We start from the raw sequence: 72,089 nt of genomic DNA, 5'->3' as shown, positions 1-72,089 counted from the left end.
TCAAGATAGGTGTAATGCTCAAATTATATCACAAGTTAACACTTCAGTTAAGGCAAGCCCCTGAGGTGTGAATTGTGTCATGACCCAAAGGTCTGATTTTTTGTGTGTGCTTCGGCACTAAGAATTATCCCCGTGGGTTTACAGCTTCATTGCACGGAGGAGTTCTGCTGCGCAGAGAACCCGCATGCAAAGGAGAGTTCCCGCCACTTTGCAGCTGTCTTTGCAGGGTGCATTTTCTTTGCAACACAGAAATGCACGGTGCAAAGGAGTTCCCGCTCATCGTATGCAAATTTGTGCCCCGCAATTGGCTAGTGCTAAATTAGTCACACGTGGCGGCTAGCGATTGGCCTGCTAGCCGTATAAGAGGCTTGAGCAGTTTCCGCCCAAGCCGAAGAAGACTCCGCATCCATCTCGTGGGGACTCTGGGTGTGCGCGGCAGGGTAATAGAAACCCTGTGTGTTGCTCAGAGGAGTTTGGCGGCCTGATCCACCACCCACCTCTTCCCGTCTTCGAACGGAGCCTACTATAAGACGTATCGACGAGTTTTATGCGCGCTTGTCCTGGACATCCGGAGTTCTGTCTGCGTGGACCCTAGCAAACTCCACGTGTGTTTGTGTTTTCTGTTGCAACCACAACTCAAGCAAGTTCTCAGCCTGCACCACGACCATCTCGGTGTAAGTAAACAATCTTAAAATCAACCGTTAAGTGTCTGTGCCTAATTCTAGCTTGGCGACCTCCCTCTCCGACCCGGCCTGCCTGGGCTGCCGGCCACAGCCCACGTGCAGAGCGACAAAAAGGGCCCGGGGCCTGACCCGGCTCGCACATGGCGACGAGGATGGGATCAGGAGAGGGCTCGCTAGAGTTAGAATTAGTTGAGAACTGCCCTTGGAGAAGTGGAAGACGCAGCGTAGCAAGTGTTGCAGAACTGGAGGCGCACGTCGCGTACCACCAGGCGGGCGGAACGGGCAGGAGATGTGTCCATGGACACCTTTCACTAAGGGGAGAAGAAGGAGCTTCCGAAGTCGGAGCCCTAGAAGAGAAAGAAATGTGTCTGCACCCCGCGACATTCGGGTGTATCATGGGTGATGAGCGGGTCCTGTACAGGCCCCTCGATGCTGTGACCCTCGCCGAAGTCGACCTGGCAAGCGCAGTAAGCCCGACCCCCACCCGGGAGTGTGTCCATTGCTCACTGTGTGCCCAAGAGATGGGAGAGACGATGCCAATCGGCTGGTTCTCCCCTTGCATGGTGGTGCCTAGACTAAGGGGTCATGAGCGTCCGTCCAAGCTCCGCGAAGACCCGGAGACGGAGGACCGCGCCGTAAATGAGAGAGTGGTCCTACGGTGCGACAAGGGGGGAAAACTAAATGCAACCTTTCAAACTATGACTGATTTGATGAGTGAAACTTTAAGCTTGAAGACCCAGCTGCGTATGGCTGTTCGGGCGGTCGGAGAAGCGGCTGAGAAAGGGGATCTTAAACTGCCCCGACAAGATGGCGGTGAGCAGAGGGAACACCGCGTGGAGAAGCCGGAAGAGAGGGATGGAGCTTCGGGAGAGCCCTCAAGGGTTCGGCCGGTGACTCCGCCCAGCGACGCAGCATCGATTCTGCCGACCACACCCCTCTGCCAAAGGGAGGGGGAGTCAAGCGGAGGAGTGCATCCACCCCTCCCGCCTGAAACAACAACAACCCCCACTGTAACAATGACTATAGCTCCGACAGAAACAGCAACAGCAACGACAACTCACGAAGAAATTGATCAGCCTGCAGCATCAAGCAGCCCAGTCATCGGTCCTCAGAGTGCAGTTCAAGCTACCACCTATTACGCTCGTTCCAGAGCCGAACTGCAGAATTTGTGTAAAGAATCCAGGATCCGACCCGAAGAAACTCTGGCTGTGTGGTTGGGATGTCTAGTCGTGGAACTTGGGTCCGACCTCCTGGACCAGGAAGAAGCAAGCTTCTTGGTGAGACAAGCTTCATGGAATAGGGGACATGTCACCGACATCGACATGGTGGCGTTTAGCATCCACTGGCCTATTCTGATTCCAGCGCTTGTGGCAGCATGACGGACGACCAGAGCACACCGGTGCAGAACAGCTTGTAGTGGCGATCATCGGAGTTTCGTATTGCGCCTGGAACCCAAGAGAATGTACGTTGGGACTAACACCGCTCCAACGAATGCGACCATGGCCTCACCGTCACCTGCAAGACCCTGGAACCGTTCCAGTGACTCTCGACAGCATAGATAGTTGTCTTAAGGTTTACGGGCAAAGAAACATCGTGGTTTTGCGGATTGTGCTGAACCCACTGGTCGATCATCCTGTGAGTAGTCTTCTTCATCAGTTGTCAAGACTGCACGTCCTCATGGAGCCAAGACTATCCAGTGATTGGGAGTGTCAACACCCAACTGAGGCTCAGAACACGAAACACCGCGAATCCGAGCGTCCAGTATTACTCCAGAGAACACAAGAGGAGCGATACATGTTTGGATTCCTCCTGCAGCGCTCTGGACTTAATAAGAGACAGCTTCAGATTTTAGGAGACGCGGGACAATGGCAGCTAGCCTACGAGTTAGGTTTTCACTATCTAGAAGAAGGCGATGATGACTCTTCGACGATTTCGTCGAGTTGCTGAGTGTGAAGAAAGAGAGAGAGCTGTCCAGTATAAAATCGTGTTTACATATTTGTATTTAATAGTGATGATAAGTTTAATCGACTGCATTATCGTGCGGTCCTGTGTGATTTTATAAATAGTAGTGAATAACCATTTTAAGAGAGTTCTTTTACAGATCAGGGATTCAGAGTGCATGGTGGAGAGAGGCCCCGAGAGGGACAACATCACCGAAAGGAACGAAGGCCTGACGCGCGATTCCACCATGACGCCCACCGAAGTCATGATCATTCAGTTTTTTGTTACAAATGTGATTTTATGTATATGTGTGTGTGTCGGTTATTATTTGATTCGATCCCTTGAGGACGAACTTTTATTGTTGACTGATTTTGTTTTTGCTTGTTTAGTTTCGCGAACCATTGACAGAGCTATAAATAACCCGGATGATAGATTTGAAGTATAATTCTATTGTGCCTTCAGCAAGGGGGGATGTCATGACCCAAAGGTCTGATTTTTTGTGTGTGCTTCGGCACTAAGAATTATCCCTGTGGGTTTACAGCTTCATTGCACGGAGGAGTTCTGCTGCGCAGAGAACCCGCGTGCAAAGGAGAGTTCCCGCCACTTTGCAGCTCTCTTTGCAGGGTGCATTTCCTTTGCAGCACAGAAATGCACGGTGCAAAGGAGTTCCCACTCGTCGTATGCAAATTTGTGCCCCGCAATTGGCTAGTGCTAAATTACTCACACGTGGCGGCTAGCGATTGGCCTGCTAGCCGTATAAGAGGCTTGAGCAGTTTCCGCCCAAGCCGGAGGACTCTGCATCCATCTCGTGGGGACTCTGGGTGTACGCGGCAGGGTAATAGAAACCCTGTGTGTTGCTCAGAGGAGTTTGGCAGCCTGATCCACCGCCCACCTCTTCCCGTCTTCGAACGGAGCCTACTATAAGACGTATCGACGAGTTTTATGTGCGCTTGTCCTGGACATCCGGAGTTCTGTCTGCGTGAAGCCTCACAAACTCCACTTGATTGTTCGTGTTCTGTCTGCGTGGAGCCTAGCAAACTCCACGTGTGTTCGTGTTTTCTGTTGTAACCGCAACTCAAGCAAGTTCTCAGCCTGCACCATGACCATCTCGGTGTAAGTAAACAATCTTAAAATCAACCGTTAAGTGTCTGTGTCTAATTCTAGCTCGGCGACCTCCCTCTCCGACCCGGCCTGCCCGGGCTGCCGGCCACAGCCCACGTGCAGAGCGACGAATAGGGCCCGGGGCCTGACCCGGCCCGCACAAATTGGTCCAAAGTGAAACTCTCAAAAAGGCAAATGATACCTGACTCAAGAAGTCTATGGGCCAACGAGAGGCAAAGCACTGCTCGACCTGGTACTGGCTACTGGGGATGACCTAGTCAGCGACCTAGTGATCAATGGGAAGCTGGGTGACAGACACCACGAGCTGATCACCTTCACTATCCGCCGAAAAGCTGGCAAGTCAGTCAGCAACACGGAAGTCCTTGACTTCTGGAAAGCCGACTTTGACAAGCTCAGGAGGCTTGTCAGTGAGGCCCTAAGGGACCATGACCACGGAGAAGGGGGAGTTCAAGGTGAGTGGTTGCTCCTCAAGGGAGCGATCCTCAATGCACAAACTAAGTCTATTCCATCTCGGAGGAAAGGCAGCAAGAGGGCACAGCAGCCCCCCTGGCTCTCCAGGGACCTAGCAGACCTCCTGAGGCTAAAAAGAAAGGCCTACAAAGGATGCAGGATGGGAGTCACCTCCAAGGAGGATTATTCTGCACTGGTCCGGTGCTGTAGGGAGCAGACCAGGAAAGCCAAGGCTGCAACTGAACTCCAACTAGCTTTTAGCATCAAGGACAATAAAAAGTCCTTTTTCAGATATGTGGGGAGCCGGAGGAAAATCAGGGGCAACATTGGACCCCTGCTGAACCAGATGGGGCAACTGACAACTGACGCCCAGGAAAAAGCCAACCTATTAAATAGGTACTTTGTGTCGGTCTTTCATCGGTCCCATGGGACGCCTATGCCCGCTATGGGACAGGGAAGTCCGGGTGAGGGTGATCCCCTGCCCTCCATTGATGCTGACTTTGTGAAGGAACATCTTGAGAAGCTGGATACCCTCAAGTCAGCTGGCCCTGACAAACTTCACCCCAGGGTACTCAAGGAGCTGGTGAGCATCATAGCCCAGCCTCTAGCATGGATCTTTGAAAACTCTTGGTGCTCTGGTGTAGTGCCCGAAGACTGGAAGAAGGCCAATGTGGTGCCTATCTTCAAGAAAGGGAGGAAAGTGGATCTGGCTAACTATAGGCCCATTAGCCTGACTTCTATCCTGGGGAAGATCTTAGAAAAGTTTATTAGAGAGGCCATCCTTAATGGACGGTCCAACGCCAACATCTTAAGGGATAGCCAGCATGGGTTTGTTGCGGGTAGGTCTTGCTTGACCAATCTCATTTCCTTCTACGACCAGGTGACCTATCACCTGGACAAGGGAGAAGAGATTGATGTCATATATCTAGACTTCAAAAAAGCCTTTGACCTGGTTTCCCATAATCACCTCTTAGAGAAACTGGCCAATTGTCGCCTTGGGTCCTCCACGATCCACTGGCTGGAAAACTGGCTCTGGGGTCAGACCCAGAGGGTAGTAATTGATGGAAGTCACTCATTGTGGTGTCCTGTGACCAGTGGGGTTCCCCAAGGCTCTGTCCTTGGACCCATACTGTTCAACATCTTCATTAATGATGTGGACACTGGAGTCAGAAGCGGACTGGCCAAGTTCGCTGATGACACCAAACTTTGGGGAAAAGCACCCACACCAGAAGACAGGCAGGTGATCCAGGCTGACCTGGACAGGCTCAGCAAGTGGGCGGACAAGAATCTGATGGTGTTCAACGCCGATAAATGCAAGGTTCTCCACCTTGGGAAGAAAAACCCGCAGCATCCTTATAGGCTTGGCAGTGCTATGTTGGCTAGCACTATGCAAGAAAGAGACTTGGGGGTCATCATTGACCACAAGATGAACATGAGCCTGCAGTGCGATGCTGCGGCTAGTAAAGTGACCAAAACGCTGGCTTGCATCCATAGATGTTTCTCAAGCAAATCCCGGGACGTCATTCTCCCCTTGTACTCGGCCTTGGTGAGGCTGCAACTGGAGTACTGTGTCCAGTTTTGGGCTCCACAATTCAAAAAGGATGTGGAGAAGCTTGAGAGAGTCCAGAGAAGAGCTACGCACATGATCAGAGGTCAGGGAAGCAGACCCTACGATGACAGGCTGAGAGCCCTGGGGCTCTTTAGCCTGGAAAAGCGCAGGCTCAGGGGTGATCTGATGGCCACCAAAAGTTTATCAGGGGTGACCACCAGTATCTGGGGGAACATCTGTTCACCAGAGCGCCCCAAGGGATGACGACTGGGTCGAATGGTCACAAACTACTACAAGACCGTTTCAGGCTGGACATAAAGAAGAATTTCTTTACTGTCCGAGCCCCCAAGGTCTGGAACAGCCTGCCACCGGAGGTGGTTCAAGCGCCTACATTGAACACCTTCAAGAGCAAACTGGATGCTCATCTTGCTGGGATCCTATGAACCCAGCTGACTTCCTGCCCTTTGGGCAGGGGGCTGGACTCGATGATCTTCCGAGGTCCCTTCCAGCCCTAATGTCTATGAAATCTATGAAATCTATTAAATCACCAGTTACAATAATTCAGAAATCCTTAGATTGATGTAAAAACCATGAGATTGCTTTAAAAGACTTGAGATTTAAAAAAAAAAATATTTTGTGATTTCTTTATTTTCCTTAGCAGGGTCCATGTTTTCAAGCTTTACTCACATGGATTAGAAACTGGTTTTAAAAAAAAGTGGCAGTTCTCACAAAATCATGTAATTCCAGGAGGTGGAGCTTTCAAAAGGACCCCAAATATTGATAAACTTGTATTAAATGAATCATAAGAGCAGGTCATACTATGGGAGACCCATACTAACTTTAGTAGGTTCTAACAAGAATTCCCTTCACAAAAAATTCTGTTAAATTGATTCTGCATTAAATCAATGGACAAAACTCCCGGCAACTGAAACTCATTCAGTTTATCCATGGACCACTACCACTGAAGAAGAACCTTGTCTTTCAGAATTAGACATTAAAAATATGATAAAAGTAATCTGAAAGTTAAATCCTCAAGCAGATTCACTGGCTGGGGAATGAACATATGAATGTGATTCATTATATCTAGAAATCCTTCTCAGGCAGATGCCATGCTGGAGCTGAAACATACAATTGCGGGCCATGAGATAACTTGTTTAAAATTGGCAGGAAAACCTGGAAAGAAGTCAAGAGTCAACTGTATATACAATTATATTAAAAGAACTTGAAGGTTGTGAAGTCAGCACTGAAAAACTAGGAAACTTCAGACTTAATTTTCCCTGTGCAATATTAATTCAACTGCCTCTGGCATAAGCTCCCATCCAATCTTTTGTTACTTGATTACATTCCATCTTATCTACAGTATGCCTTCCTCAAGCAAAGTGTGGCTACCACTAAGATCAAATCACCACCATAACTCCTTCTGGGAGCTTGGGGGTAACTGCACTTCAAGCTACTGACAGGAGAAACTTGTGACATAGATGACCCTGTGTGTGTTAAGGCGCAGCGGGTTGAAAACTGCAGGGGCGGTGGCCCCTGCTGAGGCCAAAAAGCCTGCCAGCTGTCAGGGAGATAGGTACAGGGGGAGTCTGGCTTTTGGGGCCCTGCACCTCTGGCTGCTGACAGGCAAAACTCGTGACATGGGTGACACTGTGTGTGTTAAGGCACAGCAGGATGAAAGCTGCAGGCCTGCTAGCCCCTGCTGAAGCCACGAAGCCTGCCAGCTGTCAAGGAGCTCAGTGCAGGGGTGTTCTGGGGCCCTGCATCCTTAGCTGCTGACAGACAAAACTCGTGACATGGGTGCTTGTGCAACTGACTGTCTCTGTCTTGGGGCAGTAGATTGTCTGTATTGATTATTTCCTCTCCTTAGTCTGTGGTTTTGTAGGTGTTAATTCATGCTTGTTAGCTCATTATGTAGTAGCTAGGTACTGTGTATTGAGCTGGTCCCTGAGCGAATCATGATTAATTGGTAACTGGTAACACAGTAGCTTAGCAGCCAGGCCTGTAGTAGTTAACCCCCAGTGGCCCAAGACGGACAGTTGCACAAGCACCCATGTCACTAGTTTTGCCTGTCAGCAGCTAGGGGTGCAGGAACCCAGAACTCAGAAGCCCTGCACCATTCTCCTCGACAGCTGGCAGGCTTCATGGCCTCAGCAGGGGCTACCATACCTGCAGCTTTCACCCTGCTGTGCCTTAACACACATAGTGTCACCCATGTCACGAGTTTTGCCTGTCAGCAGCTTAAGGTGCAGTTCCCCCCAAACCTCTGCACTTATCTTCTTGAAACTTGGCAGGATTTGTGGCCTCACCAGGGGCTACTACCCCTGCAGTTTTCACCCCCCTGTGGTGTAACACACATGACATGAGTTTTGTTTTCATGAATTTGGGGTGCAGTTTCTCCCAAAACCCTGCACCTATCACCTTGAAACTTGGCAGGCTTTGTGGCTTCAGCAGGGGCTACCACTCCTCCAGTTTGGACCCCCCTGTGTTGTAACACATACAAGTGACATGAGTTTTGCTTTCAAGAATTTGGGGTGCAGTTTCCCCCGAACCCCTGCACTGATCTTCTTGAAACTTGGCAGATGTCATGCTCTCAGAAGAGGCTACCAGTTCTGTAAGTTTCATCCAAATCAGACAAAAACAACAAAGTTATAGATATTTAATTGATTCCCCATTATACCCTATAGCCGTATCTCCGAGGCAGCTCCAAAGCTCTGGAGTCGCTTCGGCCGGATTGAAGTGGGAACCCGGTCTGGAGCTCTGAATCGCATTGCTGGCATCTGAAGCGGCTGGATCTGAAGCCAGATCAAATAGCTGCCTACTCGCACAGGCCTACTGCCTAGGGGCCACCAGAACTGGTTGTCCAGGAAAATAGAAACTCAACTACCACTCAGTTTGGATTTGGCAATTTTCTATTTTAATCAAAGGGAAAACTGGAACCCTGTATATCTAGCAATGGACAGTGCTATTATGACCATATCTAGCAATAGACAGTGCTATTATGACCATATAACAGCAGCACCTCTAAGATTTCTACAATGGCTGAAAACAGAATGTCCAACCAATACAGCGAACTCGTGGTTTCAAAGAAAATTCATATTATGCCAAAACTGCTCCTGATATAAGAATGTCTAGTTAATTCTCTTTTGTAGTACAGGCAAAAACTACTATGACAAGGTACATTCTATGGTTGGTTTCTCTTTTGTTGCCCTTCTCTGTGGGGTTTTACAATAGTGTTCAAAGAGAACTTTTCTGTATTAGTCATTTAATAACTGTAAATACATATCTCATTCCCACCCTCAGTTCTGGACCGAATACAATGCTGATGTGGAAATAGCATTTAAACTCCAATCTTGAAAGATTTATGCCTTCCAAGAATAAGTGGGAGAGCTTCTGGCATATTCTTTGGTAATGAAAGAGTTGCCAGTTTTGGTCAGCAGAAAGAACAATTGCTTTCATTCTACAGTGGCAATACCTGGCCTCTAGAAAGGACATTAAAGGATTACTGAGTTTCTTTGTGTAGGCAGCAAAGTAGCTGCCTTACAGTGGAGCTGGACAAGCTGTCAGGCTTTGAGGTTAGTCCTGACAAGTCCTCCTGTCAAAGGAAAGCCATTCAAAGGAAGTGTTGGAGAACAGAGGATCCAGAATAAAAAAATGACTGTTCTGACTAAGAGGTCTTCTGCAGAGGTCTTGTGATGAGAGAAACTGTGCCAAGTCACGTTCAGACTCACAGGACTGGTGGACTGAGGTCTGTCTGCAATTCTAGGCCATTCTTTCCAGTAAACTTCCCTGGAAGCTGGAAAGTAAAACCCTGCTTTTGCTGGACTCTGAGAATCCTGGTGGGTGCAAACCTTTATTCAAAACTTGGCTTGTAATGAAAACCTTGTTTTACCCCTAGCATGAATGCATGGACCAATAATAAACCATTAAAAGTATACTGTCAGGAATAGCCATAGAAGATGGAGTAAATAGGGCCTTACATGCAGTATGGAGATGAAAAGATCTAATGCCCCATGACATTATGTTGATTCCATGATTAAACTTGTAACCCTATTTCATGTGCAGGAGAAAGGGTGTAGTTTGCCTCTCCTCTTGCTGCATGTTTTTTGCTGACAAGAATAGAAAGTGCTCTTAGGAAACTTCTCTGCTGTACGTCACCTGTGTGCCATAGAAAAAAGCAGAACTAGATAATTGCAAAATACTCTTTATTGCAAGATAATCTACCCTTACTCATCCTTTCAGCTACACAAGGGTGGCTCCACTATTCCCAAAAACAATTCACACAAACTCCTTCCCAGATGCTCTGTCAAACCCCTTCAGGGCCTTAAGGGACACCTTGTTATAGAAACAAATTTATGGTCACATCCAGATGAGCACAGACGTGTGGTATGTGGTGCTGCAGACCCATCTGTGGTGCCACACTTTGCACATTCAGTCATTCCCTGTGCTGCTACCTTGTAGTTCGGGGGAATTTTGTGAACCCAGGAGATCCCAGGGTCAAAAAAAACCCCACACAGAAAAAAAGGGGTGGTACACATGGCGGCAGCATGCGCCACCCAAACCAGGGCCTGACCGGCTTGAGCCACACTCCAGCTGCTGGCCTGGCTTTAGTTCCTGCAGCGGTTACCCAGCTGCTGGCCCCAGGCTCCCCTACCCTGCCCAGGGTACCCTGCTATGCCACTGCTGCTTGTCCCTGGGGAAACAACTGTCCATGCTCATGTGGACATGGCCTACAGTTCACAAATTTTTATTAGGAAATACCTATTCATACTAAAAGAGCTGCACTACTAAATGGATGAATAATTGACCAGTTTAAACTGATAGAAACCCCTGACCTAGCCTCCCACCTTAAACCAGTTTCAAACTAGTTTCAAGCTAATTTAAGCATGTCTGCATAAATGGCTTGCACCAGTTTATTTAGATCAATTAAAAAAATCAATGTAGTTAAACCAGTGTAACTTTTTTCCAAGTGAAGCCAAGCCACTGTAGTGGTATACTCTACAAAGTGAGTATACCACTTTATTTAATAGAATTCACATCCGCTTCATACACATGTATAAGATATGAAGTGGATGGAGAATCGTTATGATGATGAATGTGAAGTCCACTTGCTTCCATATATAGTACACTTTCAATTCACAGTTTAGAATTTGTCTCTACTGAGAAAACACCTCTTTTTGTGGTATAAACTCCTCTAGAGGAGACAAGGCACAAATCATTTTTAACTTGCTAAATCCACCTGAGTTGGGCCCTACTTAATACTGACCTTGGTTAAATATATTCAGGTAAAAACAACCACTTCTTTCTCTCCACTAGGACTTTACATTGAGATAACTTGGTCAAGATAGCTATTTCACCTTTCTTCTAGTGAAGACATAGACTGATACCTAGAATTTTGATCCTGAAATGACCTGCTAGGTCACTTTAATCCCTGATTAAATTACACAATAGTATATGTGCACATTCCATAGTTTGTAATGAAGACAGGCTAGAGATGCACCTTATAGACTAACTGAATCAGAGATGCATACATGTTTGTGAACAAGTGTTCACTTCATGTTAAGCTATTCCTAACACACTACAAAATCATACAATATTTGATTGCTGTATTTAAATAGACATATGCTATTATAAATTAGTTGCTCTAATTTCTTCCTTATAAGTAGACACTTCAAAGAGTTTTGCTTTCATCAAAACACAGAATATACTTCTATAACATACTGGAAAGAGTCACTAACACCTGGGTCCCTGAAATGAAGGAAAACACGTATTGATGTTATTTTTGGCCATTATTACCTGCTCCATCTCATTTAATTGGTAGATTCCTCTGCTCCCTCTTTTAGGAAAATCCCAAATTCAGTTGTTTTGATGATATGAAGTCCCAGCACATTTATCCTGCAAAAATCAGCCACAGACATGCACAAAATCCACTATGTCCAGTGAAGTGAACCCTTGCTATTTCCAAAAAGGAAAGCAAAGGATCATGTCCCACATTGATTCTGATTCTCTTCCTCTGAGGGCTGAGTCACCGGTTTTGCTTTGCACTAGAATCTAAAGTATGACCTCAGCAGAGCTGGATTGGAAAGTTGCTGGGAAATTTTGTGTTACTTTTTCAATCTGGTTTGTTTACAATCAGACTGAACAAAAACACTTTTTAAAATTTCCCACAAAGAGGAAATTCTGAGAAAAGCTCATATTGGAATTACTGAAACAAGGTGTTCCTTAAAATAAAGAGCTCCTCAGTCTCTGCTGCAGTTGGGTGACGTGGTTATACTGTCATTTTCACTTCTACTAGAGCCTTTAAATTAACAGGATTGTCAGATTCATGAGCAGGGATCCTGGTTTTCTCTGAGTTAAAAAAATCCGCAATTTTTGGTTAAAAACAAAGTAACCCTTTGCCATGATCAAAATGAAATGCCACTATATACATATCTATATATTAGTGGTGTTCCATTTAAATCATGGGAAAATGTGGATTTGGGGTTACTTTTTTGACCAAAAATTGGGGATTTTTGAAAAACAGATAAAACCAGGATCCCTGTACACGAGACTTCTGAGGCTCTCAGGATCTGTGGCTCCTGCCCTGTGGACTTCCCCAAAATGACAAGCTCAAGCTCTGAGTCCAGGTCCTACAGGAGGAAACCTGAAGTTCCTACCTCCAGCTGCCTGGCTCCACTGCTATCTTCAGGGCTTCCACATTCCCTGATGGAGCTAGGTGGTGTAAGCCCTGGGCAGAGCTGGGACTCCCAAGGCTTCCAGACTTTTGGCTGCACAGCAAGGATCTTGGGAACCTTGGCCAAGCTTTCTACTTCAGAGAAGTGGTTGCCTTCAAGGGTCTTTGGCTCCATGGCCATCCCACTACCTCGAGGCTCCAACACAGACCAAACACCAGGTGGACCACCTCAGGAGTCCAGCATCTATCACCCTACAGCAGCCCCACCAGTTGCACTAACTAAGAGGTATAAGTGTTTCTGGCCCTGGGGCAGTCTGAAAGAATCCCTGTAGGGTTTTATTAGAACTTGGATTCACTGAAAATCTATCAAACTGAAGATGGTTCCAGAAAAATACTTTGAGTTGAATAAATCATCATTTCCCAAGGAAACCGTGGGCAAAAAACTTCCAGACAGTTGCCTGGTTTGATTGCCTGATTGATTCTTCCTCTTTGAGGCATTGACAGCAGAACTGGGAATTCCCTGGCTCAGTCCCTTGCCACTTAAGCTATTCACATTTCCAGTGTATAGTTTGAAACAATTTTCAGAATAAAAATCAAACAAGTGCCTGCTGGGCATAAACTGGAAGAAGCAAAATACAAGCACACCATATATGTATGTGTGATAATACACACTCCAGGTTTTAACCCCCCCCCCCCCCCAACTGAATGGAAAAAAAAGGGAGGACACCTTTTTATAGAAACAAATCTATGATCCACAGATTTGTATTAGGAAATACCTACTCATGCTAAAAAGTAAAAATACCAGATTGAGACACTGAAATGCTCAGAAAATAAGAGAATACCCTCAAATTGAATATCAGAACCTTCTTCAGTCCTATGCCAAAGTAAAGATTCTAGAGAAAGCTTCTGACTTTTTTGTATAATTTGTCAGTCGCCTTCTCAAAAGAATAATAGAAACTCAAGGAAAACACAATAAAAGTTCTGTGGCCTAATGTGGATTAATTTAAACTAACAAGTAATCCTCTTGAGGGGGCAAATAGATGCAGGAGGCCAGAGGCCAAACAGATTTATGCAGCATCTGGTCAAATGAAAAAATTCATTTACAACAACCTTTGATTGGGAGGAACACTTTGAACACATTTTATTTTCCTGGATTCTAAATAGCTGAAAGTGATTCTCCAAGCTTCTGCAACTTTTTAAAAGGGAACTCCTTTCAAAGTTATTCAGTATCACGTAAAATAAAATTTGTATTAACACATGACACAGGACTAAAAAGACTTAATTTGCTAAAGGAGAACTAAGAACTCACTAGAAAATCTGAAATGACCTGTCTGATTCTCCTCTCATTACATTCAGGGAGGGTTTGCTACTAAGTTCAGCTGGAACAGGACAAGACCCTACTGTTATATGCTCTCAAGTCTAGTGAGCTTGGTTTTACTGGATAGAGTGAAGACAATAAGCTGAAGGATCACAGAGAAAACTCTCAGGATTCTGGAAACCCAAAAGAAACTTCTGCAATGTCTGAGATTAACAGCAGCATTATTTTTTGTGATCTTTGTTGATCACTTAACAGTTTTGAACATTCTAACACTTGTCTTAATTATATTAATATATAGCAATGAATATGCATCAGCACACTTGATTATGATATACTAATCATATAAAAGTAATATTTAATAATTGTATTTTATTATTTTATGGTACCCCAAAATGGCATAAGTACTACATACACACACAAAGTATTCATATAATTTTAAACACTGTAAAATTATTAAAAAACATTAAACTGCATTTTAATCCTTTAATGCCTGTTCAGTCAGTGAAATGAATAACAGCTATGATGTGGCAGTGCTACATTACCTGGGATATATAACAGTTACTTAGTAATGAACTGGATCAGTGCAAGCAAACAAAAATAGTTTGTTCTTTTTGATGTTTAAAAGAACCACAAATTTTGAACACTATGCTTTATTTAAACTAGTGGTTCCCAACTTTGGCAGGCCCATTGGCAACAATATGAATCACAGTAAGGAACTTCAGGCAACATCATACTTTGTTCTCCTTGGCAACCTGAATATAAGATGTAAAACAAGATGTCCTGTGGCCCTAAAGAATAGTAGAGGGTCTCTTGAGCAAGATGCTGACCACAGACCATTCAGCTGAGGAGCACGGATTTAGAGTACCTGCACATAACTCAGTACATATGGAAGTTTCTGGTGGACATGCACAGTAAAAAAAAAAATCCCATGATACGTACAGATCACTAGAAATCCTGTACATCCCACAGGACCTCAACAAATGCTTGAATTACAGTTTATGTGTACACGTATGTCATAGTACTCGCAAGAACAAGTACATACCTATAGAATTTATGTTGCACGAGTAAAAGCAAATATTTTGCATTCTGTGGACCAAATCCAAAGATGCTATATCCTCAAGCAGTGGTTTTTAGCAAAAACCATTTGATTTCAAGGGGAGTCTGCCTGATCAAGAACAGTATAAAAAATTCTGAGTAAGGACCTTAGGATATGGCTTTTTGTACTGAAATACAAAAAATAGTAATCACTTGAACATTTACAATATAGCACTGTGAATCAAATATTCCCAGCATTTGTTGCTTGACTATAGGAGGAGGAATAAGTATTACTTCTATAAGGTACTTATTGCCAAAAGATTAATATCTTACCTGAATATCAACAACATCCGATTACCTGAAACATTGCTGTCTGAGTGAATGAATCTTTTGTTGCAGTGGTATGATAAGAGCTCATATACTGTATTGCAACACCTACTTCCTTTTTTTCACTAGTGATTTTTTTCTCTTTTTTTTTAGCTGGGGGGAGAAGAAGGGGGAGGGTCACATGAAATTATTTATTTTTTTTAGCTGGGGGGTGAAAGAAATCACATGAAAATTTTTCTAAAGGAGTAAACATTGTCCCAGCCATGAAAAATAATTATTTTAAAAGAAATACTATCACTGGCACTGTGATATTCACTCACTGTATATGACAAATGCTTGATTTATTATCAAAGACACTTTTCCAGTGTTACATGCTGCTTTGTAATAATGCCACAGTTCTAACATTTCTTCAGTATCTTGTGTGAAGCTTGTAAACCTGTGAAGTTTCTTAGACTATTCAATTCAACATAAAGCCACCCTACTGTTAATGAATTGCTCATAGCTCTAATTGAAGTAAAAATCCTTGAGACCCCAAAGAAAGATTCACAAAATAAACATTTTCCCAACCCAGTTCACGGTCAGAACCTAAATCCTTAAGCATGTCCAGAACACATCTAGGCTGTGTACAGATATTCATTTCTAGGAGAAGAAATGTTTCGTCATAGAAAAATAGCCTGGAAGCTGGATTGTACAGACATCTTCTAGCTCCTGGGAGGAAAGCTCTGGACTGGCCTACATGGCAGTGTACCTTGCAACTGGGAACTGCAATATCCAAATAGTTTTGAGGGTCTGGAGATAATTACGTAATGCCTATTGGTAACTAATGAGTTAAACACCAATCTAATACTGAATCTGCTCTAGTGACAGAGGTTACATAAATGCAAATAGTTTAGACCTAATTTCCCACCAATGTATTTCTTTTTACAAAACAGTCTATGTCTAAGCCAACATGCTGCCACTGACAGCTTTGCAAAGAACATGGTGACAGGTAGCCCGTTGGAGCTGGGTGTGCCATTTGGGTACAAATTCAAGTCTTCTAGCCCAGACAAATTCAAGTTTGCTATACATTGTCAACAATGGCAATGTGGCAAAAAAGCATCCCCATGTTGAACAGTTAGCCCAGAAGAATGTGGCATCCACCACCCCCACCTGAAACATGCAGGTCCTTCAAATTGTGGGTAACACCTTAGTTTCCACCCTTTAACTTCTTCCTGTCAACACAAATAGCTCATCATTTTTAGGTGCCTTTCCTGTAAAAGACAGCAGTATCAGTTGTCAACAATGTAGCAATAGTCCACTCTCCAATAAGAAAGTTACTGGTAACATTTTCACTAACTTCAACACAGGCATAGAAAGACTCCTTACTGGTGCATTAGGTGACCCCGGGTTCTCAGTAATACCAATTATGATCATTTCTGACTTCTGTGCAGTCACTAATGGATTTTTTTTTTGTAATAATCCTGTGAAGTAGAAAACTATAGACATCTTTTAACAGAGGGAACTGAAGCACAGGATAGTTTAAGTAGTTTGTCTAAGGTAACACAAGAAGCTTGTATGAATTGTACAAAAAATTACACTCATGTGCATGTATACTCTTGAAAAAATAGTAACATCGCTCTTATATTGTGCTTTTCTGCAGCAGATCTCAAAGGGTATGTCTGCACTGCAGACAGTGACTGTAATGCAGACATACCTACTGGGGCTGTGCGAAACAGCTGTTTCGTTTTGACTTCCGTTTCACCATTTCAAAGGGACAGTGTTTCATTTCACTATTGCAAAGTGCTGTTCCATTTTATTTAGTCAAAACTGTTTTGCTGTTTCGACACTGTTTTGATGCGTTTTGACGTTTTGCCCATAGGCTATATAATGGGGAATCATGAAAATGCCTATATCTTTGTCATTTCTTGCCTAATTTGGAAGACAATTGCAGGAATGGTAGCCCCTTCTGAGGGCTTGAAGCTTGCCAAGTTTCAAGGAGATAGGTGAAGGGTTTCCTGGGAAACTGTACCTCAAACTGTTCAAAGCAAAACTCATCACTTGCCAAAAGCAGCAGCCTGCTGTCATCCCACATGCAGATCTGGGGGCCTCAGGAGGGCTGCAGGACTGTGACAGGCTCCTCCTGGGAGGTTCAAGGCCCCCAGATCTGTGCAGTGGATGACAGGAGGCTGCTGCTGCTGCCTGGGGCCAGTGGCAGCACCAGTCTTTCCTGGTGCTATGTGCAGGCAGTGGGAAGAGCTGGGGAAATGATCAGAGAGCTGGGGGAAAGATCAAGGAGCTGGAGAATCCAACTGGGAACTAGGGAATGTTCAGGGACCTGACCGTTCCCCCAGCTCCTCATTTGATTCCCCAGCTTTCTGACCATTTCCCCAGCTCTTCCTGGGGGACACAGGCCCCCAGATCTGCATATTGGGTTTCAGCAGGCTGCCACTGGAATTTCAACGGCATCAGAGCAGTCCTTTCCTGCTTCCTCTCCTTAGTTTCTGTTTAGCTGCAAGCAAGCTGCGATTTGAAACTCGAAATGTTTGGAAACTTTCCAAACATTTCGAGTGCTCTTGTTTTGAAGCTGTTTTGAAGCCTTTTGTTTTGTTTCAATTTCACTGTTTTGAACTCGAAACGTGTCAAAACAGCTTTGAAATAAAACAGTTGGCAAAATTTTGTACAGCCCTAATACCTAGCTGGCTCAAGTACTGGTAACAATGTATTTTTAGCAGCATAGAGCTCCAGACATATTGCAAAACATGTCTTTGAAGCTGGGTAAATATTCAGGAGTGAGCTTTATGCTGCTGAGGTTGGATTATCACCATTACCTGCACAGAGACAGTAATGTAGGTGTATCCACCCAAAATACTTTACAAAAGAGGCAAGTATTTTGCAGATGCAGAAAATGATTAATCAAGCTCTTCAAACATAAGCATGTTCTGAGTCAGTACATACCAGATTTTACCACATTTTACACAGGTCCTACTATTTTTAGACACTAGGCAAGCATCTTGTAGGTAGCCAGTCTGTGGCACATGGGCAGCTTCTGTGTGTAGCACATAACAGATCAAGGAAAGGACACAGCAGCAGATAGGGAAGGAAGCAGAGAGCAGAGCAGGAAATCAGCCAGGGAATATAGAGTACAGAGCATAAAGCAGAGTAGTGGATTGGGCAGAGGAACAGAGTCAGAGTGGCCTTTGGGGAGGGTGTAGAGCTGATTTGTGCCACACATGCCAAAAGGTTTGGTCCCCTGTTGTAGGACATGTCTGTGTCACCTCTGGACCATGCTAGAGGGTACTACAATGGAGCACGCCACCCCCCTTCCACATATGTTGCCTTGTTGAATGGATATAAGGGGACTGCTTTGATGGAGTGCTAGTCATGAACCAAAAAGCTCTCCCAAAACAGCAATTGTGTTGCTGGGCACCCAGTATCACACAGCTCCGTTACATCAGTTTTGGTAGGTAGTAAGCCCAGAGGGAGCAGCCTTCACCCTAGTGCTCTTGAGAGGTGGTATAGATCTACAGGATACGTAGGTGGCATGTCCTGCCAGATACTTATCCAGTATCTGTTCTTAAAGATAGCAAATGCTTTGTAAAATGTGGTATAATCTGATATATACTTACTTAGAATATGTTTTTGTTTTGTGGAAGAGATTGTTATTTAGGTGTCTCAACTTGCAAAATGATACTTGCCTCCCTCGTAAAATACTTTGGGTAAGCCTACACATCTGTCACTTTGTAGGCATTGGTGACAATCCAGCTCAGCAGCCTAGAGCTCACTTCTTCCTCCCCTACTTGAGTATGTACACCACTTCTAGGCTGGGTTTTGTAATTTATAGCCTGCATCTACATGAGTGGTGGACTGCGTAGTTGTTTCTGTGCAGTTATGTAGTACTTGCATAAGCATAAGAAAGCACTAAATGACTGCACAGTAACCAGCATTACTGTGCAGTACCATCCCAACGCTATTGCACAGTAGCAACAAGCTACTGTGCAGTAGGTCATTTCTACTGCACAGTAGGTGTGTGCAAAACAGGCCGTATTAAATTCGGATCCGGCCCAAATCAGGGGACAGTGATTTGCTTCGTTGATTGAGATCACTGTCCTGTTTCAATGTGGCCGAATCCAAATCTGAAGATTTGATACTGATTCAGAGAATCAGTGATTCGGCCATAGACACAGCTTTAAATGTTTTTTCTACATCTTTCAAGGTACCAGGTGTGGCTCATGAACGCTGCAATGGTGGGGCGGATGGAGTGTCCCACAGGAGTGCAGGAGGGCCCCTGCGTGCCCAGCGGATGACCCACCATGACCCTCTGGCTCAGTGGTCAGCCACAATGGGACCCCAGGTGCCCCCCAGACCCAGGAGGCACCAGTCACCGAGCCAGGAAGGGGGCCAGGGTCCCCCGCGTGTTCCGCAGCAGCACTTCTGGTCCACTTCCAGGTCTGCTGCCGAGTGCACTGGGGACCCCCCCGCGCTCCTGTGGGACACTCCATCTGCCCCACCATCTCAGCATTCATGAGCCACCTGGTACCTTGAGGTGTAGCAGAAGCCCCCTTTTCCTCTAATGTAGCAGAAAGCCCCCTTTTCCTCTTGCCTGCATTTGCTCTCCCCTCTTTGGATATGTTTCTCTTTTTCTACCTTTTCTTCCTTCCTCTCTCTTTCACTTTAAGATAAGGAATTGTATTTTAAAATGTGTATGTGTGCATTTTATATCTCCCCTTGTAGTTTGGTATTTTTATCTATTTGTGTGCCATGGCATTTGTAGCTTATATTTTATACTCCTCACCTTTCAACTAAATGTGTTTTAGTAAGTTATTCATTGTAACATTGTTAACAAAGGCAGGAATCAAACTGCCCTTCACAGTATCAGGCTGGCCCCTGAAAGAGCGAGTGAATCAGTGATTGAATGTGTAACATGATTGAATGTGTAACATGGAAGCAGGCAGCAATTAACACCTGGAAGCTGCAGATCAACCAACAGAAGAACTCAATAGAAGACAATGTAACAACCGGGAAATCTCTATACCTCGCTGATCAAGGGCTAGAAGCCCTGGCCTGACTTAATCAACACCAGAGACCAACTTTTGGGCTGAATATCTCCAGATCGACCACTCCCAGAGCCCTATTCTAAATTCATCAACGGACTCCTAAACCTGCACATACATGCGGATGACCCCTGGGGCTGACAGATGCTGTCCAGTAGCCACCGAGGGGAGGGGGAAGTCCCACGAGGGTCAATGACCCCTGGATTGGGCAAACCAGAATGCTGGGGAGTCACCAAAGTCTGCCAAGGACAGATAAAAGGCAGTGAAAAGTGACCCTCAGTGGCGCCCTCTTGATCTCCAACTCGACCAGACCTGTCCAGCCAGAAGGACCAGCCAGCAACCCCCTTCTGGAAGATAACACCACACTGAAAGAAGCCTCAACGACAGACTCCAGCGCTTGTAGGATAGGTATACCTGACTCTGTAGCCTGCTACTGTGTGTGTGTGTATGTGTGTGCATGTGTGCATGTGTGTGTGTGTGGACCAGCCCCAAGGTTTATGATTGCAGTGTTTCAATCCGCCTAATAAACTAGAATTTTAAGGATCCCGAGTTGGACATTTGTAGCCAACATTATTTGGTGGAGAATGCGGGCATTATTCTAGGATTATTAGCGGATTGGTAACTGAGGAGACTGTGTCTCCAGATAGAACCCACGTCCACAGAGGTGGGTGGGCAATAGTCACCCAAGGGGGTGGATTAGGATTTAGACTCACCCAAGGGGGTGGGCAGACTCAAGGAGGGTCTGGATTTAGTTGTCACCCAAGGGGGTGGATTAGGATTTAGACTCACCCAAGGGGGTGGGCAGACTCAAGGAGGGTCTGGATTTAGTTGTCACCCAAGGGGGTGGATTAGGATTAAGACTCACCCAAGGGGGTGGGCAGACTCAAGGAGGGTCTGGATTTAGTTGTCACCCAAGGGGGTGAGCATATCTCAAGGAAGGGATTTGGTTATAGAACTGCAGGGGCAGAGTTGGTTAGGAGCGTGAGGACTCAAGGAAACTGAGAGGCTTGAGGCATGTTGAGGAAAATGTCTTTGTTTAGGAAAAAAGCCCCTAAGGTTGGAGCAGGAGGCCAAGAAGATAAGTGGGTACGGAGGGAGGAAATTCCTCCTCTCCATAGGGAGATTCTGAAGGGTGGACCCAGCCCATGGAGGGAGGATGTGTGCACCCCAGGCTTTTCCATAGGGGACATTGAATCTCAGTTTGAAAGATTTTGCCTTTGTGAAAAACCCTCGGTTCAAAGGCAACACAGTGCCTTGGTCTGGCTGCTGTGGCATGCTGTAAAAACAGCAGTTGAGGAAAAAGCTCAGCGAGCCTCTGAAATTGAGGAAAAGGAGGAGCTAATCCAAATTCCAAAAGATAGATGTATTCAATTGGAAACCAGTAATCAGACTCTAAAGGGGTTGTCTCGAAATCTGGAAAATGAAAATGAGCAATTGAGAAAAATAAATCAAGACAATGCACAAATTGGAATTATTGGACCAAGAAAAGGCTAGCCGAGAAGCCTTGCAAAAATTGGTAAAAATAATGGCTAAAGACCAAGCTGAGAAGGGAGCCAAGGTCAACCATGGCCCCTGTCTAAATACCATTAACCGTTTAAAAAAGGAACTCCAGGAGCGCAGCCTGCAAGTAGCAGCTGTCATCCGGGGAGACCAAGCCAGGGATCCAGACTTCCCCTTCAATCCAGGAGAGATTTGGGGTGGGGAGATATGGGGAGATCCAGAGGATGCAGGGGAGCCCTCTCCTAAAGACCCTAAGTCTGATCAGGAAAGGACCCTGGTGCTTGAGGTGAGCGCAATCATGCGGACCTCAGTCACTCGGGATGCTCAGGGAAAACCCACAGAAACCACACAGGTAACAGTCCCCCTCAGCGGAGCTGATCTAGCAGCCCTGGGCAAAACCCTGGGATCTGCTAACATTAGGAATTTGGGACAGTGGTTGCAGAAATCCCTGAATGTAGTGGAGTGTGAAACTCTGAGTGTCCGGGAATGGCACCGCTTACTAAGGGCTTGTGCCACCCCAGAGATTCAGGCAGCTATGAATCAGGAGGACAGCTTTGGGGGAGACAATATTCTCCGGAGCATAGTGGGTTTGGGGATCAGTTTGGGAAGAAAGACATTTAAGGGACAGTTTGGGGCTAGCCACCAGACACCTGGGGAACCTGTTAGAGACTATGTGATCCGGTGTGTTATGCTGGGATTGCTGTCAGGGACGGTTCTGCCCCTAGACAAGGAGAACAAAAGGACTTCAGACATAAGAAGTATAGATTATCCTCCTGGGTTTTGGAAGGAGGTACAGGAGGGGATGCATCAGCCCATAATTGGACTGATGGGGCCGCTCCGAGAGACTGGGAGATATGTGCTGGGAGAAGTCCTAGCCCGGGCTCAGGATGCAGAGAGGTTAATTGGACGTCAAGGGGGGGCGATTGCAGCCACCCAGTTCAAAGAAAAGCTTAATGACACACCAAATTATATGGTTACCTACTCTAATGAACGTGCATACCCCAAAACTGATAGGGGGGTTGGGGGTCCAAATTATTGCCCCAGCCCACACTGGGTTAACCCCAGGGTATCAAAGGAAAGAGAGGGGGAAAATGGGATTCGGTCAGCAGTTTGGAAGTTTTTAATGCAGCATGGGGAACCAAAAGGGAGATGGCATGGAAAGCCTCTAGCCGAGCTGCTTATCAGAACGGAAGAGCTGACTAGGGAGGGAGCAGCACCTCCCCTTTCTAACAGGGTAGCAGCCTCAGCCCCGGTCTCCGAGGAGCACTGATGGAGCCCCCGTAATGGGACCCCTGAGCAAAGCCCTGGCTCATGGGAGAAATTGGGGACCCTCATTTGGGATCCAGGAGGGAGACCCCAAATACCTGTTACGGTGGGAACTCAAGGGTATACCAGTGCACTCCTGAACACCGGAGCTGCACTAAATGTATATGGGAGGAAATGGGACCTAAATCAGGAAAATGGGTACATGTGTCCCAAGAAACTGTTTAAGGGGGCAGAATAGATCTAACCCTGAATCTAGCCTTGTTAATAGGATTCTTTGTGTCATGAGGAGAGCATCCCAGTAACCCAGCTTGAAGAAAAGAAAAAAAAAAAATGAGCCACCAACCACCTAACCCTCGAGGAACAATCTCGAGGCAGGTTTGTGTGTGTTTGTTTTCTTTTGCAGAAACCACAGTATAGTCAAAGGTGACCGACAAACCATGAGGCCTCACTACTATCAGCAGCATCTTCCTCATCACAGCCATGGCAAAAATTGTCTTGTCTGTTTGTGTTGTCTTGTTATATGTTTTGTGTTTGTTTGTCTGGTTTGTTTTAAGTTGTCAGTTTAAATAGATATGATATCATAAAGATATAATAAGGGTAATTGGTAATTCCTCATCTAAAAATTGGACCTGTCTGTGGATCCCAGACCAGAACACTTCCGTCCGGTTGGACTGGAAAGTTGTTCTGATATTTGAAACAAGGGCAGCAATTCTCAAAAGGTTTTATATTCCACTTGGTTAGCAAAAGGATATTTATTAAGGGTCATGTGTACTTTGTTGGGTTTTTTTTTTTGGTTTTGGTTTTTCTCTGTACTTCTCTTAAGGATTTAAATGCTATTTAGAATATCAGTATAATAAGATGTGTGTAAAAAAAAACCCAAAAAACCCCAAAACACTGCATTCAAAGTCATATTTTAATAAGCAAAGAGACAACTATACCATTGTAACTGTTCAAATCAACCTCGTTATTTTATTTTCTCTCTCCCACCCCCCAAGGCTTTTCTCTGTCAATATCTTTTAACTGCCTAAGTTTCGTTTTAACTTCAAACCAGCTGAAGATGACACACCTCCTGTCTATATAGCTGAACAATGGTGTTCAAACAGTATAGTGACATCACCCTTGTGTAAGGCCGATGTCAAGGGGGGGAATAATGTAGCAGAAAGCCCCCTTTTCCTCTAATGTAGCAGAAAGCCCCCTTTTCCTCTTGCCTGCATTTGCTCTCCCCTCTTTGGATATGTTTCTCTTTTTCTACCTTTTCTTCCTTCCTCTCTCTTTCACTTTAAGATAAGGAATTGTATTTTAAAATGTGTATGTGTGCATTTTATATCTCCCCTTGTAGTTTGGTATTTTTATCTATTTGTGTGCCATGGCATTTGTAGCTTATATTTTATACTCCTCACCTTTCAACTAAATGTGTTTTAGTAAGTTATTCATTGTAACATTGTTAACAAAGGCAGGAATCAAACTGCCCTTCACAGTATCAGGCTGGCCCCTGAAAGAGCGAGTGAATCAGTGATTGAATGTGTAACATGATTGAATGTGTAACATGGAAGCAGGCAGCAATTAACACCTGGAAGCTGCGGATCAACCAACAGAAGAACTCAATAGAAGACAATGTAACAACCGGGAAATCTCTATACCTCACTGATCAAGGGCTAGAAGCCCTGGCCTGACTTAATCAACACCAGAGACCAACTTTTGGGCTGAATATCTCCAGATCGACCACTCCCAGAGCCCTATTCTAAATTCATCAACGGACTCCTAAACCTGCACGTACATGCGGACGACCCCTGGGGCTGACAGATGCTGTCCAGTAGCCACCGGGGGGGGGGGGGGGGGAAGTCCCACGAGGGTCAATGACCCCTAGATTGGGCAAACCAGAAGGCTGGGGAGTCACCAAAGTCTGCCAAGGACAGATAAAAGGCAGTGAAAAGTGACCCTCAGTGGCGTCCTCTTGATCTCCAACTCGACCAGACCTGTCCAGCCAGAAGGACCAGCCAGCAACCCCCTTCTGGAAGATAACACCACACTGAAAGAAGCCTCAACGACAGACTCCAGCGCTTGTAGGATAGGTATACCTGACTCTGTAGCCTGCTACTGTGTGTGTGTGTATGTGTGTGCATGTGTGCATGTGTGTGTGTGTGGACCAGCCCCAAGGTTTATGATTGCAGTGTTTCAATCCGCCTAATAAACTAGAATTTTAAGGATCCCGAGTTGGACATTTGTAGCCAACAGAGGTATGTAGAAAAAACATTTAAAGCTGTGTCTATGTCTGAATTGTTGAATCACTCTGAATCTCTCCAAATCAATTCGGAACACTGAATCAATTTGGAGAGATTAAAGGGTCTTCTGATTTGATTCAGATTCAGAGATGTGGCTGCTGAATTAGGCTGAATCTCCGCTGAATTGAATCAGCAACTGAAGCTTCACACAGCCCTACTGCACAGTAGTGTCGTGTCATGGTTAGTGCCCAGCAATGATACTGCGCAGTAGTGTCTTTTGCCTATCACTACTATTCCATTGCCATTATCTGTTTATCTGTTAAGGACCTTTCTTATATTTTGCAAGCAGTCCTGATGAAATCAGTGAGGCTTTTCATGGAGAAAGGTGTTCTTCAGCATGGCTATGACTATCAGAATTTGACCTTGGGAGTTGGAAGCACCCCTTATAAAGCACTGAACACACTAGAAAACATGAGCCATTTCCTTAGGGGGTGTACACTGGACAGCTGAAAACAACATAGATCAGATGTGCTCAACTCTTGGCCTGTGCACAGATCTGGTGCCTGGTGCCAGGTCTTCTGGCCTGCAGGGCTCTCCATGGGTATGTGGGGAGCCTTGAAGGCTGTGGCCCTATGCACAAGATAAGGCATGCAGGGCAGTGTGGGGCCCAATCCTGGTGTGTGGGGCCAGGTGGAGGCAGTGTGGGTCCCTGATCTCAGTGCATGGGGCTGGACAAGAGGAGGTGTGAGGCCCTGGAGCCCAATCCTGGTCTGCAGGGTCTGATCTAGCCCACTGACCAGCCCCTTGCCATTCATATGGCTTGTGGGGCCTAAAGGTTGAGTACCACTGATATAGCTAAATTTTGACACAAGCTGGAGTTTCAAATCTAAACCAGAGACAGCTCAGATGAGACTAAACAGAAAACAAGAAGACAGAGATGTGCTGTTGTTATGTGGGTATGATTCAGTTGCTGGAGGCCTTGTGGAAGAAGTGGGTTTCCAAGAGAGATTTCAGTAAGGAGAGGATGATGTGGGAAGCTGCTAATATATGAACTTCCCCCTGATTAAGACAAAAGTCTTGTCTCTATTAGAAAAAAAAAAATGTTTCACCAGATTAATTAAAACAGTAACAAATTAATCTAGCTAAACTAATACAAATGTCTAATGTAGATGCGCTTAACTGATTGAACCTCACTTAAATCAGTTTATTTTAATTTAGTAATTTACTGGCACAAACTAATAAGATGGTTTAAGTAGGGATTAAGCTGATTTAATGTGTCTGCATTAGGTTTTGCATTGTTGGCCTAGTTAATCTGGTGTATTCATGCAACTTCAGACATGCCAACAAAACCTAAAAACACATCAAAAGAAAAAAGGTTCAACTGATTCCCTTACACACCCCATTTTCATTACTTATATTTGCAGGAAGCTCTCTCTGCTTCCACCAGGTGCAAACTTTAATTTCACAGTAAAACAAAGGAAGTTGCTTGTTTCTTGGCCTACATATACAACTCATTTTCTTCTGAAGTGCCCTCATAAGAAATTAAACAGAGTAATATCAACAGTAGTTCCTCTTGTAACAGTAATTGAGATATACTTCTGTATATTTAAAAAAAATAAAAGTACTTAATCTAAACAGAGTTGTGAGACACTTTTTTGACTGAAGCACAGGTTTAATGATGTGCAAGGAGAAGTGGATTCAGGGATCTTAAGGCTGAAAGGGATCTTTGTGATTTAGTTGGACCTTCAATATATTACAGGCCATAGCACTTCACCCCAGTGATTCACGCTTGAATCCAATACAATCTGGTTAGAAAGTCATTAATAAGGGATTGTTTTTTCTCCAATGGCTTTCACATGCCATTTCTATGGAATCAGTATTCTGTTAATTTTGATAGCAAAAATGATCCCAGAAAGTCAAATACAGGCAGTCCTCAGACTTACAACACAATTGGTTCCTGAAAACCATGTTTTAAGTTGAAATGGTGTAACTCAGAATCAATTTTCTCATAAGAAACAATATTATAAATGGGGGGGTTGGTTCCTGAACCAAGGCCCGATACCCTATTTTCGCTAAAAATACCGCAGTATTTTGTACTCAATCAGTTATAGATGGGTAATATAGCTACATTAACGTATTTATAATGTAAATAGCAATCGTATTGATTTGGAAGGACTTCTTTGAGGTGACGTTGCTGGACTTTTTGAAAGGCTCTTGGTTGAACTTTTTGAAGGGTTCTTGGCTGGAGTCTTCTCAGGAGTCTTGGCTGCAGGTCCCTGAACTTTCTTAAATAAAGTGTCCGAGGACAGATGTTCTCCAGGGAGATGAGAGATTCAGTGAACCTGTTCACTGGCATGCTGTCACATCAGATCAAGCATTGTAAACTGACATTGTCAAGCATTGTCAAAACTGACATCATAAAATTGAAACAGGGTGTCAATTTATAAATATTGTAAGTGTGAAACGAAACGTTGTAACTCGAAACATTGTAAGTCGAGGACTGCCTGTGTGTTAATGTGATCCAGTCACTGTACAACATTAAACAAGTAAACATGGTTCTGGATTTCGAGTCTGGAGACCTGCTTAGTCTCTTGGGAAACATGCTGGAAGATTGATGTCAAAGTCTGAAATATTTTTGAGTAGGGTGCACAACAGAAAAAGGATACAAAACTAAACAGGGTACTTACAAAATGAAATAGGCTGGTTATGCAAAACAAATTTAGTTAAATCCTGTTCTAACAAGCAATCCTTTTAGTATGGAAGAACGGGTTGATTCTGTTGATGAATTTTGAGGTAATCAGTGTGACAATAGTAGTTACTTTCCTGTTTTTGATAAAACAGACAGAAAACAGGAGAATGGAAGAGTGCAACTTTTGCTGATATTCTCAGGATACAAAGGGGCTGGTCACAGGCCAATGATCTCAGTGGGTAGGTTAGCCATGATAGGTGTTTCTGTGCATCTTGGCTCACTTGCCCAGCCTGTTATGTCATCTGACTGTTCTCGTTTACTTGTCATTCTCAGGGGTGACCAAGCTGGATGTGTTGTCTCATCTTGCTCTGCTGATGCTGTGCAGTGCAATTGGTCTCAGAATCACAGGAATGGCTGATAGAGAGAGGGAGGACAGGAGAAAGGCTATGGAGGGAATGTAAGAGTCACATATGGAATGCAAAGACAGGTCAGGATTTCCCATGCATCAGGCTGGGGTTCTTGATGGTCTGGTGGTGATGATCAGGCATCTTCATGACTGTGCTGGGCTGGATATCTGATAGTTGAGGTTGACCAACAAAAAACAGAATCTCTGGAGTCTAGCAAAGCTCTGTTGGCCTTTCCTTGGGAATTCCCAGGAGTCTGCTTACCAGTTTGGTCCTTAAATTTTCTCTCTCTAAAATTCTGGTTAGAAGAGTGGTTAGAAGAGTATCTCTCCCCATTATTTCATACTTCACTTTTGACTTGACTCTATGACTGGACTTGATCTTAACTCAATACTTGAACTGTATAAGAAGCATTTCTTGTTTGGATGATTGCAGTCTTTCTGTTCCCTTTTCAAAACTCTTCAACTCAAGTTAATTGTTACAGATTTTTGTAACACTTTAGGAACTTTCACTTACTCCCCGCAGTTGAGCTTGCAGAACATATCTATAGACCCCAATTGTTCCTACAGCATCTAGGAAAAGCTTTCACATATCAGTCTGCTGTTGGGAAAATGGGTCACTCATGCAAAACCCATTTTCCTCTGCCCTTCACTTACATTAGTGTGAGAAGCAGTAAATACCACAAAGCTTCTCATAATATAAGCCCCAAAAGTATCACTTATTATGACAGTATTAGCTGAAATGATAACTTGAAACTTACTTTGTGAACAAGAAAGACTGTCTGCAAAGTGAGAAAAATGGTTTCCATTTCAGTGTGGAAAGAAGCCAAAAACTTTCACACATGTTTTGTGACAAAGCTAGAGAAAGGAGAACAGTCTAGTGGTTTAGAGCACTTTGCTGGGGGAATAGGAGACTTCCTTTAGGAAGAAAAGGAAACTGAACGCAGGTCTCGCACATTTCTTGGATGATTTGTCCAATCACAGAGAGGTATCAGTTTCTTTTGTAATGAATGATAGTATCATTTTCTCATCTAACCATGTTTTGAAGGAAAGCACTGATTCACCCCCACCCATACACACATTCACTGTGGTCTTAGGCATGTATCTTCCAGCAAGGGTTCAGGGCTGTGGATCTCAAATGGAGGGAGGCTCAAAAAATCTGCCACAGGAACAAGATTTCAGACACATTCTTTTCCTTGGTGTTTTCTATTGGCAAGTTTATCTACTTCTTCTGTACTTATGTACCAAATTCCCTCATGTTAGGTGTTGCTACTCATCAGTCTCTTTGCAGATCAGGATAATAGTGACTTTTGATAGTGCAGGGAATTAGATTTAGGTCTCCAGAGTCCTATACTAGTACCCTAGCTACTAGATGTATTGTCATCCACTATTTTGCTCATAACATACTTGTATAAGGGCCCAAACCTGGCATTACACTGAAAAAACTCAAAAAGATCTCAGTATTGACCAATCCTGGATTGTCTAGCAGTGATCAGTTTTTTGGGGTGTTGGCCCCTCATTCATTTACAAATAACAGAGTTGATGAAGTGATGTTGTAACTGTGATGGTCCAGGAAATATGCAAGAGACAAGGATTTTTCTTGTATTGGACATATTCTTTTATTGGCCCAAATATCACAACCATGCAGTTGGTTCAATAAAAAATGCCATGAGGAGATTCATTAGTACTGGAATTGCTTTTGGGACTGAGGCAGTGTCGCTACTCTCTGAGAATGTGTCTCAGTGTTCAAAGAATTCTTGATCCAATGTGATGAACCTCGAGGCATGCTTGCACAATTTTGCCAAGTTGCTATGAGTGAGTTTGCCCCATGTGATATATTCAGTATAGTAGAAACAAAGAACTCCTTTTTCACAGGGTAAACATTACACGTTTGAATGTTCCTTAAAAGCTGAAAAATGACTCTCTGAAATCATCCTATTACTCACTTATGCCCCTGATATCAGTCTAATAATGGTAAGCACTGGAATTCTGAAAAGCTTTTGGTGTTCAGCAGCTACAGAGGCTATCTATAACTGAGTCAAGAATAAACAGTTTAATGCCTTATTTTCCAAATGTATTTCCTTAATTTGCCCATTAAAAACCACTTAAAAATACAATATACTTGCCAGCTGCAAGTCAGCATTAGCTAAAGAAGCCATCATCCTCACTTACAGTTTTTATAGTTTACTATTCTGTGTAGCTTTTGTCTACAGTGTATATCATAAGTTAAAATTAAACTTAAGAAAACAATTCATGCATAGTATACATATAAAACATGCAGTATTGCTCATTTACACTTTGAATATAGTATGTACAACTGTTCTGATCTCAGGCAAGCTCAATTTTTTAGATTTCATATCATAGAAATCATTGTGATATGGGAGTGTCTACTTAGCATATTCTCTTGTTAAAATATTTTAATTTCTTTACCCATAATTGTTTATCTGTAGAGTGCCTATTTAAAACAATACAGGTTATCTGATCTAGAGTGGCCATATAATGTACTTTCACGTGTTCCTGTCTTTCCTATGAAGAACTATGCCAGTAAACACTGGACTCGTCTACACAAGACACTAACTTCACAGTAGCCTAACAACACTGTGCAGTAGTGTGCTGGGCAAAACCCATGTTAATACACTACTGCGCAGTAGTATTAGGCTACTGCACAGCAAGCATCACTAAATAGCCATGTGCTGGCACTAGTATACAGTAGTGTGAGTTACTGTACATTGATTTAGTACTTGGTTAACCAAGTAGTAAACTTAATGTGTAGTAACTACTGCACATTAATGAACATGTAGATGCGCCCACATGATATCATCAGTTTTAGGCATCATGTGGTTTACTGATTTCTATGAGATGGAGTAACATGGCAATGACACAAAGAAATGCACTGGACTTTCATGTTCTTTAAATGTAGGAGTATATGGGAGTTTAAAGAATTAGCCATTATTAAGAAGTCATTTGGCATCTCCTGTTCATCATGATCAAGACGTCATATAATATCTGTTATCTACCAGGGGTAGAGGTTGTTTAAATTTAAGTGATGTGCTGGGCTTCCAGAGCCTTCAGATCCATTCAATTTAAATATTTTCCCTACACAGGAATTCTTCAGTGGTAAGAGACCTGTAGCAGCCCTGCCGCTCTTTCTCTCACAAAATACAAGTTATTTCTATTTTCAGAATATAGGATATACCGATGGAAAAAGGGCCCTAGCCAGGGCATCCCTATACCCTACTGTTTTCCACTTATCAGAACAGCCACTGGATACCACTGGCAACTGGTACAGTTTAGACTCTCATTCTTTTCTAAATGGTATAGTGAGACTGACTTGTGCTGAGCTGACTGAGGCTCAAGGCAGCTGCAAAGACTGCAATAAGGCTAGCTGTGCTTGTTCTCTCAAATGCAGCTTCTACTTAGCACATATTGTTGGGCTAAAGAATCTGGTCACTAATGTCTTGATGAATCTATCAGTATAATAATGCCTGTCTTTATATTAGTATAATATGGAAAAGAACTGATAAAACACACAATCATAGCAGGGTAAATCAATGTATGGGTATGTTTCCCCCTCTATGCAGTAGCGTGCTATTGTAAAAACAACACCAGAACACTGGAATAGTAGAAATCACAAGCAGGACAGACCTATTAAGCTATGTACTTTTCCCCTTTGCCCGTGAAGCTTCGTTTCCACGCTCTAAATTTTGGTTATGTTTTTGTCCAATCTAACTTTAAATGGTTCAAGCACTATGGTTTCCTACAGAAGTTTGCTATTTCAGATGCCAAGAGACCTTGCAATCATGACATTCAGGCTGTTTTCTCTTTCTGAATCATGTTCCCTAGTTCTTAGTTATGACCCCCTGCAGCAAATTAAACTAGTTTCATCCTCAGAATAAGGAATGTATTATATGTCCAGAGCATTACCAACATAATTGAAAGCCCCTGTAGTTGAGAATAACAGTGCTGTGGCTCAGGGTTCTTGAGTTAAGTGTCATGAGTGTGCAGATGACAGCACATACCGGTAATTATAGCAGGTAAAAGAGACAGAGATAAGTGTAATTTTGAAAGAAAAATGTTGATAGATTCCATTTTAATCATGCAATTTCATACTTTTGACCCAGAAAAAATAAATTACTCCTAACGATAGCCAAATAGTACAGTAGGAATGTCAAGAAGAACCAAGTTTTATATGAGCCGTTAGGTGTGGCAGGAAATTGCCTTGGAGAGGAGAGATGTAATTTCAGAAAAGTCTCTTGCAACAGGATGAAGGTGCTCCAACAAAGGCTATTGTTTGATAATACTATTTTCAAAATAGAGTTATAACCTGTATTTCCTATGTCTCATCTCTTTCCCACACAGTGCTACTTTAAGTTCAGGGTGGTTCTCACATTCTTTTTCTCTCTTCCTTGCCCATATCAGATCTGATCAAAGCTCTTGGCAGTCACTGATGCTGTGGTTTCAGAACATTTCTCTCTGCTGCTCCTGCTGCTGCAAAAAAATGTTTGTATGCAATGTTTTTGACTTCCTTCTCCATGCTCTTCATTACATACAATTCAGTTGTAAAGTGTCTTCATATTACTCATCAGTTGGACTCACTTTGCTTTCTCCTCAGGATACACATTTTGAAATTTACTTATTAAGTAATCCACACCTAAGCCTATGGTTGCTGGCCAGCTCCCTATTAGATGCAGACAAGAAAAAAAATATTGCTTTAACTGCAGATAGCAGCATGAAGCTGAACTCCAGTTATCTCCCCTTCTCATTATATGTACATATTAAGTTATATTTTGCCTATGTGTCCCTTTACATGGCTCATAAGAAAGTGTTTGGTTTTGACCCAGTGAATTATAAATTCAGAACCAGCAGTTAAAATTTACAATTAGTAAAGAATTTAACAATCTGTGTGAAGGGCCCACATTAATTTAACACCAAACTTCAGTTACTCATATCAACAGGATGCCATTCAAGCTAATACATTTCACATTTGTTGGGATTTGTCTCTAAAGACACAAGCAGTGTAGCTAGAAAGAAAAATTTACATGCTCTTGAGATAAGTTAGATGGATATTCACAGTTTGCATAATCAAAACATGTTATGTTAAGGACTTTTTCAATGGCAACAGTACTTTTCATTACCTATCTTCTTTGGCTCTCAAACTCCTTTGAATAATAGTAAAACGTTGCAATGTTCCTGCAAGGAAGAAAGTCTTGCGATAGTCCTTTGAAGATACAGGAACTACAGCACATACAGGATGGTGTAAATTGCCTTGGTCAAACAAGAAATCTGTTGGAGAGGCCAGATCAGAGCACAGTCCAGTGATCTGACTAGAGAACAGAGCATATTCAGCTAACCAGGGGCTGCAGTTTGCATGCTATAATATTCAAAGTCATTGCTCATGTTGAAGAGGCATGACACAGCAGCCAGTGGGTGCAAGCAAAATAGAAAGCATGTTCCAGATTTAGATAATAATAATAATAATAATAATACATCAGCCCTTGGCCTTCAACAATGTTTACATTAGCACAAAGGACGTTTTATATTCCAAAAGTTGTATAGTTCCTAAGTGGGGCAGGGGGAGGGGGAAGGAGGGAGGCATTATAAAGACATTTTTGGCAGACCCTGTTAAATATAGTTTTCTATGCAAACTTACTGCAAATCTTTTGTATTAGGCAAATAAATTAGATTTTTTTCCGACTATTGATTAAAAGTTTTCACCAGAGGAAGATGGAAAGAAATCGAAAGCTTCAGGAAAGAAACTGAAGAGGATCTTACTTTCTAATGGGACACAAGTTGAGTTTGCAGAAAGAAAAGGACCCTGTGGAAGAATGGAAACACAATCAAACATATTAAAAATGACATTTAAGTTTTAGATTTACTCTTATTTTATACCATATGATGTACATTCTTAAGTGCATTACAGCGTGCATGTATTACAGTGGTAGAATTAAACCGATGTATTACAGTAGCATTTGTAATCAGGTTTCTTTCAAGTCATTTTTATTACAAGGGTTTGGAACAGGCTTCCCACAGAGGTGATACAATCACCCACCATGGCAATCTTTAAAAAGTGTCTTGATGCCCACCTTGCTGGGATCATCTGATCCCAGCAGTCTTTTCTGCCCAAGTGCAGGGGGGCTAGACCCGATGATCTGTAAGGTCCCTGCCAGCCCCTAATATCTATGAAACTATGAAACACAGACACATTCAGTCCTGACTGTCTCAGGAGCTACGTGAATGGTCAGTGATAAACAAAGGTCACAGCTTATACAGCAATGAGTGAATTGTGGCAACCACTTCTGTTAAAATAATTAAAAAAATAAAACTTGTACAATGTCTGAGAGAGACAGACAGACAGACAGAGTTCACACGTTTTATTATTCATGATTTTAGGAGAAGCATATTTAATGCATGCAGTTTAAAAAAAACAACGACCTTGATAACATTTCCTCGAAAAGGTCAGGTGATAGTTAGGGAGCTGCCATCTGAAAATCTTATATTGTGTGAGATATCTTTCTTTGAAATCATTCCTCAGTACTGACAACTTGCTCAGAAAGGGAAGAAAATAGCAGCAATTCAACGTCCCAGTAGGCAAAAATTTTAACTCTTTGACTGCACTGCTGCCATTCTAGTGTTCTTAGAAAGTTTTGTAAAAGAATCAGGATTTTTCCTATTTTTTCCAGTGGCCACAATGATGTTTTCATGTAACCATCTGCTGATAATTTTGGCATGATATTACTTTGCTTAGTTAACTGAGAAGTTATTTGTTTTGGTCTAGGAAAAGTAGAAATACTACTAATACTGAAAAGTTTCAGAAAAGGCTAATTATAACTGATAAATTATTTTCATAATTGTCTCAGCTTGTGTGTAAGTTCTTGACTTTGAAGGATAAAATTGCAAGGGGTAGCAGCAGCAGGAGGTGAGGGAGGGTGCAAACAGGAGGAGAGGGGAGGTGCTGCTGAGGGTGGAGGGGAAGGGAAGGTGGGTGCCAAGAGTGGGAGGAGGGAGTGAGATGGGAGTGGACTGAATTCTTCCCTGTTTTAGGGACTTTCTGCTGCTTTTCCTGTGGCATGGTCAGCCTGGGGGAAGTGGTGAGGAGGTGGAAGCTGGGAGTGGGGGTGCAGCCATTCCTGTTGCTGATCAGCAAATCCTGGATCTGCCCATGGTCACTTTACAATGTTGCTCACAATAGAAAGTTCTGTTTAGCTAGTTTTCTTTTCACTTCTAAATAACATAGTCTTGCCTCCCGAAGGAGTGTGTAAGATTTAGGGTAGCATCGAGGTATACCAAGGACTTGATAGTATGGTGTGGATTTAAACTTGACCACCTCTGGGTATAGGACCATCTTATCATCAAGGAACAACAGAATACATTTAACCTAGTGCAGACACCATTTCAATAAGATATGCTGGAAACATTCAGAAAAATCATTAAAATCATAATTATATCAATATGGTGACCCTTGCATTTAATGGAAGTTCTTGAGCAGGAAGAAGGACAAATCAAATCTTTCAGCTAAGTACAGACAGTCAAAAAGCCTGAGGCTGAATTGATTCAATCTTTGCAGGTTAGTCTAACTGCTAAGCAAGTGAACAGATATTCACTTTTGATTCTGGAAATGTAGACACACGCCTGCAGTGGCCCAGGCCAGAAGCCAGAGGGTGGTAGAGCATGGCTCCCTGCTCACCTGGAGCAGACAGCTTGAGCTTACCCACCCACCCTGTGAGGCGTAAGTTGGGGGGGAGGTGCAAAGCATCCTGGGATGTTGGGGAACTTTGGTAACTTGAATGCGGAGGGGATCTGGGACAGAAGCTCAATGAACCAGTTTAACCTAAATCAGTTAAGTCTGATACTACATCCATCCAGGTTTATCTTCAACTGGTTTCAGACATTTTGAAAGCAGTTTATGTGCGCTGGATTTCTGTTGTGTTACAGATTTAGACCAGTTTCCGATCACTTATCCCAGTTTATGTCTAATTTCTGTCCCTAGCTGCTAAGATCTTGACGATGTAGGATGAGAAAGCACAGATTCCCAACACTGTATGTGAAATGCCAAAAATCATAAGTGATGTACACTTATACAGAGCTAATAAAGATCCCAAATTGTTTGTTGTAAAGCAAGTAGCAAATAAAAAAGAAACCAGAATAGAATGGAAAGAAGGCAATGATTAGAAGGAAAGCATTTTCATTTCATAGAAATTTCTGACAGAAAATGTTCAGAGACTGCTTCTGTGGATGACTGGCAGACATAGGTGACTTAAAAAAATCACCTTTGCATTTTCCCTGAGCTATCCCAAAAGCTATGAAAACTTGAAGTAGCTCCTCAATAGGGCTACTTTGTCAATAGACCCCTGTCAGTCTCTTCAGATTTCACAAGTTCAGTTGGGTGGGATGACTGGAAAATGAAGGAGGATGGGGACCCTTTTAAGGAAAATAGTGTTCTGCAGGAAGGGTGTTGTTGATTCACTGGGTATCGTGCTTTGCACAATCACTGTCATAAAGCAATGCTCTTGCATAATGTTAGGAAACTGTGTACTGCTACAGGGTGTGTCCTTTGCTGCACTGTAAAACTGATTTTTTGATCATTTCTGGTTGTTCAAGACCCATTTAAATATTTGGGGTTATTACAGGCTACATGAAGATAAAAAGAGTTTACATCTGTTGTGCTGGCCAAATTGCAATTAGAATTTTGGATACCTGAAATGAAATCTGTTCTAGAGTCTCCTGGATTAAAGCCAGAAGGGGCCATTGCAGTATTTCATAAAACGTGCAGTTTCAGTTTTATTACTGAAGTATTACTAAATACAGTATTTTTCTTCTCTTCCTCTTGTTCAGTATTATAATTGGGTAGTGTTATAACTGGCTGTTTAAATCATTGCCATGACCTACTGTAGAAGAGACTGCATTTCAGAAAGGTTTAATAGTTCTAGTATGTTAAACTATAACTTACTGACAAACTTTTGGGGATAAGAGGTACTACATAAATATAAGCTGCTTTTATTAAGTAAAGGAATTTGTCATATTCTGTTGAAAAAGATTTGTGGTAATCTATACTCAATCAAATTTGGGGATAAAGGAAAAGAGGGAGGGTTGTATCTGAGTTGTAGCCATATTTTTGAATTCTGAACTAACAGCACATGAAAACGAGTTAGCATTTACTTAAGATTGAAGATAAGTGTATCTGACATCCTGATTTCAGAACTTTTTAAAACACAAATATTGCTAGAGAGGATAAGACAGTGTGGTTTAACCTGTCCCACCTGACCCCGGGAGCAGACCTCTACTACCCCATAAATGCCCAAAATTGCAGCTTTCTAGTCTCTTGAAGCTGAACCCCTGGACTTGTATTTAGACTTTGTTGTATGAAAAGCAATAGAGAAGCTTTTGTTCCACTGAGAAAAAAGGGTCCAGGTGTACCCACTCCATCCTAGAGCAGCAGCCATCTCAATGAGCTACAGTGCTTCAAACTTATGCTTTTTCTTCTGTCTCAACATCTCTCTCTTTTAGCTAACCAGAAGGGCCAGCTTCAAAAGGAGGACCCGTCTATTTGTAACATTCAAAAAAGTGTGGGCCCTAAGGCTCACCCAGGTAAAGAGTAGTCCCTATTGTATTGGGGCTAGTGGGTGAATATTACAACAAAATACTTGGGACAACTAATGGAAAAAACAGGATAGGAGTGTCATGTGGGTCAAAGGGTCAAAACCTGAAAATAAGTGTGCCTGAGGCGGACACCGAGTAAAGCCCCTCGGGCCGTATCCACCGGTCCTCAAAGGCATCCAAGGAGCTGGTGGATGTCGCCAATGGTGCTCTGCCTGGAAATGTGCACAGACAAGTGGGAGGAAAGCGGTCCCACAGTCTCTGGGCACCCTCCCAGCCAGAGCCTCCTTTCTGGTCAAGTACAGGGCCCACTTGGCCAGGGCCAGGAGGATGTTGACCAGGAGGTCCCAGGACTTGGTGGAACCATGGATGGGGTGACCAAAGCCAAAAAGGTGGGGGGTGAAATTCAACCAGAACCTCAAGAGGAGGTTCTGGAGGGGGAGGGGCTGCAGCCTGGTTCACTCAAGGGTCATGTGTGCCAGGGTCTCTCTGTGCCCGCAGAAGGGGCAGGAGACTGGGGTGTCTGTGAAGCTCACCACATACACACCCGTGGTGATGGTTCCATGGAGGAGCCACCAGCTGAGGTCCCCAGTGGCTCGTGGGATAAGGATGGAGTACAGACTCAGCCACTGGGGTGCCCCAGCCACGCCCTCGCGGAGCAGGTCCCACCACCAAAAGGAGGACCTGATGTCTGGGTAAGTCAGAGAGAGTTTCAAATCCTCTCTGGACATGGCAGGGCATAGAATCTAGGTTTCCCACTTCCTGTGCAAATGTCCTAATTACTTGGCTATTAGGGCTAAAACAGGGGAGGGCGTCTAACACTAGTCAGGGTTTTATTACTGAGAAGAATGTTGTGATATCTGCATACCTAATGAGATATCCTATGCCTTTATACCCATGCAGTTAGATAAAAATAACTGGTATAATGCTAATAAAAAGGCCTGTTGGAAACAAATACAATTTCTTGTCACCATAAACCAAAACTGCTCATAGTAAATTGCAAGCTATATTCCATGTGTTGATTTGACCTTCGTGCTTTGTCTGTACTTTCACTCTGGTGGTTGAAACCACTCACAGAGCTTCATGAAAACAAGCATACTCAACAGATCCAGCAATAAGGAAATCTATCTATCTGTCCATTTTATAGAACTGCCTTCATCTGTACACTCTGAACATCAGCCACGAAGTAGAATGACACAGTGAATCATTTTGTCTGTCAGCTTATTTTAACTGTGGAAGAACAAAAAGATGAACAGATAAGAAAAAACCTAAAGCCTGTCTGACATCAGTCATTGTATTAGAGGACTGAAGGGCAGCAATCATAGGATCTGTCTTTAACAAGAAATGTAGTAGGGATGCTTCTGAGAATTACAGACCAATAAGGTTTTGTTTCAGTCTCCAGAAAATTGGTGGAGATGATAATGAAAAAATGGTGGCCTGTGAGTTTCGCACAAAATCAGTTGAACTCATTGCTACAAATTCTTGTTAAGATAAAGAGTTTAAAAGGGCTCACAAAAAGTAAGGCCTGTTAATGGATAATAAGGAAAATCGATAGGAGATATAGATAGAAAAGATGCATGGATTCGTGCCTCAGGGCATACATCAGCTGATGATAGGTTGTAGATAGGAAGAAATATTTTCATAGTTTTATAGTCGTTAGGGGCTGGAAGGGATCTTACATAGTTTCATAGTAGGTAGGGTCGGAAGGGACCTGAGCAGACATCAAGTCCAACCCCCTACCATGGGCAGGAAAGAATGCTGGGGTCAAATGACCCCGGCTAGGTGATTATCTAACCTCCTTTTGAAGATCCCCAGGATAGGAGCGAGCACCACTTCCCTTGGAAGTTGGTTCCAGATCCTAGCCACCCTGACTGTGAAGTAGTGCCTCCTGATATCTAGCCTGAATCTACTCTCGGTCAACTTATGGCCGTTATTCCTTGTTACTCCCGGTAGCATTTGGGGGAACAGGGACTCTCCCATAGCCTGCTGGTCCCCCTTGGCTAGTTTGTAGATGGCCACCAGATCCCCTCTCAGCCTTCTCTTGTGGAGGCTGAACAGGTTCAGGTTCCGTAGCCTCTGCTCATAGGGCCTGCCCTGCTGTCCCCTGATCATGCGAGTGGCCCTCCTCTGAACCCTCTCCATGTTGTCCACATCCCCCCTGAAGTGCGGCACCCAGAACTGGATGCAGTACTCCAACTGCGGCCTGACCAGTGTCACGTAGAGGGGGAGGATCACCTCCTTGGACCTGCTCGTGATGCATCTATGGATGCATGACAAGGTGTGGCTAGCCTTCCTGTGTCCCCACATTGGCAGCCCATGTTCATTTTGGAATCAATAGTGACTCCAAGATCCTTTTCTGCCTCTGTGCTGACTAGAAGGGAGTTCCCCAGCCTGTAGGTATGCTGCTGGTTCTTCCTCCCTAGGTGCAGTACCTTGCACTTGTCAGTATTGAATCCCATCCTGTTCTCATCTGCCCACCCCTGTAACCTGTCTAGATCTAGTTGCAGCCTGTCCCTCTCCTCCAGCATGCCCACTTCTCCCCACATTTTAGTGTCATCCATGAATTTGAACATGTTGCTTTTCACCCCCTCATCCAAGTCGCTGATAAAGATGTTGAACAGTGTGGGCCTGAGGACCAAGCCCTGGGGGACCCACTGTCCACATCCCTCCAGGTGGAAAAGGACCCATCTACCACCACTCTCTGGGTGTGGCCCTCCAGCCAATTTGTGACCCATCTGACTGTGTAGGCATCGACGCCACAGTCGCCTAATTTCTTAATGAGAATGGGGTGAGAGACAGTGTTGAAGGCCTTCCTAAAGTCCAGAAAGACTACGTCCACCGCGATACCTGTGTCCAAGGATTTTGTGACCTGGTCATAGAAGGCTACCAGGTTGGTCTGACAGGACCTGCCTTGAATAAACCCATGTTGGTTGCCTCTAAGTATGATCTCCCCTGCTGGTCCCTCGCAGATGTGCTCCTGGATAATTTTCTCAAAGAGCTTCCCCACGACCAAGGTAAGACTAATGGGTCTGTAGTTTCCTGGGTCCTCCTTCCTCCCTTTTTTGAAAGTGGGGACCACATTGGCCCTTTTCCAGTCCTCCAGCACCTCGTCAGAGCACCATGAGTGCTTATAAAGCTGTGCCAGGGGTCCTGCAATGACCTCTGCTAATTCCCTCAGCACTCTGGGGGTGGAGATTGTTAGGATTTGCTGATTTGAACACATCTAGGCCCACCAGAAGTTCCCTGACTAGGTCCTCACTGACTCTGGGCCTGGCAGATCAGTGTGTCCAGCCCCCCTGCACTTGGGCAGAAAAGACTGCTGGGATTAGATGACCTCAGCAAGATGGGCACCAAGACACTTTTTGAAGATCAACAGAGTGGGTTACTATACCACCTCGGGGTGGGGAGCCTGTTCCAAACCCTTGGCACTCGACTTGTAAAGAAGTATTTTCTTATGTAGCAGGCTCACCTTTCAGAGCTTGGGTTGAGTCCCAGGCTTGAGATCCTGCTGTTTTTGATTGGTGAAGCCCATACACCAATCAGGAGGCAGCAGGAGAAATAAAGTCACACCCCTTTCCTGAGGGGAGGGTGGAAAGAGCTCCCCTGGACCTGATTAAAGACTGTAAGCTGTCAGGTCCAGAAGACTTCAGGGGCGAAGGCTTGGAGCATACAAAAGGAGCTGTGTGCCCAGCACAAGGGCAGATGCAGCGAGGGACTCAAGAAGAGTGGAGCCAAGAAAAGCTGGGGAGCTCTCCCTCATTGGGCAATAGGCCCAAAGCTCCTGAAGCTGCCACTGGAGGAGCAGCCTTGGGAGTGGTAAAAGACCGCTCAGGCTGTTGATGGCGCACAGGGACAAGGCGTGGAGACCTGGCCCTGAGAGCAGTGTGAGACTGCTCGGGCCCATCACAGTGCATGGTTTGGTGCACGGAGCCCAGGCTTTGAGAGCCGCAAGTGGCAGCTTGAGCCTGCAACCCCAGCAGGGCCAGCGGGCAACACAGTGCATGGGGCAAAGGCCTTGGGGCTGCAGTGAGGTGGCTCAGGCCCCATCTCCCAGCAAGCAGCCAGGTCCCACGGTACACAGGGCAGCACATGGGGCCCAAGCCTTGAGAGCCAGGGAGCAGTGGAGGCTGCTTGGCTAAGCCACCCAGCATGAGGACAGCTGGCTGGAGCCTGAAGAGCCCGGCCTGTGCTAAGAGAGCCCTCAATGCCGAGCCAGGGAATGGGGACATGGTAGTGCTGCAGCGTAAGGCCCAGCACCCAGAACCCAGCAGCAGTGGTGCAGCAGCTGAGAGAAGCTGAGTCCTCAGTGCCCAGAGTGGGGCACAGGGTAGAGAGGAGCCCAGCGGTGCAGGAGAGGCCTGGAGAGGTGCTCCAGCAGAGGAGACCCCATTGAACTGCAACCTGACCACCACCACCTGAGGGAGCCTGAGTCATTGGGCCTTTGGGTCCCACAGGGGAGAGATGTTTGGGGTGGGCAAACCCAGAGAAGGGGGCTGGGTAAGCAGCCCCTGACCTAGTCAAAGCCCTAAGGAGAGGGGCCCCTGGTGCTTCCTGGACACCCCCCAAGGGTCCTCATGGGAAGGAGGACTATCTCTTGCCATGTGTCAAGGAATATATTAAGGAATAGATCTTATTAAGATTGTTCATGTTTGTGCCTTATATTTTGTAATTGAAATGTTGTATTGCAATGTTGTAAATAGCGTTATTTAGGGTTTGACCTTGGTTATTGGCTAGTGTTCTCTGTGTGTAGTCCCCTGATATACTTATAGGCTGCCACCAAGTCCCCTCCGAGTGTTTTCTTCTACCGGCTGAACAGTCCCAAGTCTTTCAGCCTCTCTTTATATGACCTGGTCTCTAGGCCTCTAATCATGCCCATGGCCCTTCTTTGGACTCTCTCCAGCTTCTCCACATCTTTCCTGAAGCATTGAGCCCAGAATTGTATATCCCCATTCATGGCAGATTTTTTTCCATGATTACCCACTACAGAATTGTTTACACCTGTCTGAATAATCTAATCTCTGCCAGAGATAGGACAATGGACTAGAAGCAGCACAATTTGCTCTGACAGCTGTCCTGGCATTCCTAGTTGTGCTACATACCTAGCACTGCTCCTGAGTCTTGGGACAGCAAGGAACCAAAGGAAAAAAATAATAAACCTAATTAGGATCTCGGACCTATACAAATCCAGGCATATGTAAATCAGGGAGTTCAGCCCTTTCCTGAAATGTTCCCCTGATGAGTCAAGACCTTCATATGCTCTCATGAACTGGAAATGGAGTGCTAAAAAGAAAAGGCCAGACAGAAATTAGCTAAGTTTTAGAAAAAAACCCAGCACTGCATGAACAAACAAATTTCACCACCAGGAACAGGAATAGATCAAGTCATTTAATGTTGTTTGGAAAAAGGGGAAAGAGAGGAAGAAATAAAAAAGCCCGATAGAAATTTTGTTAAATTAACGATGAAACCAAATACCTCAAGGAATCCAGGGCTGCCCAGTCCTATGGTAAGTTTAATACTTATTGTAGTGCTCTGCAACCTACTTCTGTTTCCTGTACTGAAGAGGAAGCATCTGATTTCCCCTTTCTCAGCCAGCAGTTGTGTTGGCTGCATGTCATTAATACTGCATGAAACGCAGTATAATCTCTGCTACAGTGTAGGTCAGAGACCAGCAACCATGGGCTGGAAAAACCCAACTCCAGTCCAATGTGCGCTGGATAGCTTCAGCAGTGCATGACCAGCAAGGGGGCTTTCCCCATGCCTGCACTGGAGCCAGGAAGGTAAGTACTGAGCCTGCACCAGAGCAGGGGGCTGGAGGAAGAGGTGGCAGCCGCTCCCAGTTGCTTGGTCCTGGCACGGTCATAGGGAGCAGTGGCACAAATGCAGCTGGAAAGTGCCCGGCTCCTTCACAGCTCCTCACAGCACTGCTCTAATGTGGTTACAGGCAAGAGCAAAGACAAAGCCCGTTAGCTCTACAGGCAGAATCCAGCCCATAGTCTGTAGGTTGCCAAACACTGGAATAAATAGTCCTACTAAAATTATGGAAGCCTGAACTGGGAGAACATAATTTCATTATAGTGCATGGAAGTGACATACAGGATGCATCTACACATGCAATTAATGCAAAGTAATAAACTCAGGTGCATATTTACACTACAGTTTATTGCTCCTGGGAGTGCCATTTGAACATGTACCTGGGACCTCAGCACATTGGGCCAGGGCAGAGCAGCTCTGGCTCACAGGGGGGTCCAGGGGTCAGCCTACCAGCCCAGGTCCATAGCAAGTTGAGCCAGGGGGGAGCAAGGGGCTGGCTGGGGCACAAGGGTGCTCCAGTGCAGGGATAGCCAGCAGGCAGCCCACACTGATATACTCTTTTTGCCCCAGCCAGCCCTGTCAGCATCTACACATGCACTGCTTTTAGACAGGTACTATCCTGCTGTGAAGTTTATTGGTTTACTCCAGCCTAATAGTGGTACATGTGTAGACATGTGACATGTACCACAGAGCTAATTAAAGTACTCCACAGTCAACATCTCATGTAGACATGCTCACAGAGACACGAGGACTGCTCTGTAAACATTACCTTTTTAACTGGAAGTAGTGTAACCACCTTAACACATTGTCATGGTCCAGCAGGCCGGGTGGCCCATCTATTGGGTAGAGCCAGGCATAGTCCTGGCTGTTGCAGGGGTAAAGATCAGAAGCCAGGATCAGGAGCTGGGAATCAGAAACCTAGTTACCAAGTCTGAAGGAAAAGTCACAGGGAAAGGTCCAAGAGTAAGTCAAAGCAAGGTCAGGAGTCAGGTGACATATCTGCAGAGAGAATCCGAAGGCTGAAATCCAACAGCAAGCCAAAGACAAGGGAAACCAGAGCTGGGAAAGGAATTGGAAAAGAAGCTTCTTAGAAACTGAAGCCCAGTGTGCTGTACAGCAAGGCTAAGGCACTGGAGAAGTTCCTTAAATACAGCTCCAGAGCCAATCAGAGAAGGGGGTAGGGGTCAGCTTGCCTTGATTAGCAGTAACTGGGTTAGTACACTTAAGGCCTCTAGGGCAGGAGCCTGCCTGAGTGTTACTGAGCTGACCTGGGTGTACTACAGGAGCCTTATACATGTTGTGATTGCGTAAGAGTGATGTTGTAGCCAAGACAGTCTAGAAATTATGATAGAAACAAGGATTTTGTAGTGTTATATCTTTTATTGGACCAACTGCATAGTTGGGATAGTTAGACAAGCTTTTGAATGCAAGACATTTTTCACCAGGTAACCTGATGACCAATCGCCTTCATCAGACATCTTCCTAAGAAATTAATGTGTCATAGACTCCTAGAAGAGTAGGACTGGAAGGACCTCATGAGCCGCGCACACTCCCACAGGCAGGGGGGACCAGGACCCCCAGATCTGTACATGGAGCAGGCGCAGTCTGCAGGCATGGGCTCCAGCTGTGCTTCCCTGCCCCAGGACCTCTGCAGCCCTGTAGGCATGACATGGCATGGCTGGGGACAGTGGGGCCATGTGGGGATCTCCATGCTGCTGTGAGCCCCCCCCCCCCCCCCCCCCCCCCCCCCGCTTCCCTGGCAACACATCTCCTGCCACTGTTTTGAGGGGTGCAGCCCGATGCCACTGCCCTCACTGCAGCCCCATATGCAGGAGGCGTGTCACCAGGGCAGCACAAGGCGAGCAGCGGAGGAGATCCCTGCATGGCTACTCTGCTTCCTGCCATGCTGGGTTGTGGCGGAGGAAAGCAGGGTGGCAGGGAACAGCGGGCCCGCTGCCTGTCCCACATATAGCTTTGGGGGCGCAGGTCCCCCCTGCTTTCTGGGAGTGCATGCAGCAGCAGTGAGCCAGCCCTCCCCCTCCCCTGGATGAGCCCCATCCTGCTCCCCACTGGAGCCCTGCAGGTGTGCATTGTGGCCCTGGGCCCCAAGCCTCAAGTCCCACCCAGCTGGGCAGCATCCCCAGCCCTGCCCAGCTCTCTCCCTACAGGGGCCTCAATCCCCCTCTTCCCCCACACCCCTACTTACCTGCTGGAGCATGCGGTGCCCCCTGTCTCAGTGTCTTCCTCTGACAGCCTGCAGGGAGTTCACTGCAAAATGACAAAATCTGCAGGTTTCTCTTGTAAAACAAGAAATCCATGTTTGCTTCTGGTAAAAGGTAAAACCTGTGGTTTACTCCATTTTTCCGTGGGAAATGGAAAACCCGGATCCCTGCTCATGAGGTCTTCTAGTCCAACCCCCTATTCAAGACAAGATCATCACTGTCTAAATCAATGGTTGGCAACTTTTTATGGAGTGCTGGGCTGGTGCTCGTGACCCCATCACTATCCTAACCCACCAGCCCCTTACCATTACTATGGGCTACCACTCCCCTCCATGACACGTCCCCTCTGTGGGGCCCAGGCCACCTGCTGCTGCCTTGACTACCACACATGACCAATTTCAATCCTCTGTGGTAGTGGGGAGGGGCTAATTTAGCAGCATGGTAATTTAGCATGTGCTATAGGGAGAGAAGTGAGGTCCTCAAGTAAAGGAGCTACAGAGGGGATCAGCAGCATGGCGTGGAGTGGAGAGGGTGGGGCTGGGCTGAATTTTGTGCCACTAATCCCCTGTGCTGCCATAGACCAGAATCAAGCACTTCCCGCCTGTGGGCCACAGGTTGCCAATCCCTGGTCTAGACTGTCCCAGGCAAGTATTTGTTTAATTTACTTGTAAAAACTTTGAAGGTGGAGATTCCACAATCTCTTTAGGAGTGCCAACAGAACTGCAGCTCCCCACTGTAACTGAAAACACTTTGCATGAAGATTTCTGAGTTAAAACAATCCCCCGAACCAAACAGAAGTTCACTGTTCATTTCAGGGGGGAGGGGAATCTAACTGCCGGCTGCCAGCTTGAATCTACTTTCCCCTAGCAATGGCACCTCCTCCATGCCAGGCCACATTGTTTTCAGAACAGGAGGATCCCCAACCTCAGGGGGAGGGGGTGTCTCCAGTACACCCACCTCACCCTCCAGTGGGGACTAAAAAAACCCCAGACTGAATTCCCTCTGATCCCTTTCCCCCACTCCCATTCTGAAAACAGCTAGGAGGCTGGCAGACACATGCTACAGAAGAAGCCCTGTTTTGAAACATCTTCATCTGAACTCTCATACAATGAGGGTTCAGATTTTTGCCCAATTGGCCATTCTGAAGTGGTCTGTAGCCATGCACTTGTGCTTGGTCATGGCTATAGGCTGCTTTCTGTGGCCAGATCAGGCATAAATTGTCACTTCTGTCTGTGTCCTACAGAGGCAACCTATTCCAATGGTTAACCAACCTCAGAGTTAGAAAGTTCTTCTTAGAATCCAACCTAAAATTCCCTTCTTGCAATTTCCCTCATCCATCCCCTGTGCCCAAAGAGAACAGTCTATTACCATTCTCTTTATAAGCACACTTCATGCCTTTGAAGATTCAATTAAATCTCCTCTAGTCTTCTCTTCTCCATACCTCTCTTCTTCAATTCTTCCAACCTTTCCTTATAAGTGATGTTTTCTGGACCTTTATTCATTTTTGTTGTCACAACACCTGTGCCAACGGGCTCTGCCTCTAATCAGAATTAATGTAGTCATGACATCTGCTGTTTACAGCTTATTGAATTGTATATAGTATAGTAATATGGATCACATGACAGGAAACCGTTGCTTCCACGTAATTTCTTGAGATCAGCTTTGAGGTTTTCAAACCTAATGTGATCATTAGATATTTTATCATCCTACTAGTTAAGCACTGTACACTGTTACATTACTAATTCTGTTCCAGCAAGTCTCACCACACATACTAAATACAGGGACAGAAGTTATCCAGTCTCTGATGAGTTTTATCTAAAGTAATGCAAAGTATATATTAAACCATATCCCTAGGTGTAGCTGCCTTAGTTGTTAAATGATATCACCACATACCCTGTAAGCAAGCATTAAATTTCACAAGGAATAACTAACATGGGATCTTTCAGGGGAGTTATAGGCTAACAGGAAAAACTTGCTGGCTTGTTATAAATACCAAAACTATGCATTGTTGTACAATGTGTCCTGTCCCAAAGTGCTTAGAGTCTACATATACAGTACAGGATGTACTAAGAGACACAAAACATAGTGCTATCAAATAATTAATTTTCTTTCCTCTCTCATCAGAAGCAAAGCTGCTAAATGTAAGCTGGTACAAAACTACATATGGCCAGAAACAGCTTATGCTTCATCAAAGGATGGACCTGCAACACAAGATCAGAGAAAATGACGGTAGAAAAGATCATTTAGATCTTTTAGTCTCATATTAATATAAGCTTATCTTTAATATAAGATTGTCTATAAAATCTTTTCAAAACTTGGTTCCATCCTTTGTGATCAGAGACCTAAGGAAGAAAGTCTTGCATTTGAAGTCTTATCTAATTTTAACTCCACTACCTAGCTGGTCCAGTAAAAGATATCGCCTTAAGAAATCCTTGCTCCTCGTATCATTTCTGGACCATGATGGCTATGACATTACTCATATACTCCAGTCCTAACGGGTTTATCTACCTTATAGATGTCAGGCAGGGTCAAGGACATCTGCCTTGCAATTTTTTTTTGTTTCGTGTCCTATATCTATGTTGTCCACCATGCTGCCTACCCATGCTACATAGGCATTTGCAAAGTGTAGTCCTTTAAAAGTGCTAGACAACATCTGTGTAATGCTAGGGATGTAACATTCTAAGGCTAAATCCTCAGTAAGCAGTGTGGTCAAATGCAAAATAGCCTACATGTTTTCCCTGTTAAGAGACAGTTTTTAAACATAATAGACTACTACTCAGAATTTAGATAATCCTTTCCTGTTCTTATCACCTAATGCTATTAAATCAAATTGATAATAAGCATTAAATAAGCATTAAAAGGACTAAAGCATTGTTCAGAACTATTTATCCCAATAGTGTAAGACATTCTTCAGTGAGACCAGTTTCAGAATCAATTTAGAAGCAGAAACATGAAGATTCTTGTGAAAACAGCAGCATAGGTACCTCTGAGGTTTTATTAAAGTTAACAAGAGCACCCTCTAGTGGACTTTTCACTTTGGACTTTTTACAAATTGACTTTTTTGATAGATGAATGCCAACTGTCAGCCTTTAAGTTTCCAGCTCCTGGTGGGATTGTGGTGGAAAAAGTAATAATTACGATAAAAACAAATGTGCAAGCCTTACTCTGCAAGCATAATTCTACAATATTATAATAGATTAGCATTCTTTTTCTGAATTTGTCAGACCCCTCATGGCCTGTTTAGAAACAGTCAGCATATAACTAGGCTGTGTTTGTGTGTGAATATTTGTTTTTGAACTCAACTGTGCTGGTGCACTTTCTGATACATTTTTTTTTGGTCTGAAGACCACCAGACACAACAAAGTTAATAGATTTCTAATTAAAACTGAGATTCTCACCTAATCACTTGTCTCTAGCAAATGAAGCTATAACAGGAATAGGAAACATGACAAGAACCGCAATAACATTGTGAAAATGATCTATTTTCTGTGTTTGTAGGATGGGGCCCCAATCCTTTCTTAGTCCTTTGGACATTAATATATTTAGTACTAACCAACTTAAAACAAGTTTACTGTTGTTATTAACGACAACTCCCCAGCCGTCTTCCCCATATACACCACAAGAAAAAAAGTATTCTCAACAATTTATTCTTGGCATTGACGACAGAAAGTCAATTTGTAAATTTATTTTTACAAACCTCATGTATGTTGGATCTTTTTCTTTGCCATTTAGTTTCTGAGCCTGGGGTGCTTGCATACGGCAAGCTTTCAAACTTTTCCCCACAGTCATAATGGTTAGAAACAAACTTACAAATAAATAAATGAAAGGGATGGGAATCTCATATTACCATACACATGTAGAGTCTTGAGCTTCAAAAAAATTACCAACTATTATGAGATTTGAAGTGAAGTATCATGAGGGAGACAACCTCATCTAGGGAACTGTAGTGACTTATTCCTCCTCTAGCCTGGCCCAGTCATCCCCATTAGTTGGTCCAGTGCTCCTAGGCAGGCAAGTTATAATCCTCCAGCTCCCTGCAGCTGGGCTCTCACCCCTGAGCCATGCATCCTGTTACAGGGACATAGCACTGGACCAGGACATAGGAAACTGTTGCAGGCCTGCTGGCTGAAATGGGGAATTCACTTCACTGCCAGGCCCCCTTCTCTAAAATGGGGATAATGATACTGACTCCCTTTGCCAAGTGCTTTGAGGTCTACGGCTGAAAAAGAGAGGCAACATGGCCTCTGGTAGATGCTGGCAGTTCATCCCACGCATAAGTCAGACAAACAGGAACTACCACAGGGAAGAATGGGATGTGGATCCATCTCATGCAGAAGCGGGAAGCCATGAACTCCCCTGAGGAATTTGCTGCCGCACCGGGAGCAGCTCTGGGCAATTTCAACCTGCAATGGTTTGGAAAGCGCAGGAAAACTATGACAACCGGGGGCTGGGCTCAGCGTATCAGTGGGACCAGGTCCCTGTCCCGTTATGCATGCAGATATTTTCAACTCCAGAGTGTACTAAGTTTACCGTCATTCAGGGAGGTGGATGGTCTTTGCTTTTCTTTGGGCTCCAGTTGGTTGGTTTGCTCTGTGCAGCACCAGTGCTCAGGGTCGAGGTGTTTCCCAGGCATCCCAGCTTGGGTGTTTCTAGCTACTGGGATTATGGGCAGAAGGTTGCTTAGAAGGGAAAGGGAGCAAAGGCTAGTTCTTTTTCTATGGCAACAGCAGGCAGAGGGGAGAACAGGGGGAACCCTGGTTCACAGGGGCACGAGGTGCCCTACAAGCTAGAGCACCCCACTCAGATTCCCTTCACCCCTGAGGCTACGACAGCTGCGTAGCATACACCGGCCACCCCCGCGCATACGCACAAGCACTCTCCTAAGTTTTTTCTCTCCCCCTCCCCTCCTATAGGCACAGCTCTCCCGCCCCCGCGCATGGGCACAAACGCTCTGGGGTGGGGGGTTTCTCCCTCCGCCTCCTGCAGCACCGGTCTCCAGCGCCTGCGCAGAAGTCCTTCGCTAGGGTTCGCGTATGCGTTCTCTCGCCCTCCCCACACCTCCTGTAGGCGCCGCTCCTACCTACCACTGCTGGGGCTCCCTCTTTGTCCCTCTTCCCCCTCCCCACCCTGTTCCCTTGCCGCCGGCTGCGCTCCTTCCTCCGGCCGCGAGGGGCCGCACTTGCGGAAAGCTGAGGAGCCCGTGAAATCCTGGAGGCCAGCCCGGAAGCGGAAGCTTCTCCTTCTGACCGAGAGAGGGCGGGGGAAGTGGCTGCGCCATAGGACGCCGGCGCACGGGAGAGGGGGGGGGGAGCGATTTCCTTTCGGGTCTGGCGCGCCGGCGGGACAGCCGAGGCCGGTGAGTGGAATGTCGGGGGGCGCCCTGCGAACGGGCCCAACGGCCACCAACCGTCATTGGGGGCGGGGCGAGTCTGGCGCGCTCCTGTCTGCGCTTAAGAGCAGGCAGGGACTTGTCCGACCCCTGTTGCCCTGCCTCCCCTGTGCCTACTCCTGACCTGGCTGCAGGGAGGGCTAACTAGAGCCCCTTCAGCCCTGTGCGTCCTGGGGGAAGGTGCCATGGGGTAATAATGCTCATGGGGGTGGGGGCGGGGAACGGCAGGCCCAAGGTCAAGTGGAGGAGGCATGTGCCACCCCTCATTCTGTACCCATTGCAGGGAGGGGCCAAAATGAAACTCGCCTTGTGTGGTGGTGCTAGCAAATGTTCAGGTGCGGTTGCTGGGACAGGGTGCTGCCATTTCCCGCAGGTCAGAGGTTCCCATTTAAACTGTGTTACCGTTTTCCTGATACGCGAAATAGTGTTGAATTGAGTTGAGTGTTCGTTTTCTGCAGATTCTGCTGTGCCCTCACCAAGAAGACCAGGCCATGCCTGCCGTCGCCAGCAGCCGGCTCCGCACCTGAGGTGCCTGCTCCAGTGTTGCCATGGCAGCCGCCACCATCGTGCATGACACGTCGGAGGCGGTGGAGCTGTGCGGTGCCCACGGGCTGTACCTGAAGCCCATTACGAAGATGACGATCAGCGTGGCACTGCCCCAGCTGAAGCAGCCGGGCAAGTCCATCTCCAACTGGGAGGTGATGGAGCGGCTGAAGGGCATGGTGCAGGCCCACCAGTTCTCCACCTTGCGCATTGCCAAGAGCACCATGGACTTCATCCGCTTCGAGGGTGAGGTGGAGAACAAGAGCCTGGTAAAGTCTTTCCTGGCCTGCCTGGACGGCAAGACCATCAAGCTCAGCGGCTTCTCCGACATCCTCAAAGTCCGAGCGGCCGAGTACAAGGTAGACTTCCCCACCCGGCATGACTGGGACTCCTTCTTCCGCGATGCCAAGGACATGAATGAGACGCTGCCGGGAGAGAGGCCGGACACCATCCACCTGGAAGGCCTGCCCTGCAAGTGGTTTGCTGCCAAGGACTCGGGCTCGGAGAAGCCGAGCGAAGACGTTCTAGTGAATGTGTTTGAGAAGTTTGGGGACATCCGCAATGTGGACATCCCCATGCTGGATCCCTACCGGGAAGAGATGACCGGCAGAAACTTCCACACCTTTAGCTTCGGAGGTCACTTGAACTTTGAGGCTTACGTGCAGTACCGCGAGTATGCGGGTTTCATCAAGGCCATGAATGCCCTCCGAGGGATGAAGCTGATGTTCAAAGGAGAAGATGGCAAAGCAGTGGCTTGCAACATAAAGGTGAGGAGCTGCATGGAGATATTAACATGACGGTTTTGAAAGGCTCCCGAGCTTGTTAGCTTGGGGCCTGCATGGATGAAACCAGGAGCTCTATATAGTTATTCACCTCTATACACCTGGAAAGGTCGGAGATATGACAGGAACATGCAGGAACATAAGAATTGCCGTTGACTGGGTCTGACTGTAGGTCTGGACCTTGCCCGGTGTCTTGTGTCATGCTGGCAGAGAGGAGATGCTGAAAGGCAGAGGGAACAGGGTCATGACTAGGGTTTTTTTTTTCTTCTTCACTGTTCCCTTCTCACTTGGAGCCTGTAGCATTTCAGGTCTAGGCCGTTCCGATTCAGAGGCTTCACCCCTCACTTCCATGCTCAATCACTAACACCCCTTTCCTCCAAGAATTGGTCCAATCACTTTTTGGCGTGATTGGAATCACAAAGTCTTCAGGTATAGAAAAACAAAATAGGAATTTTAGGTTACTTTTTTTTAGAGCTTTTTGTTGCTCTTCTGAACCCTATGGTGTTGACAGCAGAGTGACTTGATAACTACATTTACACATCAGATAAAAAGTATTTTTTATTTATTCCTAGTTTTCCAATGATGCAAGTGACTTATGTAAGTAGATGGGGTGATGATGGATAGGTTTTATGTAACAATTCATTGTGTTGATTAACAGTTGCCTCGTTAGACCCTCTGCCTTTTTGCATTTGTGCATAGTTGACACTCCCAGATTAATACCAACAAGCCTGTTGACTTTAGTATTTTGTGCATTTATAACAATTTAGAAAATAAAGGCCACATTTCAAAGCGACACTAAATATTTAGTTCTGAAGCACACTTGTGCAAAGAAGAACCTTGAACTTGGAAAGCACTTGGAATTATTTTTTCCCTTTAAAATATAGATACAAAATTGTGCCTAGGGGATATCTGCACAGCCAGTCTGTGTAGTTGCACACTTCTCAATTATATATGAAACTGCATATGCAAGCAGCACTTGTAAAGTTGTCACCTTGCATAAATCTTGACTTACTGGTATTTATAGAGTTTGCTAGAAAAGTAAAAGGCAGAGTAATTCCAATCCTAACTTATGGCATGCTTCTAGTCCACACACAACTAATTCTGGCCAGTAGGGTAAAGTGTTGGTTTATTTACCTATTTTTGCAACCTCCACTGCCCCATTAGGTACATTTTTGGAGCAGCTGCTTCAATATGCTATTTGATGGGTCACAATTCCAGATACAAGCATGTTGAAGAACATGTGTGTCCAGTGGTTCCTGGAGACAAAAGATGATTTTCTTGGCATTGGTGAGACTGATGACTACGTAGGGGCATTGAGTCTAGTCTGCTTTTTGCTAGTTGCAAATTCAAGTTTAAAATTCACGTCTAAGTTAAAAATAACTATACTGAAGATGAAAGTATGAAGTAGTTCAGTTTTAGGACAGAGTCACTTTTCTGTGGTTCACACATTATTTAAGTCTTTTAATTTGGCTAAGCAAGACTTGTTTTTGGGTGGTTTAATCTGAAAATCATGCACTTTTCATGTAAACTTTTTTTTTTTTAAAGGAACTTGATTAGTTAACACTTCAAGACACATCTTTTCAACTTCAGGGAAAAGGTTTCATTATAAATTAAGCCACGCACTAAACTTCTCATGTCCTATATAGACTTGATGAATCCCTAGGCAGGGGTGAATTGCACGGAGAGGGAGGAACACCCCCCCCCCCTTGGGTTGTTTAGCACATGCACAGTGAACTCTCCAGCTCATCAGCACAGCTTCTGACAGACTTCCCCTTCAGCACAACTTCAGAAACTTTAAGTACTACCACTACTTGCCCCACCTTTTCCACTGCTGCAGAATTCAGTGGTGGGCAGGGGATGTGCATAGCATTCACTCTCTGGGCCCTGCAGCCAGTTCAAAGTGTCAGGTCCAGTAGGAGCTCTACCAGCAAGGTGATGAGCACAGGAAGTTTGCTGTGCATATGCCACATAGCCAAAAGGGTATGTGGCTGCTTCTCCCCATCTCCTTCGCCCTCAAGCTGTCCTCTCTTGGATTGGCCCAATGTTTCTAAATACCTCAAAAATGCTTTTCTTAACATTTCTTGTAACAGTTTTGTAAACTCAGAAAAATTCTTGGGCCTCAGGGATTTTAGTTTTTGGGAGATAGTGAAAGTAAAATACTGACATTTGGACAGACTCTGTTGGAACTCACTAGTCTTAACTGTGTTCTTTAAAGGTATCTTTTGATTCCACAAAACACTTGAGTGATGCATCAATTAAGAAACGTCAGCTTGAGCGGCAAAAGCTTCAAGAGCTTGAAAAACAAAGAGAAGAACAAAAGCGTAAAGAAAAAGAAGCTGAGGAAAAGCAAAAGGAGGAAGAAAGGTAAATCTCCCTTAAATAACTTTTTAACATTTCACATGACAACAAAATACAGCATAATTACATTTCCTTCACCGTGTTCTTCTCATTTCCCTTAAGTGAAAATGTACCTTGCCTAAATCAGTTTGTTTCAAAATCATTGCCTTGGGACCTGACATATCTTCAGCCCATAAAAAATAGATTCATAGATTCATAGATGTTAGGGTTGGAAGGGACCTCAATAGATCATCGAGTCCGACCCCCTGCATAAGCAGGAAAGAGTGCTGGGTCTAGATGACCCCAGCTAGATACTCATCTAACCTCCTCTTGAAGACCCCCAGGATAGGGGAGAGCACCACCTCCCTTGGGAGCCCGTTCCAGACCCTGGCCACTCGAACTGTGAAGAAGTTCTTCCTAATGTCCAATCTAAATCTGCTCTCTGCTAGCTTGTGGCCATTATTTCTTGTAACCCCTGGGGGCGCCTTGGTGAATAAATCCTCACCAATTCCCTTCTGTGCCCCCGTGATGAACTTATAGGCAGCCACAAGGTCTCCTCTCAGCCTTCTCTTCCGGAGGCTGAAAAGGTCCAGTTTCTCTAGTCTCTCCTCGTAGGGCTTGGTCTGCAGGCCCTTAACCATACGAGTGGCCCTTCTCTGGACTCTCTCCAGGTTATCCGCATTCCTCTTGAATTGCGGTGCCCAGAATTGCACGCAGTACTCCAACTGCGGTCTGACCAGCACCCGATAGAGGGGAAGTATCACCTCCTTGGACCTATTCGTCATGCATCTGCTGATGCATGATAAAGTGCCATTGGCTTTTTTGATGGCTTTTCGTCACACTGCTGACTCATGTTCATCTTGGAGTCCACTAGGACTCCAAGATCCCTTTCCGCTTCCGTGCCACCCAGCAGGTCATTCCCTAGGCTGTAGGTGTGCTGGACATTTTTCCTCCCTAGGTGCAGCACTTTGCATTTCTCCTTGTTGAACTGCATTCTGTTGTTTTCTGCCCACTTGTTCAACCTGTTCAGGTCTGCTTGCAGCTGTTCCCTGCCCTCCGGCATGTCCACATCTCCCCATAGCTTTGTGTCATCTGCAAACTTGGACAGAGTACATTTCACTCCCTCCTCCAAGTCACTGATGAAGACATTAAAGAGTATCGGTCCAAGGACCGAACCCTGTGGGACCCCACTGCCCACACCCTTCCAGGTCGAGACCGACCCATCTACCACGACTCTTTGGGTGCGACCCTCTAGCCAATTCGCCACCCACCGGACTGTGTAGTCATCCAAGTCACAGCCTCTTAACTTGTTCACCAGTATGGGGTGGGATACCGTATCGAAGGCCTTCCTGAAGTCTAAGTATACGACATCCACCCCTCCTCCTGCGTCCAGGCATTTCGTAACCTGGTCATAAAAAGAAACTAGATTCGTCAGGCACGATCTGCCTGCCATGAACCCATGCTGGTTTCCCCACAGCATAATTTGTCCTGCCGGGCTCTCACAAATGTGAGCCTTGATAATTTTTTCAAAGACTTTGCCAAGGATGGAGGTGAGACTGACTGGCCTATAGTTGCCCGGGTCCTCCTTCCTCCCCTTTTTGAAAATGGGGACCACGTTGGCCCTTTTCCAGTCCTCCAGGACTTGGCCCGTGCACCACGAGCTTTCAAATATTCCCACCAGTGGCTCTGCAGTGATGTTGGCCAGTGCCTTCAGGACCCTCGGATAGAGCTCATCCGGGCCTGCCGACTTAAAGGCATCCAGTTCTTCCAAATGACTCTGCACCATTTCAGGGTCTACGCATGGAAGTCTGGTGCCTTGCTGCTGCCTCTCTACAACCCCAGCGAGAGACTTGTCGTGCCCCTCACTTAGGAACACTGAGGCAAAGAACTCATTGAGGAGTTCAGCCTTGTCCCCCCTGTCCGTCACCAATTGTTTCTGCCCATTTAGCAGGGGTCCTGTTCCTCCCTGGGCCTTCCTTTTACTCCCTATATATCTAAAAAACAATTTCTTGTTGTCTTTTACTTGGGTTGCCATCCTCAGCTCCATGGTAGCTTTGGCCCGTCTAACTGCCTCCCTACAAGCACGAGCAGAGGAGGTATATTCGTCTTTGGTGATCTCTCCCTGTTTCCACTTTTTATGCGCTCCCCTTTTGTCCCTTAGGCTGCCCTGGATTTCTGTGGTCAGCCAGGGAAGCCTCCTGGCCCCTTTCCCTTTTTTGCCTCGCTCGGGGATCGTCTTGCTTTGTGCCCGAAGGATCGTTTCCTTAAGGCACAGCCACCCTTCTTGGGCTCCCATCACTTCAAAACTCCTACTCTGCAGTGTGTCCTTGACTAATCGCCTGAGTTCATTGAGATCAGCTTTCCTAAAGTCTAGCACTTTCACCCTACCTGTTACCTTACCCACTGGACGTCTTATGGTGAATTCTATTATTAGGTGATCACTGTCCCCCAGATGGCTACCGATCAGGAGGTCCCCTACTAAATAGGAACATTTAATTAAGTTACATTCTCACTTTTTTTTCTTAATGTACTCCTTTTTGTCCTGTTTGATTGTCCATTATATCTGTAACCCAAGCTTTAACAATATACTTTCAGGTACACCCCAAAACCTTGTAGTCATTCTGTCCTCCTTTAGTGGGAGGTTTAAAAATGTCTCTTTTAGTTTTAAATCTTTAGGATGGGATTTTAGCCATTGGGAATTAGGATACTAGAAAGGTTAAGCCCCTCTGAAAAACAGCTGAGGATTCATTGGGAAGCAACTGCTGTTGATGGTCATATTAAAACTGAGTTAAATTCACCATTTTATAATCAGGTGTTTTAACTAGTTTAGCAAAGATATTAGGTATTAAGTGACAGACTAATTTAGCTTCACATATTTACTTTTCAAAATCACAATTCTTTTTCTGCAGGCTTCTGGTAGAAACAGCAGCATTCTCCAAGCAATACTGTACTCCTTTTAACTTATTTTTTTACTTTTAAACACGTAGTTCAGGTATACTGCTGGCACAAAAAGAAAATCATATTCAAATGCCTTAAAATTATGCCAGCTAAGAAATACGTGTAACTAAAACTGCGTGTGTCTACATATGTGCTTTAATCTGTAGACTATTTTACTGTGCATCATAACATCATGTACAAAAGCATTATCAAAAAAAAGCTTGCAAAAGCATTACTGCGCATTAGCGCAGCCTAATGTGCATTAATTTAGTACCTGTAAAGCACATTAGAAAAGGCGCATTAATGCACATGTAAACATGCCCACTTAGCCATGGAAACAAGCTGCCTTTTATTACTAAGCCAGTCCTTAGTGCCTCTGGGATTGTATATTGTAGTTTAAATGTCATCGCTTGGAAAACATTGTTTTTCTAGGCCTCAGTTGTTCTGTTGCCATCATTCATGCAAAACAGCTGTACAGAATGACAGTAACATGGTTATTTTGAGGAGTGTGTAGTTAGTAAAAGATTTAGTCAAATTTTATATTTTTTGTAGAAGCGTGCTTGCTAGAGCTGGCTAATTTAAATATTGAGACTAGTGGTTTTCATTTACATTATAAGTAGGGATCTACTGAAAGCACGATTTCTCAATTTACACAGAAAATGCAAAATCAGGCATTTTCTGCAAAAAATTTAAAAAATACAAAAAAATGGTGAGCTTCACAAAAAAAATCACAGGCTCACTGAAACAAAAAAAGTCCCTGCTTCTGGCCACGGAGCCCAGGATGCTTGCAGCAGGCAGACCCTGCAAGCAGCTGTTTGCCACGCTGCCAGTTGTGAGCAGCCCAGTCTCCGCGGCAAGCAGCAGAGGCTTGCCTGGGCCTGGGCCAGCTGTGGCAGGCAGCTGGGAGGCTGTAGGTGGCTGCATCAGGCTCCACTGAGCCCTGGCCCAGCTTCTTGCCAGCAGTGGATGCATGCGTGCCTCAGGGCTGACAGTGGGGAAGGAGCTGATTGGTGGAGGGGCCCTGTCTGCCCTGCTGCTTGCCCCTTAGCAGAGGGGTGAAAACCGCAGTTTTAAATGTGCCACTGTTTTTGCTTCCCGCTGCTGATTGGCAAGGGGGCCCTGGAAGCCACATTGCTTTCTGCTGTCTGGACTGGATGTAAAAACCACAGTAAATTTTAAACTGCAGTTTTTACCTTCTTACCATCAGGAGCGAGCGACAGGGCTGACCAGGCCCCTCCGCCAGTCAGTGGCATGGTGGGCTTGGGGGGATACGTCAAGCTGCCGCACAGCATGCTTCCAGTACGAATTCCAGTCCTCCCTAATCATAGGTACACCAGGCAAACATGGAGCATTAACCTGGGGATAGCAAATGTTGTTACAGTTGTATATACTAGGGAAATGTACCCCATACACAAGTGTTCATCTCTTGTCATTTACATGATAATTTTTCAAGAGTTATTTTCAGCATTCTTTACTGAAGCAAAATTTGACTTCAGTGGAAATTTTTCTAGTTAGGAAAATGGGTCATCTTGATCTGTTGACTGTTGTGCTTATGTTAAAGTGGATTTCTGCAGCTGTGGGGTCAAGCTTTTCGGTGTCTGTTTCCAAAGACTATTCCATTTACTTTATGCAGCTGTTCTTGAAAATGTTGGCTTTGTCATTATCTACAATTTTTTTTTTCTTTGAAGGATGCATTATCTAGTCAGCTAATGATATTGTTGTATATTTGGTTTCATCAGTAAAATATTTTATTTTGCTTTCATTGATTCTGTGTTTGATATTTAGGTTTTACTTATCCCCATCTCTAGCAGTGTGACATCAGCTTAGTTCTGATGTGATGGTTTTGAGGGAGCGGGGAAACATTTACAAATGTTCACTGAAGGTATTACTGACACTTTCTACTTCTGCCTGGTTGTGTTTGTAATCAACAACAATTTTAAAAATATTGTTAACCAGAAATTAGAAGATGTCTTTTCATATTTTATATACGTATGTGTGTGCGTACATGTGCACAAATGCACATGCATTTTAAAATGTATGTCACCAAAAACCTAAAATTGTGCCTATGACTAACTGAAGAAAAAAATCTCATTTTAGGAAACAAAAGGAACTCGAAGAATATGAGAGAGAGAAAAAACGTGAAGAAAAGTTACGCAAAAGAGAACAGAAACAAAAGGACCGTGAAGTGCGCAGAAACAAAAAGCAACTTGAAAAAATGCAAGCAGAAGAGCAGAAAAAACTTCAAGAAAAAATAAAACTGGAAGAGAGGAAGCTTCTGCTAGCTCAGAGGAATCTTCAGTCCATTAGGCTAATTGCAGAGCTACTGAGCAGAGCAAAGGTAAACTTTTTTGACATCTGTGTTCATAAGCCAAACTGCTGAATTCTTGCATGCTCCAGCAGTCAGTCCTTGTTACATCATTGACTGTGAGTTCAAGCAGCTATCTTGAATCCATAGGATGGTTATAGTATGTATCTTTTTCCTAGAAGAAGAGAACAAAAGAAGAACCTGAAAATATAGTCTTGAAAAACATCTTGCAACAATTTCACTTGATGCATGCCTTATTCCTGAAACCGCAGGATAAAGACGTGCTGAACATGTTAAAAGGAACTAAACAGGGGTATAAGACATAGGGGTCAAGTTCTCATTTTTGGCTTTATCATTGATTTATGGCATTGAACAGTTTGCTTAACTGTTCTCTTATATCTTTGTTAAACAAGCATAAGTTATTAACTGTTAATGAAAAATGCATTGAGAATACAGGTAATACTTTCTTTTAGAAAAATATGCTTTTCTGTTGTCCAAGTGGTGTTAAGATTTGATTGTTAAGTCATGTCCAAATCCATTGTCAATGTTCTGTTCCCATATATTCTGTGAAAAAGGATGCACAGGTCTCGCTTGGAAGGAGTTGTAAACATTTGGGGGTAGTAATAATGTGTGTAAGCTATTTTAAGTAAGTACAGGTGTGTTGCATCTTACACGCATTTAACTTGCGCGAATTCAACTATACGCGGGGTGGGAGGGGGAGTGGGGCTTGAGTTTGCACGTGGCGCTGCCGCTTACCTGGAGGCACATTATGGCGGTGACAGCCACTGCTCCCGCTGTTGCCTTGGAGCTGTTCCCGGAGCTGTGTGGCCGGCTGGCAGTGGCAGCATGGTGGTGGCCAGGCGGCATGCAGCCATCCCCACCACCGCCCTGCAGTGTGCCGCTGCCACTGGCCACACAGCACTAAGCACGGCGCCGCATGCAAGCTCAAGCCCCGCTCCCCCTCCCACCCTGTGTATAGTCGCCGATTTTCACCTTACGCGCTGACTTCAAAACCTAACCCCCGCATAAGACGCGATTCCACTGTAGTAATAAAGAAGTACAGGGCAATGCAGAACATTATTTCTTGTTTCCATCATATCAGGGATTCAATGCAGACAAGTGCAAGGTGCTGCATCTAGGGGGAAGGAACCAGCAACACGCATATAGGCTGGGAAACACCCTTCTTGTCATCATGGTGGCAGAAAGGGATCTTGGAGTTATTGTTGACTCCATGATGAACATGAGCTGCCAAAGCAAGGCTAACCGCACCTTGTCATGCATCTACAGATGCATCACAAACAGGTCCAGGGAGGTGATCCTTCCCCTCTATGCGGTGTTAGTCAGGCCACAGTTGGAGTACTGTGTCCAGTTCTGGGCACTGCACTTCAAGAAGGAAGTGGCTAGCATTGAGAGGGTCCAGAGGCGAGCCATTCGCATGGTTAAAGGGCAGTGGGGTAGGCCCTACGAAGAGAGGCTAAAGGGCCTGAACCTATTTAGCCTCCACAAGAGAAGGCTGAGAATGGATCTGGTGGTCATTTACAAACTCACTGGGGGGAACCAACGAGAATTGGGGGAGGCTCTGTTCCCCCAGGCACCACCCGGGGTTACTAGGAATAACGGCCAAAAATTGTTAGAGAGAATGTTTGGGCTGGACATCAGGAGACATTACTTTATAGTTAGGGCTGCCAGGCTCTGGAATGGGCTCCCAAATGAGGTGGTACTCTCTACTACCTTGGAGGTCTTCAAGAGGAGGCTGGACACTTATTTGACAGGTGATATGACCCTGGCACCCCTTCCTGCCTGGGGCAGGGGGTTGGACCTGATGATCTGTTTAGGTCCCTTCCGACCCTAAGCACTATGATACTATGAACCTGCACTAGAACGTGTGAATTGTTAACATACTACCACAACATTCTATTTCATCCATCAGGTTGCAGTGTATGCATCATCTTGGTGTTTCATACTGTGCACTTGAGTTCCACTGAGTTAGAGTTTAATCCTAGAAAAATACATCTGGCATGAACAGTAGTGTAACGGGCTACTTCTGTGCCGTGGGCGGTGTTGCTGCAAGGTGCAAGGGCAGTGGTCAGAGGTTTCCTTCTGTGAGGGGTCACCTCCTTATTTTGCCACCAACGTAACCAGTAGCCATTTAAAAACAAATTTTCAGTGGCAAAAAAGGCAAAAGGATTAACCCTCCTTGACACTCCTCCCCTTACCTTGCAACACTCTGTTTCTGCTGGACACTGTCTCTATGCTGTATAGTACCACCAGACCCATTGCTGCTGCTCTGCCCTCCCCGCTGCTGGCACTGGAACTGCTTCATGGAAAGGTGGTGGTGAGGGAAGAGATAGAAAGCTAATGTTTCATTTTGGTAACTTTTCCCACACCTCTTTGTGCCTGGAGCTCATGGTCCGCTCACCCATCCTTTGTTACTATGCTGCTGGGGATGACCCTTAAGAAGAAACCGAATCTGAACTTCCCCAGAAAACATTTGTCTAATATCCACTTAATGAAAGACATTCTTTGACCCCGCTCTTTAATCTAGAGATGAAAAGCATCAAATCTTATTACCTATTTGGCAACTAACTTGGTTGCTTTTTTTTTTTTTTTCCATTTCAGTTTTATTTCTGAAATGGTGCTTTTACTGCATAGTTCTATAAACCCATTTTTTAAATAGCTTTCATCCTGGCAGCCAGACTTTGTCCAGAAAATGGTCTGTTTCACTAACTTGTTGTTGTCAAATAAGTGCAGTGAATCTTGGAGAGACAAGCACATTTATGAACTTTCCAATCAATTTTCTTCCTGCCCTTTGGTGTCTTTTAGGCTGTAAAGCTTCTGGAGCAAGAACATAATGAAGAAAAACTCCGTCTTCAGCAGTTGGAGGAGAGGCGAAGACTGCAAGAAGCTGAACTTAGACGTGTAGAGGAAGAAAAAGAAAGAGCACTAGGACTGCAGCGGAAAGAAAAGGAACTAAGGCAGAAGTTATTAAATAATCTACTGAGCAAAAAAATGGATGAGTTACAACAGAACAAGGAGGAAACAAAGGTATCTCAGTCTGGCTTTTTGAAAACTGTGGTGGGTGGGGTTCCCCAAACTCTGTCATCCAGCTGCATAACATCTACCTCGGGACAGTCTGTCGTATGTAAGCTAACTCAGGTCTGTCAGAGGGAAGTAGTATCCCATGAAAGTGTGAACTCTCAATCCAAGTATTTAAATGGAAATCTTCACAGCGAAGCTCATGTCAAGGAAAGCAAAAAACTTAATTTCATTAATATTGAAAGCTGTTCTGATAAGAAAAGTTCAGGTGTACTTTCTTGTATTCCTACTAATAACCAGCAACACAAGAGTATGCCAAGCCAAGACCAAAATATTTGCAGGAAGGGCCTGCACTCTGAACAAGGAAAGTGTAACAGAGAGCCAAGTAGGGGGAATATCGACACAAATACAGATGATGGTAAGGACAAAAGAGAGAGGAGCAAAACCAGAAGAGACTTGAGTAATCAGGATGAAAAATCCAGTAAAGAAAGAAGACTCCATAAACACTCTAGTAAAAGTTACAGCCCTCACCGAAGAAGTATAAGCCCAGATCCTACCCGTTATAAGAGGGCCTTCAGCAGTGAGAGTAAACGTGTTGAAGAGAGAAGTCACAGTCGCAAAAGCCTCAGCAAGAAACGAAGACACCGAAAGAGATCACTGAGCAAACAAAGAAGTACTTGGAGCAGGTAGTAGAGGGTATAGCCTTTTCTAAAGGCTGTTACAGGACAGATAAGGACCAGAAGGTCCTATGTGTAACTACTGTGGAAGGAAAAGAATAAAAAACAACTTTCAGATACTGGTGAATATCTAACTTGAATTGTAGTTCATGGAACCAAGATACAGATAATATTTTGTTGGTGTTTCTTTGTGATCTGTTGTCTTTTTTTTTTTTTTTTTAGATTACCACAATAATGAAGGTATAACCACTTGTGCTTGAGTTTCAACGGTCTTAATAGTCAACTAGGTTTTCATTCACTTCCAGTTTTCTAAATCTTCTCATTAGATCACTTAGGTTTCAAAATCTGCATCACGTCTTCTGGTTTAAGAGAAATATGTAAGTGCCAGCTATCAGGAATTCCAGGTTTAGGAAGTTACTGTATTCAAAATATTTGATTAAACATTTTCTTGTGCGTTTAATGAAACCAGACGTAACAAAGCAAAACGTTTGCTAATTGAACCAGGGGCAATATTTTTGTATACTTGCTAGACGTAACCCTAAAGTTTTACGAAATACCTTTTAAATTTGTGCTGTAATGCTTCCACTTTTCATTGAGATTTGTATACTTGCTGTAAAGCTGCAGGACCCAAATGACTGTGGCATGTAATGCCATTGATATATTTCAAAACTTCTTTCCATTTCAAGTAGGTTCGCTATTATGCTTTTAGGACACCAGGAAACAGGAGTAATTGGAAAAATGGTCAGAAAGCTATTTTCTTTTTTAAAGTGTTTAACTTCTTAATTATTCAAAGTAGTTTCAAATCAATGAAAGACTTGTTTCAAGTATATATGTGGTTAGATGTTGTTTTTTTCAAAAGGGGCCTTCTTGCTAAATTATTTTTACTTGCAATGTTCATATTCAAGGCTGCAATATACCTTATTAAAGAACTTTTATAATAATTTGCTTCTGCACATGCAGCTCAGGTATATTAAAAAATAGTTGTAACTTTACAGTGAAAGAACAGGTTGGTTTGCATTTTTATGGTAAAATTGAAGAAGCTATTTCCAGTGAACCAGAATTGCTGTTTTCATATGTCAGTATATTAAAAATATACAAAAAATACTATATTAAACCTGTGTGGCTTGCTTTGTGAACATTACCTGATTATATACTTCAGTAATCAGTCTGATGCTTCTTTCTAGTAGATGTTTCTGTAACATTCAACTAGATTATCTATTAAATCAGATCACTAACTGTAATATCTGCTCAGTTACCACCTAAAATATGCCTGCTTCCTAGCGTCAGTTCAGAAATGAGGGTGAACTGCATGCCATGGCATGTGCTAGTGTCTGATCACACACAAAATTAACGCTCCTCCAATAAGGGATCAGATGAAGATGCTCTGCTCTATAGTGTCTTGGGTAACTTGTGTTCCCTAGGATTTATTTTTCATACGTTCAGGGATGGGTTGATGCAGTCCAGTCCTGCCCCTGGGACTGTGAGCAGGTAGGGAGGGGGGAGATGGGAGGGGGAAGCCAGCAGCTGCAAGCTGTCAATTGGGCTTTGCCCGGTCTGAGCTGGAGGGGGATAGGGGTGGATTGGAGCCCTAAGCTGTCCCAGCTGGGTTACTGAGGAGAGCTGGGTTGGGTCTCGCAAGGCGGGAAAAAAAAGTTATCTAAGAGTTTAATTTGTTTGAAATGTAAAACTGACTTTTAAAAAAAAGTGATAAAAGCGGGTACAATTTTTTTCCTGTTGAACTCCAGGAGGCTTTGTGAATGACTTCATATCAGAAAGGTGCATGTTGAATCTGCTTATCCTTGGCCATCTGTAGCAGCTTTAAAAAGGATATCTCTTCTCATTTGGAGTTTAATCTGTCTCATCAACAAGGTCTTAGCTAATTAAGAGGCACTGCTGACACTCCAGAATACTGACATTTTTATTTAAAATGTCAAAAAAGCTGGTGGGAAGAAGAGTCCGACAACTCTTTGAGAAATAGAAGGCACTTGTCCATCTAGCAAGAAAGCTGGGTGGATGGTGAAAGGTCAGTAGGCTATACAGCAGGTTATAAAGACAGACAGCAGTAGCTAACTGGAGGAATGTTCTTGCTCATCATTTCTAGACATTTTAACCCAGTGATTCAATCGGTACCATGGCACCCTGGGGTGCCTTGAAATCCTTTAAAGTACTACAGGATGCATCACAATGTTAGCACTGTTAGGTGTGCAAATACAATTCACAAGATAAACCCAGACATTTAAAATAGGAATGAATAGTTTTTAAAACCCACTGACTTGCGGTCTGAGCTTTTTGCAAGAGCTTTGTTTTATTACTTTTCTGTAGTCAGAACAGAGAGCTGGCATTTTCTGAGAGGTACCTGGAGTCTACCAAGTTGTGCCTTTTGACTAAAAACGTTGAGAACTACTGTTCTAACCTTTAAGGGGAAAAGTTCTCTAACAACTTGTCTGAATACTAGCTTTGGATGCTAATGAGACTCAGATGAAACACCCAAAATCTTAACACGCTTAAAAAAATTGTGCTGTCTAGTCTAGACAAGGTTCATAGAATATTAAGACTACTAGGTTGAATTCAGTATTTTAAAGTGTACTGACTGTTACAAGTTGATCAAACATCCAAAGGGATGGCAGGATAAATCTGCATATATGGCCTCAAGTCCTGGTAAACCCCAAAATTACAACCATGTCCTGAAAAAGAATGTATTGCATTCAAAAGCTTACGTAGTTTATTCCACCCATTCAGTTGATCCCATAAAAGATATCGCCCAACAAAATCATTGTCTTACATATTTCCTGGACTATCATATCAATATCACTACAACTATCCATTCTTGTAGCAATTTTCTTAGTTGCAAATATTACCCAAGCACTATGGTATAATGAATACATTGTGTTATTAGCTTGTAGCAAATTTTAATAAAAGAAAAGTTTAAGATTTAAAGTTCAAGGATTATACTATATATTGTTTGAATAGCTTTGCCTACAGCATGTTTTTAGCACTATGCTAAGATAGCAGCTTTTAGTTTTGTCTTCCTGACTTTCTTCATATCTTAACAGGAGTTTAGAGTTTAAGCCTCAGTAACAGTGTACATGGAAACAGCAATGCTCCATATGTTGCTTTTCAAAACACCATCAGGGCTGGTGCAGGTATCTGCAATCCTTAGCCAGTCTCCCTACTTGTAGTAATCTTATTTGGCGATTGTCTCGCATCCTCAAAAACAGGGTTAGCCATAGTAGAAAAGCTCTTTTAATGGGGTTTAGTCAACTTTATGGTCTTTTTATCACCAAATCCTCTCCTGCCTTAACTTAGGTAAAATGACCATCAGTGTTGTAGAGAAGCACTACTTTAGTTATTCATTGTACACCTAACCCTGTGGTTATTTGACCAAGCCTACAATAAAAATAAAGTGTGAAATATTTTAGGAACAAAAGACTGGAAGATAATCTGCCTCAGGCAAGTAGTCAGTCCCTTGTTTGCAAGCTATCCCAAGAATTGCCAAAATCACCACTTCTTACTATCACACGCAGCAGTAAGGCACAGTTTAGAAAACACTAAGAACACTAACATACCACAAATAAAAGATCACTTCTGGTGCCTGGACTCTGCAAGGGCTCAGAAAACTGTAGCAAAAGGATTAACTTCACACTACAAAGAAAGGTACAAATCAGTCTGGTTTTTACTAGTTTAACTCAGAAGAAAGATTTCTTTCTGACCTCAAAACTGGTGAGACGTATGGCCCTGAGTCGAAAACCATGACCTTACACCAAGCCTTTTCATAGGTGCATACCTGTAACAAAAATGTAACTCATGCTATCAATGTTTTGTTCCTGTAACAGGGCCACCTGGAGAAAAGCAGCTTACGAACTGAAGGACAGGAGTTATCAGCTAATAGACTTATGTATAGTTCAAGTGCTAGAATGCTGCACAGTTTGGAAAGTGCCTTTGTCCTGTTTTTTAAAGAAAGCAGTAACTAGTCCATATTCTGGAAAAAAAAATCAGTGAAGCTTTATGCTTGTTTAGAGTCCAACAGACATCAACATGATTCCTCACAAGAACTAATCTCGTCAATGAATCCCTTTGCAGGATTGAACTTTAGTAAAGAAATAGTCTCTTCTCAATTTCCAAAATTTCCAAATAATGGTCTCTGTCCAGGAGTAATGTGGGTTTTTTGGGTGGGTCAAGGAAGCTGTATTTGCATGGGTTTCAAATTGGGAGAATGGGTAAGGTGGTGTAAAATATTGTTTCCTCTTTAAAAAAAAAAAATCATGCAATGTCTTTTGAACAGCTCTAATGCCAATGGAATGAATAAAACTTGACAAGGGACTGGTGACTAGAAATGATAAAGTTTAAGTGACGTTTGGGAAGGAAATGGCTTATTGAAGAAGCTACTGTGTACTTCAGTAAAAATTAATTCTGATTTGACCACATACAACACTTTACAAAATCACACTTGGTGCATGTGCAGAAATATTTTAATCTGTACTCTATCAACATCATAAAGGCAGATAAAATTCACTTTGAGTATGATTAATGTCATTACATACTTTGATATGTAGCTAACATTTGTCCTCCAAAGAAACCTTTTTACACTCAATGTAAGGTGAATAGAGAAAGCGGTAAAGGCTCTCAAGTATCTTGTACATCTTTACATGAATGTCACAGAGTATGTAATATGGCATACAAATGTATCTTAAGATGGTAAGAAAATATGATATTTGCTATTTGGTTGGTGATCGTGTCGTTACCGATTGTATTGCATTACTGAGTTAAAGAGGAAAACTTTTGAGGGCATCTGTCATTTTGGGGCTTACCATGAGATATGAATATTTAAACATATTCTTTTGAAGTAGGAGACCACAATATATAACCATCATCCCATCACTGCCCTGGCAGTGTCCTAACTTTCACCCTTTTTCAGGAGGTCCATCTATTCTTAGACTTCAATTAAAGAGGCAGCACATGCAAAGGCAGATTTGGGGAAGACAGAAAACTTAGCATTCATCTAAAACATAGTTGCATCCTATGTAACTTGCTGTAGCCTGTTCCAAATTAGGCCTAAACCTAGTGATATTGCTGGATTTCACCAAGAGGAGATGAAAGTTGAATTAATTATAAAACATAATTATCTAGGCTCGTGCACAAACAATTGTTAAATTGTGAAATAACTTACTGTTTATCTTCTGTTTTACATAGTTCATTCTCATAATGTCATGATGGAGAAGCAGTAGTTTAAGCCAGAATAAGGTAGGAGTTTTACTAGGTAAAAGATAATGAATTGTTTCAATTGAGATTTAAGAAATGTTGTAACAAATTTAAGCTGTCTAAAGCATTCTGTAAAAGACTTCAGATGAAGATTTCTTTGCCTAGACTTCTTAATCATGACAATGTGTTAGAGTTCAAACCATGCTGCTTACTTTAAACGTTTTAAATAAAAACATGATAAAAATATAAAAGTAATTTTTACTAAAGATAACATGTAATAATATACTTTTATGATAAAGAAGCTCATACATTCAAATCATTGCTATAAAACCAATGTGAAATGAAAATCTTTAGGCAATACCACCCCAAATAACCATAGGCTGCTTAACTATTGAGTAACAGTGAGAGCATCTACATGTGCAGTTAATGCAAAGCAATAAACTCTGTGGTGCATATCACACTGGAGTTTATTGTTCTGGGGAGCTGGATCTCCACGTGTGCTCCAAACTGCAGCACTTTAGCTGGGTTGGAGCAGGTCTGGTTGGCAGTAGGCTGAAGGGTCAGCCCGGGGCTGCTCCACCACTGCTCAGTGTGCTGCAGAGGGGCTGGCTGCATCGCAAGGGTTGCTCCAGTGCAGGGCTAGCCGGCAGGCAGCCCCACACTGAAGCACCTTCATGTCCCAGCCAGCCCTGTCAGCACTTACATGTGAGTTGCTGCACAGTAAAGAACTCTGTAACAGGATAGAACTTGTATATATGAGTACTAACCTGCAGCAGAGTTAATTAGTTTCCTGCAGCCTAATCAGGCTGCACGCGTAGGCATTGAGACTTTACTGCAGAGCTAACTAGGCATCTCTTCAGTAAGTGTTTCATGTAGATGTTCCCAGTTTGTATATTATGAGAATTTTAACCTTCTTACTAACTTTTATCATTTAAGTTCAATAATAATCAAATGCTAATACACAGCTGGTTTATATGGCTTCATTTGTTGTTATATGCTATTGGTGATAGAGTGAGTCAAGTGACTTTATGTTAATACCAAAAGGTCTATCCAGTGATGACAGAACCATTCAGGAGGAAAAGACAACATAAAGGATCTATTCTCACTTAAAAAAATATGTTTCTATAGATAAGTGCTGATGGAAAGGGAACAAAGTTGTAAAAAACTGGCCATAGGCCAGAACAGATGCACAGCAGACTGACCCATGGAAAGGAATTTGCAGATGGAAGCTGTTGCTCAGAACTAAACCAGCAGGCATCTCCTAGCATGGTTTTGCACAAACTGGTATGCTATAAAAAATTGATACCAAGATACTGGAAATTTCCAAAGGCAAAGTTGCAAGAAGCTGTAAAGAAAATGCCTTATTTTCACTCAGTTGGGAAAATAACTGATAATTCTGGCTGGACATTTCAAGTCTTCACCAGAAGAGTCATGGGATGATGCTTTGATTAACCTAGATCAGCTTTGTGAAGGAGAGAAATGAAGGTATGCCAACCAGGGGAAACTATAAAATACCTTGGTATAGTTCAATACTGGTTCAAAGGCCAAATCAAGAGAGATCATGAGTAGCTCTGCTTTTCCTTGGCTAGTAAGGTTCAGTCCATACCAAGTTCCCAGCACTCTCAGGGTGGCAAACGCTCAAGCACTCACCCTATGAAGCCCAGCAATGTGGCACTGTACCTGTGGGATGTCCATGGAGTGGCTTCACTTTCAGGTTTGTGTATGCGAGTGGGTGTGGGTGAGTAGGGCATATTCAAGTGTGTCCCTTCCCAGGGACAGTAAGGACATGGTGTCATTATACTCTAGGTGTACCTTCTGTTTCAAAGGAACTGAAGTCATACACTGACAGCTATCCTGTTAACACTTGTCTTTTAAGGCTTTGTCTCGGGAGACCACTAGAAAGAGGATAAGAACACAGCTGTCAGATCAACTTGGATGAATTACCCGATGAATTTTCCATCTGTCTCAAGAAACCAGTCACTGCAACTACAAAGTTGAACTGATGAAACCATCTTTATGTCTGTTCCATTTATACATGTATTGTTTACCCAAATGATGACTTGCTTATGTTTAAATTAAATGCTTCCACCCCTTTGAGGCCATGCAAGAAATAGACTGGCATATTTAATGTGGAATAAGGTAATTTTGAATGGGTTGGCATTCTTCAATGTTAAGTTATTTATATGAAGTTCTAAATTTTGCATTTGAATGACTTGGTTGAATTGAGATGGCTAATCTGTAGGCTGCCATGTTACAACCTGACTTAAGCTTGAGCTATGTATGCACTGTAGACAGTGATTGACAAGAAAATAAAAAAAAGATATTGATGTAACAAAATGTATGAAATATTATTTTGCTGTAATATATTTTTGTTAAGATGCTCAAATAATTGTAAAAAACCCAAAACAGCCATGTCAAAAAGAAAGTTAAACTAAGGTAAAGAAGAGAAACAGGCCAGTGTTAAACAACATTCCACAATGGGGAAGAAAAAGAGATGATAAACCCTCCCGCAGGTGAAACAGCCTTTCACAATCAGAAGGGAAGTCTGCAAGACACCTGGTTCAATCCAGTTCCCAAAGTTTCAGTGAAACAAAGACATCTTAATAAAACCAATCGGATAATATTACAACCAGGCATCTAGAAATATTGGGCATAGACTGGAGGAAAATTGGACTTCTCCCAAGCTCAGCGAATAAAATAAACCCACTCAGCAAAAGTTCCCAAGGGAACAGAGAAGCCTGGCTAGTGGACTTGTTTCTCCCTTGAATCTGAGGCTAGGTATAAGCATTGTCTTTATTGATACAAATAACTCTTTGCTATTATGTAACATCATAAAGCTTTTGAGTTATGACTGGAATGGCCTCTTTGGTCTTCAGTCTCACTGTCACTCACAGTTAAAATTTAGAGGAAGAAGTCCAGTGATTAGGTTGGAAATAAATAAAGATCAGTAGTTTAAAGGTTCATCTTGGTGCCAGAATCACTAATGCAGAATAGTTTAGAATAAGGACAAACCTGCATTTTTAACAAGTCTGCAGTAAGAACATGAATTGAA

The 72,089-nt window shown here is 44.0% G+C and overlaps 1 protein-coding gene and 1 long non-coding RNA gene across 4 annotated transcripts; one reads left to right on the top strand and one right to left on the bottom strand.

Moving 5' to 3' along the window:
* Positions 1–44,970: 44,970 nt before the first annotated feature.
* On the bottom strand, positions 44,971–50,770 carry LOC109282676 (uncharacterized). Of its 2 annotated transcripts, none has more exons than XR_002089705.2 (3): positions 50,363–50,770; positions 45,817–45,878; positions 44,971–45,288 (listed from the first exon to the last, which is right to left on the bottom strand). It is a non-coding gene; the product is annotated as an uncharacterized LOC109282676 (long non-coding RNA). The 2 variants fall into 2 exon arrangements; XR_002089704.2 differs by having other exon boundaries at positions 44,971–45,266.
* Positions 50,771–51,099: 329 nt separating this feature from the next.
* Positions 51,100–64,952, top strand: AKAP17A (A-kinase anchoring protein 17A). Of its 2 annotated transcripts, XM_059720940.1 has the most exons (6): positions 51,100–51,188; positions 51,680–52,531; positions 54,762–54,910; positions 59,918–60,158; positions 62,949–63,170; positions 64,061–64,952. In XM_059720940.1, exons 2-6 carry the CDS (start codon positions 51,770–51,772, stop codon positions 64,082–64,084), a joined length of 1,398 nt encoding a protein of 465 aa, XP_059576923.1. In that variant the 5' UTR covers positions 51,100–51,188; positions 51,680–51,769; the 3' UTR covers positions 64,085–64,952. The 2 variants fall into 2 exon arrangements, with proteins under 2 accessions (XP_059576923.1, XP_006269118.1); XM_006269056.4 differs by having other exon boundaries at positions 62,949–64,952.
* Positions 64,953–72,089: the final 7,137 nt, after the last annotated feature.

Source organism: Alligator mississippiensis, chromosome 1 (assembly GCF_030867095.1).
Source record: "Alligator mississippiensis isolate rAllMis1 chromosome 1, rAllMis1, whole genome shotgun sequence".
NCBI lineage: Eukaryota > Metazoa > Chordata > Crocodylia > Alligatoridae > Alligator > Alligator mississippiensis.
This window is presented reverse-complemented; position numbering and strand designations above follow the sequence as displayed.

Coding starts and splice junctions, on each gene's coding strand:
- AKAP17A (XM_006269056.4), top strand. CDS start 51,770: ATGGCAGCCGCCACCATCGTGCATGACACGTCGGAGGCGGTGGAGCTG. Junction 52,532..54,761: donor CAGTGGCTTGCAACATAAAG/GTGAGGAGCTGC, acceptor TGTTCTTTAAAG/GTATCTTTTGATTCCACAAA. Junction 60,159..62,948: donor AGCTACTGAGCAGAGCAAAG/GTAAACTTTTTT, acceptor GGTGTCTTTTAG/GCTGTAAAGCTTCTGGAGCA.